This window comes from Equus asinus, chromosome 6, assembly GCF_041296235.1.
Source record: "Equus asinus isolate D_3611 breed Donkey chromosome 6, EquAss-T2T_v2, whole genome shotgun sequence".
NCBI classification, from domain to species: Eukaryota; Metazoa; Chordata; class Mammalia; order Perissodactyla; family Equidae; genus Equus; species Equus asinus.
This window is the reverse complement of record NC_091795.1, coordinates 20,319,709-20,376,257: the sequence shown is the minus strand read 5'-3', so window position 1 is coordinate 20,376,257 and position 56,549 is coordinate 20,319,709. Positions and strand designations below refer to the sequence as shown.

At 40.8% G+C, this 56,549-nt stretch overlaps 1 protein-coding gene across 2 annotated transcripts; it reads right to left on the bottom strand.

Annotated features, from left to right (window-relative positions):
• Positions 1-870: 870 nt before the first annotated feature.
• Positions 871-53,697, bottom strand: TMEM87B (transmembrane protein 87B). Of its 2 annotated transcripts, none has more exons than XM_070511763.1 (19): positions 53,318-53,697; positions 49,688-49,748; positions 44,899-44,990; positions 42,269-42,400; positions 41,254-41,307; positions 39,879-39,969; positions 38,344-38,405; positions 37,918-38,101; positions 34,898-34,997; positions 29,966-30,059; positions 28,026-28,097; positions 21,919-22,027; positions 21,776-21,834; positions 20,235-20,338; positions 18,214-18,287; positions 9,810-9,883; positions 7,727-7,779; positions 3,685-3,715; positions 871-2,559 (listed from the first exon to the last, which is right to left on the bottom strand). In XM_070511763.1, the coding sequence occupies exons 1-19, from the start codon at positions 53,474-53,476 to the stop codon at positions 2,500-2,502; spliced, it is 1,665 nt and encodes a 554-aa protein (XP_070367864.1). In that variant the 5' UTR covers positions 53,477-53,697; the 3' UTR covers positions 871-2,499. The 2 variants fall into 2 exon arrangements, with proteins under 2 accessions (XP_070367864.1, XP_014708209.1); XM_014852723.3 differs by lacking the exon at positions 28,026-28,097 and adding an exon at positions 23,698-23,769 and having other exon boundaries at positions 53,318-53,626.
• Between the last annotated feature and the right edge of the window lie 2,852 nt (positions 53,698-56,549).

Here is a 56,549-nt window from a genome sequence, read left to right as displayed (position 1 = left end):
CTGGGAGCCCAGGATTCTGCGCTTCAAAATTCACCTGGAGCCAGGTGATGAGCTGGGGGTCAACCTGCCTCAAAATCTGGGGAGTGGCACTAGGGAAAAACATTAGGACCGAGAAGGCAGTGGTCCCCTCCAGCTCTGAAACAACGGGGCCAAGGGTAGAATGCACCAAAACCAGGATGGACATAAATGCTGGGAAAGGCAGTGGGTGTGAGCCCATTGCTGGGGCGGAAACTGAATAAGGACTGGAACCCACACTGTTAACTTAGACCTTCTTTTCCTGGGAAGCATGTCCCAAGCAATGGCATCTTGAAAACCATGCCTTTTCAGTAAAGTTGGCCAATACTGTTCAATGTTTACTATTGAAAATAAATTTGAGCATATCTTTTAAGAGACATCATGACTAGAAATAAATCTTTTTTACTAGCCTGTATGATATGAGTAAATGAGAAACAAATTCAAAAGGTAGACTTCTGAAAGAAAAAATTTTTGTGGCTTCACAATGAAAAGGAATGGAAAGTTATATTTAAAGTGTTTGTACTGGCTAAGACTTTAATGATTCTCAATCAAAATTCTCTGAAATCATTCTCAATGACAAGGTTAGAACTCTTTCAAAAGAAGACATACAAGATTCTAACTGTAACTCCTATTCTAAATGCTCACTAGTCCTGTATCTTTAGTCATGAAAGCAGCAAAACAGTCACATTTGCACCATACTACATTCAACTGCCTTTCAAGTTTAGAATAGTCTACATTAAAAAAAATTAAAACAAAAAATTTCACATCACACATTATACATTAATGTAACAAAATAATGTATAAAACATGCTTGAAGGTTAAGAAATTAAGTACAAGATTAATAGTGCTGTCCTGTGCAGTTAAATACATGTTTTATTATGAAACCAAATATGCCAAGATTACATAAAGGATAGGGTTCTAGCTTCCTCAAGGTTCCCTGATAATGAGTCTCCGGCTTGCAGGGGAGGAAGTACTCTGGGGAGCCATGTGGCCGGGTACCCACCTACCCCAGGCAGATTCAGCAGCAGCACATGCACAGACAGCCTGGGTGAGGGGACAATGGCAGAGCAGATCTTTGGAAGTGACCTTCAAGACCTCTCTCTCTGGGTACTGTGTTCCCCTGAACTCAGAGAACCTCCAGCTCCACGATCTGATGTGAATGGTGATATTTACAAACAAGGGCTCGGTGCAGACGTGTGCACTCACACAATCACACACACATGGGCTTTGTGCAGACACGTGCACTCATGATCACACACACATGGGCTTTGTGCAGACACATGCACTCACAATCACACACACATGGGCTTTGTGCAGATGTGTGCACTCACACACAATCACACACATAGGCTTTATGCAGATGTGTGCACTCACAATAACACACGCATGGGCTTTGTGCAGATGTGTGCACTCACAATAACACACACACATGGGCTTTGTGCAGACGCATGCACTCACACAATCACACACACATGGGCTTTGTGCAGATGCATGCACTCACACAGACACACATATGGGCTTTGTGCAGATGCATGCACTCACAATCACACACACGTGAGCTTTGTGCAGATGCATGCACTCACAATCACACACACGTGAGCTTTGTGCAGACGCGTACACTCACAATCACACACACACATGGACTTTGTGCAGACGCATGCACTCACACAATCACACACGGGCTTTGTGCAGACACGTGCTCTCACAATCACACACATGGGCTTTGTGCAGACAAGTGCACTCACACAATCACACACACGGGCTTTGTGCAGACACGTGCACTCACAATAACACACACATGGGCTTTGTGCAGACGCATGCATTCACACAATCACACACACATGGGCTTTGTGCAGATGTGTGCACTCACAACAATCACACACACATGGGCTTTGTGCAGATGCGTGCACTCACTCACACAGATACACAGCAAAACTAACCATATAAATATGCTCATATTCCACCATTAACCAAGTTTTACTTATTATCGAATCACTTCAGTATAAGGCAAAGAAAATTACTGCTGCATCAAGTAACCACAAACCCGAGAGATGGAGACACTGCTTGACCGCGCTTCAGAAGAATCACATTGTCTCTCTCAAGGGTCAGCAGAAGGACAGTAGGAGTGCTTTATGTAAAAAAATTTTTAAATCTGGAATTTCCATATTTTCCACAAAACAGAGAACCCAAATCCACACACCTGCCACCCATCAGCAAATGACATTTGGGCATATACCTTTATCATAATACTTTTCTCAGGCATTTCCAAGTCCAGGCAACTTAATGGACCTTAAACTGACATTCAAGAGTCAGTTTAAAAGGGTTGCAGAACTCTCCTACCGTCTGAATTCTTAATTTTAACACGTAGATTTCCAAGAAAATGGAACAAAAACTTGTTGCCCTATATCAAAGCAAGCCTCTCTTCTAGTCTTGAGGAAGGACACTCCTTCACCGTTAACTAGGTTTCATTTATATGGTTTCCAATCACATTATCTTTTCGGAAGAGAACATTTTTTCTGCCATTTCAGACCTGGTCATGATTTCCTAAAAAGAAAAGAAGATATGCATCAAATGCTGATACTCCTTCCAGAACCTAATCTTTCAACAGTCACAGTTTTGTTTTGTGGGGAACTAAGTATATTCCACGATACACACAGAGGTATCAGATACAGAAAAAAAACCCATATAATCCACACTTCCCAGTAACGTACAGTCAATTATCTGCTGCTAAGTTTAGCAAATGGTAATGTCTTGCAAGCTTGAGTTCAGAATCACAAGTGAGAGGCAGGGACAGAGCTAAAATGAATTTCTGAGGCATAGCTTATCTAGCGATTTGCCTCACTTTATGCAATTAACGTATTTTTGAAATTATAAATCAACTATTTATCAAAAAATACTACAAATGCCCTTTTAAAAGTAATTCTGTGGTATCTTCCTGTAGAGTCATAAATCCTGAAGTTCAGCTGTTTTGTTGAAGGTACAGGCACACTGCAGCCTCCTTAAAACTTTCATCTGACACAGTCAAACCGACACGCCGACACCAAGGCCATTTCCCGTGCCTTTCAGTGAACAGAGCTGTGGCCGCTCTCAAACTCTGCAGCCACCACAGGAATTACTCCTTAGCTACCACTGACTTCCCTCTCCTCTTCCTGTGTCTAAGCTCACGTCCCACATCCATCCTCTAATTCTTACCCTGCAGACTTCCTGTCTTGGGCCCCTCTTCAATGTCCAGATGATCCATAACTAATTTTTTTTCCCTAAAAACCGTCCTAAATCCACATCCTCTATTCAAACTTCCTGCTTAGTAAATGAAAATGAGATACAAACTTAATACCCCAGAAAAATATCTACAAGTATAAGAGATTAATTTAGACAAACTGTCATCTTAAAGTCTTCTAAACTCTCACCTATATACAAAGTATTAGAAAATTATAGACTCCAAATCTCACAAATTAATTCTTCCTCTCTTTCACACCAACAAGTATTTATCTTGCTCCTGTTTTAAATGAGGATCCAGCTTCTTTAAACTTTACCCACAAATCAGTGCACAGTGTCTCCAGCCTGCTCAATTTGTATCCATATTAAAAAGCAACTTTCACACTTTCTTTGTGAAGTACATTTCTACTTTGCGAAAATAGCTCCACGAAGATAAGCAAAAATAGATTTTACCTCATCTGAATCCACTAACACCGGAAGAGCACTGAAATAAAAGAAAAAAACATTTGACGATGTTATCAAAAGGCCAGTGTATCGACTAAAGCTGAATATAGGTGTATTCCAGGATCCACCAATTCCCACTCTTGGATAGACAGAGCTGACAGAAACAAACACCTAGGTTCTCCAGTGGACATGGAGAAGAACTCAAACTGAAAATAACCCAAATGGGTAAGCTGTGGTCTATTCATACAATGAACACTATACAGAAAAAAAGTGAATCAACTGTCGAGGAATCACATTTTAAAAACTGACACAGGGGCTGTCCCTGTGGCTGAGTGGTTAAGTTCATGTGCTCCGCTTTGGCAACCCAGGGTTTTGCCAGTTCGGATCCTGGGCGTGGACATGACACTGCTCATCAGGCCATGCTGAGGCGGCGACCCACATGCCACAGCTAGAAGGAGCCACAAGTAAAAATACACAACTATGTACCAGGGAGCTTTGGGGAGAAAAAGGAAAAATAAAATCTTTAAAAAAAAAAAACTGACATAAGCAATCTAAAGTTACAGACGTTAGGAGAGCAGTGCCTTGGGAAAGTGAGGTCATGATTTGGGAGGAAAACAAGGGGCTTTTAGGGCACTAGTGATTTCTATTTTTTGATCTGGGTGCTGGTTACATGAGTGTGTTCATATTAAAAATTTACTCAGCTGTACACTTACGTAGGATCTGTTCACTTTCCAGAATATGTGCTATACTTCAAAAATTTCAGTGAAAAAGCAACTAAATATGAAAATAACCATCAGTTCAAAATGGAAACAAAAATGAAGCAAGATCAGCAATTCTACAGGCGAGTATGTGGGAGGAATATCAATGACTAAACCATACAAATGAATAATTCCAAACGCAAGTGACATCCAACTACACATTCACTTTTCCAGCCCCTGCTATTTTTCACTTCAAACAGCTGAACAAGTGTCTGAGTGGTGATGTGCTAATCTCAAAACCCACGTCATGTGCTTTTGTGAGAACTTAAGGGGGATGAATAAGCCTGACTGTAGAAATCATTTCATTCTGTATATGTATATATCAAAGCATCGTGTTGCACACCTTAAATATATACAATTTTTATTAAAATATATATATATATATATTAAAAAATCAGGATGACTAAACGTATTATGAAAGGTGGTATTTATGGAATCAAGTATTTGTTTAATACCCATGTCATTATTACCATTGACTGGATGTCTACCAGTGAAGGGTACTGGAGAGACAGAGAGTTACACAACACAACCTTTGCTTGGGAAAGATAATATGGATAAAAAGAAAAGGCAAATGCATAGCCTTGCTGTGTGGTAGAGCACTGACAGAGCCTGGAGGAAAAGTCTATGTGCTAGAGTTACAACATGAATGTCACATCAGTGCACAACGCGAAGACAGAAGAAAGAACTTGGAGACTGACCAGATGTGAGAAAGGAGCCAAGTTAGATTGTTTGGAATAATTCTATTAAGGACAATCCAGAGGAGAATGTTTTAAGGGAGAAATGAACCAGAGTTAGAGGCCCAGAAGACAGTCTGCTGGGTGCATAGCACCTTTTTAGAGAGAAACACTAGATAAAATCTCAAAAATTGTTCTTTCTATGAGGTTAATGATGATTTGAAACCTATTAAGATGTACTCAGTACACTGAAGAAGGCGAACTGTGCTAAGCTGACCTCTATGGCTTATCAGAGATAAGGGAAAATCCTAACAAAGGCCACAGGAATATCTCTTAATACAATAGATCATATGTTTATTCATGATGTTTAAATTATCTTATGATTTGCAAAATTTCAGTCCCATTTCTACAGATGCATAAAAAAGGGTTTACATGTGTAAGAAGTCTAAAGTCTAAACTTGCTTCATAAATTGTACATGAATTTTGGGTAGCACTGTGCTAAATTTCTTGTGTTGAAGTTTTCAGAAGTGAACAAGCATGGGTTCCCAAGAAACTAAAATGTTGGAAACCACCTTGGATTATACAACTCTATGGGGAGATGGAGAAAGTAGCTCAACACACCCCCAGGAGAACATGCAAAAAGAAAGCCACACCTAGCACATCACACACACACGCCAAATATAATGAAAAAATCTGAAAAGCAGCAAAAAATAAATGATACATTATACACATGAGAACAGTACAACCAATGACTGAGTTCTCTTCAAAAACAATAGAAACCAGAAGATATTGGAAGGACATGTTAGAAGTGCTCAAACAGAGGCCAGCCCGGTGGCTCAGTGGTTAAGTTCGCATGTTCTGCTTCAGCAGCCCGGGATTTGCCAGTTTGGATCCCGGTACAGACCTACACACTGCTTGTCAAGCCATGCTGTGGCAGGTGTCCCACATATAAAATAGAGGAAGATGGGCACGGATGTTAGCTCAGGGCTAATCTTCTTCAAAAAAAAGAAAAAAGAAAAGAAGTGCTCAAACGAAAGTCAATCAAGATTTCCATATCCAGCCAAACTATCCTTCAAAAAAAGAAAACAAACAAATACATTTTCATGTAAAGAAAACAGAGAATTTGTTGCTAGCAGACATATACTACAAGAAATACTGAAGAAAGACCTATAGGAAAAGGTGATAACTCAGATATACAGGAAGGAAAGAAGAAACAATAAAGGCATGGGTAAATATAAAAGAATATACATATATATATATATACACACACACCTATTTTTCTTTTCTATTAAAAAAGTGTTATAGTGTATTGTAAGTTTCATAATGTCTAAGCAGTCCTCACTTTGTACAAATCCGAAATGCATGAAGTCCAGTTCCTACAGTTGAGTTAAACAACACCAGTCCCTCCACAAGACAATTCAAATTTCAGTTACTCAAAAGCACAATGAGATGCCACTTCACAGCCACTAAGAGCTAAAATCAAAAAGGCGAGCCATTAATAACAAGTGTTGGCAGGGATGTAGAGAAACTGGAAGCCTCATACATTCTGATAGGATTGTAAAATGGTGCAGCTACTTTGGAAAACAGCTTGGCACTTCCTCAAAATGTTAAACACAGAGTTACTATGTGATCCAGCAATTCCATTTCCAGGCAAATACCCAAGAGAAATGAGAATATATGTCCACACACGTCTAGAATCATCATATTCATAGTAATAAAAACCACAGATAAAGAGAAAATCCTGAGGGCAGCCAAAAACACAAAACCCACATAACATACGGAAGAGCAAAGATAAGAACTAAATCAGACTTCTTTCTGAAACCAAGAAAACCGGAAGACAGTCAAGTGACAATCTTTGAAGTGTTGAAAGAAAAAAAATTGTCTATAACCAGCAAAAATACCTTTCAAAAAAGCTGAAACAAAGACTTTTCAGACAAATAAAACCTTAGAGATTCATCACCAGCATACTTGCACTACCAGAAATGTAAAGGAAATTCTTCAGGTGGAAGGAAGATCACACTAGACAGGAACTATCTAAATAGGAAGATGGGAGCAGAGAAAGGAAAGAGCAGCATGTGGGGTTATCACATCGGCTCTTCAGACTGTTCTACTGTGCAAACAGCGATCTGCAATCCTGCCTCAAACAGAGCACAGATAAAGGCAGCTGATCACTCACAGGTCCCAGAGGGGCCTCCTCTGCACCTGGTTTTTCCTATGCTCATGTTTTCCTCCAACAGCTTCCTCACCACACATGGTAGTGTGGTTACCTTTGTAAAAAAAATGTTTTACACATGTTTGAACTCTTCCATAATAGAAAGTTAAAAGAAAATAAAATGCTGCTGATCCTGATAACCTTAGATCAGAAAAGGGTGGAGTTGGTTACAGGGCACAAGCATTAAAATAGCTGTTGTACAGTGAAAAAGGAAGGAGAAAGAGATGAAGGCAGGGCTGTTTTCTCGGCAGTTCGCTATGAAGTCAGTCAGACAGTCAGTCACTGGTGACGTGGGTCTACAAAACACCTGGAGGGGTGCGGTATGACAAGCACATGACGAAGAGGGAAAATTAACCCTTATACTATGGACTAAAGTTTAGACCCAAACTTTAACTGAGAATATTTACACATCTGTGAATGAAGAGGGAATATTTTCTTCCACCCACTTCAAATCTTCATCCTGTAGAAATAAATATTTATATATTAACATTTGCTTATTTGCACCCAAAAGCAGAATTTTTAAATAGAATGTTTAATATAAAATTTAAGTATTTAAACATAAATGCATGACATTCTTTTAATTTTCATTAGGACAGTCTTTTAATGTCCTAATAAGTTGGCACTTATGCCACGCAGAAATTATGCTAGTATTTTCTTAAATAGGCAAACAAACAAAAAGTTGGATTTTGGATTTTTGTACTTCCTGGTTTTAGTTAGATGCACGGGTGTTATTTTTTGTGCTGAAAAACCACAGTAAAAATACAAAGAGTTGATTTATAAGATAGAAAATAGCAAAAATATTGATTTATATTGATTTTTTTGCTCTAAGAATTCGTCTTAATTTGTTCAAGTTTTTATATTATGAATTTATAATTCTTAACCATAACTTAGACTTTTTCAACAGAGAAAGACTATGGTACAAATATTCTAACATTACAAGAGCCTTTTTATTTCTATCACTGGTATTTATGCTCATCTCTCTACAGCAGACAAGAGAAGAACAGCAGGTAATCTGGGGTATCAATTTTTTTATAGAAACTTGCTTATAGTTATCTCACTGGGAGAAAGAAAAATAGTAAAAGGTATTTCGAATATTTTGGTTTACAATGTAAAATAAATCAAAATGTTTCTTTGTGTGGTCTACCTGGCTACATGGAATACTCTGGTTCTAGTGTTAATCACATCTTGCTCACCTAGAGAGAGACAAAGACACTGAGCCAGCCCTAACAGAGACCCCACTCTCTGAGTGAGTCTCAAGTAGAAATAAGTCAATGAGAGACAAGGCCTCTGACTTCTGATCAAGAGCGGGACTGCGTTTAATTTAGAGAAATGAAAAAGTATTTCCTTGATGTGTTTGCAAATACTGCGCTTTAAAATAAACTGAAATATATCCCTAAAATAAGAGGAAAATACCTTAAAAAACTGAAAGTTTTACAGCCCTAACACCAGATAATTAAAACTACTGTAGTTTTTTTAAAGTTTAGTTAAATTACCACAAAACTACTCAAAGAACATATTTTGAATAATTTTTATATTACCAAAAATAAAAATCAGAGAATTTACCAAATCCAACAGATAAAACTGTTCTCATATATAATTTGTCCTGTCAGAACTTATACGGATACATAAAGTTTCACACAATATTAACCACAACATACATAACAGTAAAAAAAGCAGAACATAAAACTGTATGATAGGGATTTTCATTTTGATTAATTACCTTAATAATTATCACTTTCATGCATAAATTATACCCATATTTAAAAACTCATCTCTACCCTACATTTTACCATTTTATTTACCCTTCCATAGTTAAAAAAATGCTAATTTTGGTAACTGCATAGGTAATACATAAAGTCTTTTTTCAAACAGTTATTAACAAACGTTATCCGAAATGGCTTCAAAAATCACTTTAAAATGCTGAAAAGCAGGCTGCCCGGTGGCGCAGTGGTTAAGTTCGCATGCTCCGCTTCAGCGGCTTGGGGTTGGTGGGTTTGGATCCTAGGTGTGGACCTACACACTGCTCATCAAGCCATGCTGTGGCAGTGTACCACACACAAAATAGAGGAAGATTGGAACAGATGTTAGCTCAGCGACAATCTTCCTCACCAAAACAAACAAAAATGCTGAAAAGTTAATACAAGCTTTCATTGTAACAAAGCTTCTCAGCCTTTAATGTGCATATGAACCATCTATGGAATCCTGTTAAAAAGCAGATGAGGATTCAGAAGGTCTGCGGCAGGACTGAGATTCCACATTCCTAACAAGATTCAAGGGGTGCCCCTGCTGCTGGCGCAGGAATAGCACTCGAGAAGCGAGGCTCTCTAAGTTACAGTTATCAGACTTAACTAGTATCACTACCTCGTAACATTTATTTTCATATAAAAAATCTTGGTAAAAAAACGTTCTCCTGATGGTATGAATGTGACACTCACATAGACTTCTAAAGTGTTAAAGACTAAGATTCTATTCAATATATACTATACTCACAAAATTATCAGAAGTTGCAGGTTTAGCTGTTCCATTGGAAACCGTTTTTGAGACTCTCAATTTTACTCCTTCAGCTATAATGAGAAACATTTTAGAGAGATATATATATAAAATATAAAATAACAGTGTTTTCCTTTACAGCCTCACATTTAACAATCCAATAAGGAAACATACTACACATTTTCTAAAGGAGAGTGAACAGTGAAAGCTTTGGGCAGGTGCTGGCCTTAACATACCACCTGGAAATGTAGGAGGTGTGCAAAAAGTTAACAGATTTGACAACTATTTGCAACCACCACCAGGTTTTCAAGTTAGCAACTTGAATTCGCAGTCTGAATGCTAGTTTTAGAGGAGTTTAAACAAGCGAGCAAACTCACATACATACACTTCACCTTAGATAGTTTCAACACATTTTAAAGTTTATGGAATTAAAAATCTTCAGGATTTTGCAGTATCATATTCAAGAAGAAAATAACTTTGGCTATCTGTTTCCTTCTGATGTACGAATTGTTGGAATGTGCTTATGGTACAAATAAAACAGGGAAGAAAAAGGTTTTCTCTGTATGTGACCAAGGCTCTTCTGTCAGCACTTTCAGCAGACCTGGAACCAGGCTGCCTCACGCGGAATTCTGGCTCGAGCTGTGCAACCCTGGGCAAAGCAATTACCTTTCTCTGACTCAGTGTCCCCAGCTATAAAAAGGAATAATAATATCTACCTCATAGAGTTTGCATGAACGTTAATCAAGTTAGCGTATATAAGATGCCTGACGCACAATCTATGCCCAGTAAGTACTTGCTTCTGTTACTGAAGTAATTTGCAAATAGTGCCCCTCCATAAACTAGGAGGACAACTGGTACATTATGAGGAGGTCAACAGCATAAACTGATATAGAGAACAAAAGTGAGATTCCTCAACCTAACAATGTTTCCATGGGGCATTTGAAATCCAAGCATTTGAGATCTATTCTCTTAAAAGGGGCAATACACTGATTTTTTTAAATTGAAGTATAACATATATAAAAAATACACAAATTTTAAATGTACAGTCTGAAGAGATTTTTACAAACATATATATTTATGTAATTACCATCCCAATCAAGACACTTAACATTTCCATCATCACAGAGGGTTCTTTAAATTCCTTTCCAGTCAATCTCAATCCCATCAGATGCAACCACTAGTCTGCTTTACATAATCACCACAGCCTAGTTTTGCCTGTTCTAGAACTTCATATATAGAAGTATGATCTATGGACTCTATATTGTTTTGGATTTGGCTACTTTCACTCAACACGGAGGTTTTGAGATTTATTTATGTTGCAGAATGTTGGTTACTTTTGATTACTGAGCAGTACTCCATGGGATGGGGACACCACAATGACTTTATCCGTTCACCTGTTGATGGACATTTGGTTATTTCCAGTTCCGGACTATTAAGAATAAAGCTGCTGTGAATAATAGTGTAAGTTAGTCTCTTCCTGTGGACATCCGCTTTCATGTCTCCTGGGTAAGTATAACCATGGTAGGTTGTATGGCAGGTGTATGTTTAGCTTTTTCAGAAACTGTCAAATTGCTTTCTAAAGTCTTACACCTTTACATTCCTTCCAGGAGCGTATGAGCAATCCAGCTGTTCCCTATCCTCTCCAACATTTCGTGTTGTCAATCTTTTTCATTTTAACCATTCTAGTGGACATGTAGTGACTTCTCACTGTGGTTTTGATTTGCGTTTCCTGGTGACCAATTATATCAAGCACTTTTCATGTACTTTTATTCCTTTGTCCTCTTTAGTGAAATGTCTATTCAAGTACTCCGTCCATTTTTTTTTTTTACAAATTGAGTTATCTTTTATTGATTTATAGGAATTCTACTTATATTCTGGATACAAGTCCTTTGTCAGATATGTGTATTTTTATATATGATATATGAGAATATTTTATCCCAGTCTACAGAAAGCCTTTTCGTTTTAAGTTTCTCTTGAGGAACATAAGCTTTTAATTTTGGTGAAGTCTAATCTACCAACTTTTTGATCTTATAGTTACTGTTTTTTGTGTCTTAAGAAACTGAATATCTCAAGGTCCTGATACATTTTCCTGTTTTCTTCCAGAGGAGTCATATTTAAGCTTTTACATCTACGTCTATGATGCATCTTGAATTAATTATTGTGTGATGTGCATGGCAGGAGTCTAAGTGATTTGTTTCCCTTGTATTTATCCAGTTGTTCCAGCACTGTTTGTTGGAATATTATCCTTTCCTAATATAAAGCCTTGGTGCCTCTATCAAAAATCAACTGACTATACATGTGTGGAATTATTTCTTGACTCTGTTGTGCTATCCTTATGCCAAGAGCACATTATCTTGATTAGTATGACTTAAAATTTTTCTAAGTCTTGGAATCAGTCTAAGTCCATTAATTTTATCTTATTGAGATACATAATTCCCACACCGTAAAATGTACCATTTTGAAGTGTGCAGTGCAGTGGATTTTAAGACACTCGAGCAAGTGTGCGATCATCACCACTATCTAATTTCAGAGGATTGTCATCACCCTAAAATGAAGCTCCACACTCCCCACTCACTCCTTCCTCCAGCCCTGACAATCACTCACTCACTTTCTGTCTCTACGGATTTACCTGTCCTGGTCCTTTCCTATAAATGGAATCATATGGTATGTGATCTTTTGTGATTGGTTTCCTTTACTTAGTGTAATGTTTTCAAGAGTCATCCATGTTGTGACTACAAACGCTCTTGTAGGTCTTTTGTTTTTCCACATTCACTTTAAAATCAGCTTAACCATTTGTGTTTTTTTAGTCAGCTAGAGTTACGACCGGGATTGTACTGAATCCACATATCAGTTTGGGGGACTGCCAGCTTAACAGTTTGGAGAGTTACAATTCGTGAGTATGTTCTCTCTCTATATTTGCTTATTCTAAAATTTCTATCTGCATTGTTTTATAGTCTTCAGTGCAGAGGTTTTGCACATTTTTCATTAAATTTATTCCTAAATATTTTATTTTTGAAGCTATAGTAAATAGTATTTTTAATTTCATTTTCTGTTTTAATTGACTATATAGAAAAACAACTGATTTTTGCATATTGGACATATATTCTACGACTTTGCTATATAGTCATGTGTCATTAGCAACCGGGATACCTTCTGAGAATGTGTCATCAGGCGATTTCGTCACTGTACGAACACCACAGAGTGCACTCACACAAACCTAGCCAGTACACCCTACCTCACACCTAGGCTATGTGGTACTCACCGTCATATATGTGGTCTGTCACTGACTGAAACATTGTTATGCAGTGCATGACTGAATTCACTTAGTTCTACTGTATTTTTTTCTTTTTTGTAGACTCCTTAGGATTTTTCTACATCCAGAATCTTGTTGTTTGCAAATAAAAGCAGTTCTGTTTCTTCCTTTCAACACTTTATGCCTTTTACATCCTTTGGGCTTTTGTTTGTTTTGCCTTCCTGCACTGGCTAGGACCTCCTGTATAATGTTGAATCAAAGTGGTGAAGATATCCCTGTACTTTGTTCCTCATCCCGGGAGGAAAGCATTCACTATTTCACTATTGAGTATGATTTTAGCTGTAGAGCTTTTTCATACCATTCTATACTTAGTTTGCTAAGTGACTTTTAAAAAATCATGAATAGGTATTGAATTTTGTGATATGTATTTCTGCATCTACTGAGATAATAATGTCATTTTCTTCCTCATTCTTTTAATTTAATAAAAGGTGAATTACACTGACTGATCTTCAAATGTTGAACAGACTCGTAACCCTAGGATAAAGGCCATTTGACAATGATGGTCTTTCTGTATTCTGTTAGATTTTATTTACTAATTTTTTAAAGGAATTTTATATCTCTACTCATTAGTGATATTGGTTTGTAATTTTTTCTTGTCTTGCCTTTGTTAGATTCTGGCATCTAAGCTGTGCTGGCCTTATACATTGAGTTGGGAAGTAAAGTATTCCCACCTCCTCTACATTCTAAAGAGTTTGTGTAAGATTGGAATATTTCTTCTCTGAGCATTGGAAAGAATTCACTAGTAAAACCATTTGGGCCTGGTCATTTTGGGGAAGATTTTAAATTCTGAATACAATTTCTTTAATAGATATAGGGCTATTCAGATTTAGCGGCATAAGGTTAAAATTAAAATTAGATTAGGATAGTAGTGTCTTAAGTGTACTTTTCAAGGAATTTGTTCATTTCATCCAAATAACCAAATGACCAGCATGAAGTTGTCCATAATATTCCCTTACTTACCCTTTCATACTGTAGTAACGTCCTCTGTATTATTTTCAACATTGGAAATGTGCCTTGCTGCGCCGTTTTGTCTTTATTTCTGGTTTAGACTACGGAAAGGTGAATCCATTTCTATTAATCTTTTCAAAGAAATTATTTTGGCTTTGTTGATTTTTTCTATTTCCCCGTTTTCTATTTCACTGATGTAGGCATACTTAACTTTACTATTTCCTTCTTGCTAATTGCTCCAGGTTTAATTTGCCCTTCTTTTTCTAGCTTAAGGTGGACACATAGATCACTGATTTTACATGTTTCTTCCTTCCTGTTCTTATTGGCAATATAAGCATTCAAAGCTATTAATTTTCCTTTAAGGACTGATTTAACTGCATCCCACAAAATCTGACATGCTGTGTTCTTTCATTTAGTATGAAATATTTTCTAATATTCTTTCAATCCATGAGTTACTTAGAAATGTATTGCTTAATTTCCAAATGACTGATTATTTTGTAGATATCTTGTTATTAGACTAATTTAACCTTTATTGTCATAAAACATACCTATACGACTGCAATCCTTTGAAATATATGGAGAGTTTTTTAATGATCTATCTTATTCCATGTGGACTTGGTCATTTATTCTGAAGTTGCTAAATGTAATGTTCTATAAATATCAATCAGGTCAATGAGGCTGATAGTTTTATTAAACTCCTGTACATTGTTACTACTATATGTACTTGTTTTATTAATTACTGAAAAAGGGATATTAAAATATCAAACTATGACTGTATTTGTCTATATCTCTCTTTAGAGCTTCAAAATTCATGAAACAAAATTTGACAGAACAGTTATTAGTTATGTACACATTTAGGACTATCTCTTTTTGATAAATTCACCCTTTTATTATTAACAAATGACACTTTTTAAAATCACGGGTAATACTTTCCTGAGGTTTACTTTGTCAAATACTAAAACAGCCACACTAGCTTTCTTATGTTCAGTGTTTCCACGATACACCTCCTTCCATTCTTTACTGTAACCAGTCGGTGTCATTTTTAAAGTGTCTCCTGTCGACATCGTATAGTTGAGTTTCACTTTTTTGCTTTTTTTACAGTCTGACAATCTCCGCCTGTTAACCTGAGCATTTAGTCCACTGGCATTGAATTTAATTATTAAAATGCTTAGGTTTAAGTCTACCATTTGCTATTTGTTCTACATTTGTCCCCTGTCGTTCCTTCCCTGTACCTTTTAGGTTAAAGAACATGCTTTAATATTCCATTCTATCACTTCTACTGGCTTTTTAGCTGTATCTCTCTGTATTTTTAAATTTGATCTCCAAAGAGTCCAATATGCTTCTTAGCTTATCATAATCTACTCTGAATATATCTAAGAACTATAATACAGTATTGATTTCATTTACCCCTCTCCTATCCTTTGTGCTATAGTGATATATTTTACTTCTATGTTATAAATCCAATAATACATTATTTTTGCTATAAAATGTCAACTGACTTTTAAAAGATTAAAGAAAAAAAAAAGGAAAAACCTTTTACATTTACCCATGTATATTTTCAGTGCCCTTCCTTCCTTCCTTCAGTTTCTTTTATAGCTGAATTTCAAATTGACAGCATTTCTATTCAGTCTGAAGAATTTCCTTTAGCGTTTCTCCTAGGACAGGTCTGCTAATGACCAATTCTTTCAGCTTCCAATTATCTGAAAAATATCTTTATTTCATCTTCATTTTTGAAATCTATTTTTGCTGGATACAGGATAAGTTGACACATTTTTTCCATTCAATACTTTAAAAATGTCACTCCATGGTCTTCAGCACTCCACTGCTTCTGAAAAGTCTGCTGTCATTTTTATTAGTGAACTCCTGAATCTAATGTATCTTTTCTCTGGCTTCTTTTGAAGAGTCTTCTTTGCCTTTGGTTTTTAGCAGTTTGACTATGATGTCTACGTACGGTCTTCTTCGTGTTTATCTTGTTTCCCGCTCACTGAGCTTCCTGCATCCGTGGGTTGCTCTTAATTTGAGACATTTTTTGGCCAATATTTTTTTCAAACATTCTTTATGCCTCATTCTCTCTTCTCCTTCTGGAGCTCAATTACATATTTGTTAGACTGTCTGACACTGTTCCACAAGTCACGGAAGTTATGTTGACTTTGTTTCCGATCTTTTGTCTCAGGGTTTCAGCTTGTAAAATTTCTTTAGTCTCCAAATGTTCACTGACTTTTATTTGGTTGTATCCAATCTACTCGTCTACTATCAATCCCATCCAGTGAATTTAATTGAGATATTCTATTTTTCAGTTTTAGTATTTCAATTTTTTTGTTTCCCTATCTCTCCTGAAATTTCCCTTGTCTTTACCAATGTTTTCTTATAGATTCTTTAACATATTTATCTTTAAAGTCTTTTATATCTTTAAAGTCATTCCTGCTTAATTATAACATCATGTCCACCTCTAGATCTCTACTGACTGATTTTTCCGTTAACTATGGGTCACAGTCTCCAGTTTCACACCATATCTAGTAATTTACTATTGCATACTGGACACTGAGGATGGTATCACGTGGACTCTGGATTCTCTTACCTTTGTCTGGAAGTGTGGCATTTTGTTCCAGCAGGCATTAAATTACTGCTGGATCACTTTGGTCTTGTGGAGACATGCTTTTAGATTTTACTAGGATGGGTTTATTTCAGCTTAGCTTTAGTCCTAGGGTGAATTTCAGTGGTCCAGAATGTGGGCTTTACTTCTTAGGAGTGGCCCTGCTGGGGTTTTAATGGAAAGCCCAAGGTGTTTAACCAGGGACTTTTAACTTGCCGAGATTCAAATTTCAAACTCCGTGGTGGGCAGCTGCTGAAATTTCTGTTCTGCTTCTTAGCCTAATGGCTATCGTTTCTCCTCTGGCCTCTTGGAGTCACTTTGCCCATGTCCAGTTCAGGCATCAGCTAAGAATTGAGAGACTTTATAGATTTTGGAATTTCCCCCTTTGTGGCTCTCTCCTCAGTGTCCAGGCATTCTTACAACCCTAAACTTCACTCTCCAATTCCTTGCATCAGTAAGATTGCACCTATCTACTTGAGCTCTAACTACTGTACCATCACATCGACTAGGATGCATTCTGGACCAAAGCTCCATAAATGAGGAACTTATGAGGAGTGTGGTTCTCTTCTTTCAATCGTTAAATCTTCTCCAGTTTCTGCCTGCTTTTGGTTGCTCTCCAGTGCCTTCAAACAGTTAATTTTTAAAAATATTCTGTCCAGAGTTTATACTAGCTACCATCAGGAAGGTTATTTAGTTCAATACAATTCACTCCATTAATATTGGAGCCAGAACCTTAACACACTGAATTTTAATATCTTTGTTGTAAGGTTTTCAGGTTTCCTTTGTTAATAGTAAAGTCAGAAAAACATGAAAGAAGTAGTTGTAGGTGAGAATAAGATGAGAGGAGGTAAAAGGAAGTGGGGACACTGAAGACATATTGATTATGTTGCAATTTTTGATGAGGGGTTAGACTATAACATTTTCACAGTATTTTAGACAATTAGAGCACACAAAAAAAATTGTGAAAAAGAACGCTACTAATAAGAGAAACCAAAGTAAAGCAAAATGGAACTAATATAAAATTACTCTCAATATCTGAATTACTTATTGATGTTGCCTTAACCAATGCTTAATTAGAATATTACGGTAAAATTAATAAAATGATAAAATGCTGTGTAGAAATTAATAGAAAGATAAAAATAGCACTAAAACCACAATGAGGGCATGACCAGGAAATTACTGATGTGCATACTTTTAAAAACGCAAGATGTGATTCAGAGAAATTTAGCAATCATCATTAAGAAGACGAATATTATTCAGGAGCTAAGCACAATATATACCAAATCGCTCTCGTGAAAAAGTGTACCTACTTCAATACTCACACTTTAAGAGAAAACAAGTAACAAAAGCTCAAACTACATTAACAATCTCAAAAATTTCATTACTGACTTTTCTTTTTGTGACTGTCTACCATAATATAGGTTTCTGCAGATACAGTTTTAAAAATATCTTATAGGAAAAAAAGTATGTGACCTTGCATCACAGTAAAGGTACAATATTTCTGTTACAATATGCACATTGGTCATTTAATAAGAAAATATATCACTCACTTAAATTTTCAGATGTCACCATGAATTCTTCAATTTCATCATCAGAATCATCTATTAAGGGCATGAAGGCATATCTATATCAAAAACAAGGAATAGTTTTACTAGTGTGTTTAAACCTATTCAGTTTTCCATTTATATCTTAAAAAGTCATTGCATACCAAAATATCTACATTTTAAAAGTTTCTCATAAAGTAAAATAAAAATTTAATTATTTTACTCTCAAATTAGCAAAGATTATTGTTAAGAAACTGAAACTGGAGCTCCTAAACCCTGTCAGCAAAAGCATAAATGGATAAAATCTCTCTGGCAAGTAACTTTGCGATATACAATGAATGTTCAGAGAAGGGAACTTCCTGCTGTACTTTTTTCTCCATGTCACGTTTACCTGCCTTCCCACTACTTTTTAGCTTATCCCCTATTGAAACAGAAGTTGCTAATCTGAGAGGTGAAAATAAAGCACACTGATTGAGCCACATTTACTAGGTCCAAAAGCATTCAAAAAGCCTTGCTGATAATAGCAAAAACCTAGAAAGAAAGTGTCTAATAATTAGGGACTGCTTATGTAAATTATGCAACACTCATATTACAGAATGCCGTATAGCCATTGAATGTGGTAGATCTATATAAGATGATATGGGAAGATATATCCTGTGGGTTTTTTTCTTTGATGAGGAAGATTGGCCCTGAGCTAACATCTGTTGCCAATCTTCCTCTTTGTGCTTGAGGAAAATTGTTCCTAACATCTATGCCAATCTTCCTCCACTTTATATTTGGGATGCCACCACAGCACGGCCTAATGAATGGTGTAAAAGTCTGTGCCTGGGATCCAAACCCACAAACCCCAGGCCGCCAAAGCAGAATGCACAAACTTAACCACTGTGCCACCAGGCTGGCCCCAGGGAAGATACGTCTTAAACAAGAAGGTGTAGAACAGTGCACATATGTGCGTGTGTATTATTATTACTATATCACTTTAAAAAGAGCGGGAGAAACACACACAGTGGTATATTCCTTCTTTCTTCCTTTTTTGGTGAGGAAGATTAGCCCTGAGGTAACATCTGTGCCAAACCTCCTCTATTGCTGCATGTGGGATGCCTCCGCAGCATGGCTGATGAGTGGAGTGGAGTAGGTCTGCACCAGGGATCCAAATCTGTGAACCTGGGCAGCCAAAGCAGAGTGTGCACAACTTTAACCACTTGGCCATGGGGACAGCTGCTGGTATATTCTTTCTCATTTTTTCCTAAAAAAGTGTACAAGAAACTTACCAGCACTTTCCTTGGGGATGAAGAATGAGGCAAGGGAAGGTGGGGCTTCCTTTCACATGCAGTCGACAGCACAAGTTCCTGAACTTGGCTTTCAAGCTCTACGATTTTGGTCCCACCCTTCCTTTCCAGCTTTCTCTCCCTCCAATGTAAGTAGTATTAGCCATGCCTCAGAGACCTCCAAAGTATACCATGTTTTTTCCCACTACCCCAGAAAATGTACATTCTTTCCCAGCCATCTTTCACTGTCCTGCTCCGTTCCTCAAAGCATAACACAAACACTGTCTTTCCATAGAGCCTTCCTCACCCCTCTCCTATCTTCCCCCGCACTACATTTATACATCTCTTCCTTCACTGTCTTGCTTTGTTATGTCTGTCTCCCTACGTGACTGTATACTCCTTTGAAAGCAAGGACTATTTCCCCACAGTTTCTACAAATGCTTTAGGGAAGCCTTTTTTTTTTTTTTTAAAGATTTTATTTTTTCCTTTTTCTCCCCAAAGCCCCCCGGTACATAGTTGTGTATTCTTCGTTGTGGGTTCCTCTAGTTGTGGCATGTGGGACGCTGCCTCAGCGTGGTCTGACGAGCAGTGCCATGTCCGCGCCCAGGATTCGAACCGACGAAACACTGGGCCGCCTGCAGTGGAGCGCGCGAACTTAACCACTCGGCCACGGGGCCAGCCCCTTTAGGGAAGCCTTTTAACACTGTAGCAGGTGATCAACAAATGCTTGCCGAACTTGAGTTTTCCTACGTTAGGTACCTTTGATTATTTGCTGATGGTCTCCACAAAAACATTATTACAATAAGAATAAGTGAAAAAAGGAAGCTCCAAAATGCATCATCAACCCAGCGTTCCATCCAATCCTATAACAAGGACAATTCAAACATGAAGTTATTTTTTTTTTCTGCTTTTTCTCCCCAAATCTCCCCAGTATATATAGTTGTATATTTTAGTTGTGGGTCCTTCTAGTTGTGGCATGTGGGATGCTGCCTCAGCATGTCCTGATGAGCGGTGCCATGTCGGCGCCCAGGATCCGAACCAGCAAAACCCTAGGTCGCCAAAGTGGAGCACACACTCAGCCACAGGGCCAGCCCCCCAAAAAAGTTACTTTTCTGATAAACATAAACATACAGATTTCCCATTGATATAATGTACAATGACAAGTACTAATGAAATCTTTCCAACTGGTAAGTCTTCCAAATAAATAAGTACATATTTTTTCAAGAAACATAAAAACTAACACAAAGTATCTTTATAAAATCAACATTAATGCTTACTTCAGCCTTATAATCAATGAGATGAATAAAATCCTAACATAAATTACATAGTTTGGTATCATAATAAAAAGAATTTCAGAGTTTAAAGGGGCTTCGAAGGTCATTTACTCTATTTTCTAGATGAGAACAGTCATGAGGCAGGTTAATAGCAGAATTAGAACCAAGCTGACAATGGGTCTTTTTGACACTGCTGACCTTAGACTTTCTGATACAAAAATCTCAACGCAGTATTTTTCCCAATAGGTTATTTTGCTTTTAATAAGACAGGAGATTTTATTATATGGTGGTAGAAATGTTTCTACAGGGCTGTTTCACATTATAAACATTCCCTTCCATAAAATTTTAGGGTTAACAGAAAAACTTAGAAAACAAAAAATCCAAAAGATACACTTGGAATTCCAAGTGAAAAATAAAACGTGAGGGAAGGGGAAAGAAAAAATTCAGTCTCTCCTCTCACTAAGTTATCCTTAGGCAGCAGAAGTCCCGGAGTTTTAGAGGGCTGCTTGTAATTGTTCATACAGAACCAGAGACAAGCTCCAAATCAAGAAGCCCCCAAAAGAGGGCCTTCCACATGTTAAGTCTAACAAACGCATCTTCTTCTAACTAGAGAACCCATGGGGAGTATCTCCTGAATGTTCATAATGACTATACCATCCTAGAAACACATCAGACTGAAGGTTTACAGCTCCATTCAGACACAAACAACCCAATTTCATGTTATGCAGGAAGCAAAAGATTTCCTGTTATCTTAAATTATATAGGGAGAGAATTATTTTTCAAAATATATAAAAGGAAGTTCAGAAAAGGGCATAACTGGAAAAGTAGGTTTAGGAGGAACTTTTTCAGATTCATTTAAAGGAGGTAAAAGTTTTTATAATTCATATACAATAATCCAAAGTAAACAGAAAAATCTCCACTAAAATTACTTCTATTTACAAACACAAACTAAATTCTTCAAAATTACACAAAATAAAATAGTATAATTAAAAATGGAAACTGTTTAAATAGGAAGATTATACTTACTGATCGACATTTTGCAATTCTAAACGTCTTAACTGTCCACACCATAAACACTACAGAAGCTGAAACACACCAAAAAAGTCAGCTTTAAAGGAACATGCAATACTGCAATAATTTATTATAATGAGGAAAATTAAATTGCTTACCCAGTACAGCGAAGATGAGAGTATTTGTGAAGTGCCTGTATAAAGAAAATTTCACTGTGTTCTTTCTTAGCCTTAGAGTCTTCATAGTTTGTGCCAAACTTATAAAGATGTGAAAAAAGTTAAGGGAAAACATTTTACATAATAATAAACAGTTAAAATAAAAAACAAAATAAGATCTACTGCATCTCCAAAATTAGTACTGCTAAATATAGTTCCTATAATTTAAAGTTAATAAAAACAGAGAATATGTTATTTCAGCCAATATTGTATGACCATGACACCAATTTTATCACAGAATTTGCTTTACGATGTACCATTGTCTGAACTAAATGAACTTCAAGGACAACATAAGCAAGAAGATCTGTGATGTGCTCCTTCAATGCCAAGCTCCCAAAACACAGGATGGAGTCACTCCCTAAACGCCGGGTCCCCCAGGCTGAACGCTGTTTAGACACATTATGACATGCCGTTGGGCTTGTGCTTTTCTATTTCTGTTTCTTTCTTATTTTATTCTTTCCAGTCTATTCCCGTTTTATCTTCTGAATGACCGAAACTAAGAAGTTAGGTAATCTACCAGTTCCAGTCTATAAATTTAAAAACTGAAGTATGTCAAATAAAACGAATCTGGACTTGGGTAAGGAGTCGCTTTACTGAAAAGGTTCCTGCAGTGGAGATGGAGGATCAGCGCAACAGGGAGAACACTGCAATCTGCACGCTGAGACCTGCACGAGGCCCAGAGTCGGGCAGGGCAGGGCTTGGCTTTCACAGGGAGGTGGAGGTCTAGGGGAGTGGGTGGTGTGACTGATCAGGAAATGCCCTTCCTTGGGGTCAGATTCTCAGGAAAGGCCATTAAGGAAGGCTGTGGGGGGACAAAAGCTCAGGGACCTGGGAGAAGGGGACCACTTGGTTTGGTCCAGTCTGGTATTTGTCCAGGTGGTCAGTGGGGGCACAGGTCTGTATCTGGCCTTGTCACAGGTAAACAAGGGGCATCTGGGAAGCTCACCCAAGTCCTGTGGGGAAATGGGGTTCTTTGTAGTAAGCCTTTTCCCAGAACATCAAAGGTTACACTTCCCCTAACCAGGGCTGGTTTCCAGGAGCACAGGCTGAGGGAAAGCACAGCACGATCCAGCGTGAACAGGCAGAGAGGGCTTCCGCACTGGTCCCGCAGCAGCGCAGCCGGGACTCAAGCCAGAGCCCCCTGTCTGTACTTCCTCTGGAGCACACCACGAGCTTTGTTCATGAACCACGCACGGAAAACAACCGAGGTGAACAAAAGAACGGAAGCGGCAAGTTTTGCACTTATGCTTTCTATTTTAAATTCCAAATACGCCACTGATCGAAAACTTCATTTTAGTTCTAAAACTACCAAAATTGCTTTTTCAATTTTTCTAAATGACCAGTAAATTGCAAAAGAAGATCAATTTCTAAAATAACACAATCCAACCAATTAAGGCCACTCTCAGAATTTCCAAAAACACAAATGTGCTTTAACTCTTTCAACATATGAAGACAAATACTTTTTAGAAATTCCTGACCAAAACCAATTTCCTATGTTAAAAACCTAATCTTGTTTAATAATTTGAAAGTGTTTTTAAAAGCCAAGGAATAAAAAGATCAAAAGCACCTCCCAAACTGCCTAAGGCCCACTTACCAAGGCACTGCTAATTTAGGCAAAGCGTGAACCCTTCTCCCGGTTAAGGAGGGCAGGAAGGAGAGCAAACGGGCCCATCAGCCCAGGGAGAGGCAGCGTGGCCGTGCGCCTGCGGCAGGAAAGGATATCCACCAGCACAAGCCAGAGTCAAGGAGAGAGAGCGGCAGGCTGGCCAGCAGCACAAGATCAGGGTCATCTGCCTGCAGCAAAACAGCAAAAAACATCAAACAAACAAGCAGGAAAAAAGAGGTGGCAGGGCTTCATGAGAACGGCTATGGCTTTTGAATTTTTCGGGCTGTTTTCTCTATTACTTTCGAATTAGATTCTTACAGCATCAGCTGCAGTGAGTCCATGAAACTCACAGGCAGCAGGCCACTACCCAAGCACTCGAGTCTACATGCGCGCAGTCCTGCTGCTTCCGCATGTCGCTTGCAATCATGTGAAACCCCCCACCTTTCTGCACAGACACAGCAGACTTTTCATTTCAGTAGTGACAGTGACCAAACAGCAATCTAAAAACAAACATCAGAAACTCAAGTACAAGCAGAAATGGACACTAAATGTCCCTTCTCTCACCACGAAAAAAATCAAGATAATTTTAACTTCTGGAATTAAGACTTTTATCTTAAACACCTTTATTTAAAATATTAACAACAAGCAAACTAAATCTTTCGCCTTGTTTTCCTTATGCTCTCACCCCAATTTGCCTGCTTATGTGTTGGAATGGACCAAATCAATGCTGTCCACAAAGGTGATAACTTACTCTCACTCAAATATAGATGGAACTAGAGCCTTCATAGCTGCTTTTCTCTGGAATTTCCTGCCAAGTGGCATTACTTTGTATTTTGCCCAATGGACTACCTTGTGGTTAAAACAAGAAATCTTTGACGTACATATCTGTAAATTACCAGGAGAAAAGATAATATAGTTGGTTTTTGTTTTTTGTTTGTTTTGGTGAGGAAGATTGGCCCTGAACTAACATCTGCTGCTAATCTTCCTCTTTTTGCTTGAGGAAGATTGTCCCTTAGCTAACATCTCTGCCAATCTTCCTCTATTTTTTGTATGTGGGACATGCCACAGCATGGCTTGATGAGTGGTGTGTAGGTCTGTGTCCAGGATCCAAACCCATGAACCCCAGGCCGCCAAAGTGGAGTGCGCGAACTTAACCACTATGCCACAGGGCTGGCCTCATATAGATTTTTTTAAAATGCAAAGTCTACAGCTCAATTAATTGATTCAAGAACATAACTCTCTTACTTGTTAAAGGTTCTAAACATATACAATTTTAGAAATAAGACAATTCCAAATTGAACAGCTATCTTAAGCTCATTCACTAAACACATAATGACTGAAGAAAAGACATCAAGAACTGGAGACAGTAACGCTGAGACCAATAGCTAGCTCATCTTCACTGCAGTTCTGCCCATCCAGATTCCAGGCGTGCTTGCACTGCCTGCCCACTGTTCTCCAGTCAGGCGAGACCCCTAACAAGCGCTGTGGCGCAGCCCCGGCAGAGCCGGCTCTACAGGCCTTGGGGATGAGCACTCGGAGCTGGAACACTGATCGCGTGCAGAATTGAGGAATGCACTTCACCTTTTTAACAACTGAACGCCTTCACATGTTTTTTAATGTAGAAAATATCAAAAACCACACTAGAGAAAGATATTTATATCACTCTCTGAGAAGAGTGGATTTATTTAACTATAATTTTATTCAATAAACTTGGATTCTAAACTAGTAGCTCTCAACACAAGTAGAATACAATTTTTAAGCAATTCGGTTAGAAACAACTCTATAAATCAGGTTGTATCTCTTAACTAGACACTCCTCAGACACTGGGGGTCCGTGGATATAATTTAGGAGGTTTTTGTTTTGTTTCTTTTGTGAGGAAGATTGGCCCTGAGCTAACATCTGTGCCAGTCTTCCCCTACATTACGTGCGATGTAGCCACCACATGGCTTGATGAACTGTGCTAGGCCCATGCCAGGGATCTGAACCTGTGAAGCCCGGGCTGCCAAAGTGGAGTATGTGAACTTAACTACGCCACCAGGCTGGCCCCAAGGAGGTTCCTAAATGCCCCAGTGCACACCAAACTCCTCTGTGGGCTATGTGTCTGTAATCTGTGAAGAGAGACTCAACAGCTTTCATTAGCTTTCAAAGGCATCTCTGATCCCAGGACATAAACATGGTTAAGAACCACTGCTTTAGAGAATAAAGATAATAAAGGAAAAGGTTTTTGTTTTGTTTTTAACTTGGAAGCATACCAAGAATTCACAAACAGGGAACTTGAAGAATAGGCAGGCCAGGCTTAGAAAAAACCACCCACAAGGGATTCAGGGAGGCCTATCAAAAGACCTGTATTTGGGGCTGGCCCAGTGGCGCCGGGATTAAGTTTGCACATTCTGCTTTGGTGGCCCAGGGTTCACCGGTTTGGATCTGGGTGTGGACCCACGCACCACTTATCAAGCCATGCTGTGGCAGGCGTCCCACATACAAAGTAGAGGAAGAGGAGTATGGGTGTTAGCTCAGGGCCAGTCTTCCTCAGCAAACAGAGGAGGATTGGCAGCAGTTAGCTCAGGGCTAATCTTCCTCAAAAAAGAAAAGAGCTCTATTTGCTAGCACACCTGCAGAAAGGGAGAGCTTCCTTGTAGAGAAGGGACACAGGCAAATTCAAGCCCTCTGGCCCTTCCTGTGAGACACAAAGATGAGAAAATGGAAAAAAATACAAGAAAAACAAAAGAACATTCAACGTTCACAGCTAAAAAACGACTATGAAAGACAGTAGAAACAAAAAGAACCTGGTAAAAATAAAGTCATCTATAGGAAAGAGTTTCAAAGAGGACACGATGTAGAAGAAACAGATAAAAATGTGCTGGGCTCTGCCTCACCCTGCATTCTGCTGTGACCAGATCATAGTTTCTATAGAATTCCTCCTATTTCCATGAATGCATTTTAGAGGGCTCTGTCTTGGAGGAAAAAGCACTGGAATTCCCCAGGTGCAATGTGAGTCACTGCATCAGTGAGGGGGGTCCCCCAGGATCAGTTAACACTGCCTCTAAAACTTTTCCTGCTATAATATGGCTTCTGCCTCACCACCTTCACTGAAGCCACTCTCCTACTGTCCCCACTATGACCTCTGGAATGAACAAAGCCACATAGGTGCGCCTTGGGAATTCACCTCTCTGCTGTACTGGCTACTGTTGACCACCTCTCCTTATCAAAGCTCTCCCAGTCTCCACTGCAGGACAACATCCTTCACCCTGGTGTTCCTTCCATGCACACTTCCACTCCACTAGGCACCATCCTGGCTCCTCTCTTCTCTTGCTGGTCTACATGTTCTTCTTGGGTTGCTTGCCACAGCTGCAACCTTCTCCCACACAAAGATGACCTCCAACTTTCATCACCCATTCTGACTCCTGCAAACCCAAGCTGGGGTTTCCAACTCTTCACACTAATGACCCAGGCAGCTCAAACCTCATCCATTATGGTCCCTTCTCCAAGTTCACCGCCTGGAGAATGGCAACGCTGCCCCCGGCCACCCAAATGAGACATGCAAGATATCTCTGAAGCCTTCTCTCCCGTCTTTTGCCACCCATTTCTAGCAAGCCTATTATTTAGAGTCTTTTTTCCATTTCCTCTGCCCTATTTCTAATCCTCACCATCTCTTCTTTGAACTACTACAAATGACTCCTTACTAGACTTCCTGTCTCTAGTCTCTCCTTTCCCAAGCGATCTTTTCACGTCATCCTTGAGTTCTTTCTAATACAGATTTCACGTTATTCACCCATGCAGTTTCAATTCCTCTATTTTCTACCTTCAGAAGGGACTCTAACTTCCTGAGCATGTCATTCTATCCTACTCTTCTGGATCCACCTTCCATGATTCTCCCAACATGCTCACCTACAGGCAAGCTACTCTGGGACAGTCTGCCACTGTCCCTATATTTTCATGCTTCCAGCTATTTGTTCCCCTCAATTCTTCCCAGAAGCCTTTTCCCCAGTTCTCTTCCTACTAAACCTCTATTTGTTCTCCCAGTCTCAATTTAAATGTTACCATCTCTATGAAGTCTTTCCTGACTTTATGCTAGAATTAATTTCTCCCTTCTCCCTGTTTGCAGGGCACCTTTCTAAAATGGCAATTACTATTGCTGTATTGCTCCTAGTGATGCATTTGTCTCCCCTACCAGATCCTGAATTCCTTAAACGCAGGGACAATACCTTTTCTTCCATACTTCCTCAGTATGGGGCACATACTGAGCACTTGTTTGCTGAACTAAGTAGAGAAAATAAAGATATTCTTTGCTTGGGGAATTGTTACTTTTTCACCCTCAACTAAATTCCTATATTCAGGTAACAACAATGTCTAACTATATTTCTTTCTATTATTATTGCAAATTAAATGTAATCTGATTTTAATGATACAACAAACTATCTTAGAAGGACATAGTAAAGGATATGAACCATACAACAATGGAGTCAATAACTGCTAAAATAATGTCACCCAAAATAACCGCTAAATGGTCAGAACCCTGAAAGATAAAAATAGGAAAATAGTACAGTTTCATTATACTATAGGAATTATCATCTGATGAAAAACAATTTAGCTCATCTCATCACTTTAGAAAAGCCACAAGAAAGGTTTTATTTCCTAATAGAACTGCACTTAAGCACATGGAAATTATCTGTTTTGGCAGCAATATATGTTAATTTGTCAACAACTTGTTTGATGTTAAGGTAAAATTGTACATGGAATGGCAAATAAAAAGCATCGTGTCCCCAGTCCCACTTAGGTCAACTCGTTCAATCTCTCCCCTCTCCGCACCAAGCCTACAGCCAGCGCTACTAATGAAATGGACTCCTGATCTTTCCTCCTGCACCTGAAGGGACATGAAGGAAAGTAAAACAAGGAGAAAGAATTGTGTGGAAGGGTGTAAACAAACCACAGATGAGACACTTACTCTAACTAATCAAGAGTTGACAGAGACTCACATTTAAAACAGTACAGTAGTCTCCGCTTATCCCCAGGGGAAACGTTTCCAGACCCCCAGTGGATGCTGAAACCAAACAGTTACCGAACCCTGTCTACTGTGTTTTGTCCTAATAGGCCAACAGGTGGGTAGCACAGATATAGCGTAGATACACTGGCCAAGGGATAATTCACGTCCCAGGAGGGACGGAGCAGGGCAGCACAAGATTTCATCATTCTACTCAGAACGGTGCACAATTTAAAACTTATCAGTTGTTTAGTTCTGGAATTTTCCATTTAATACTGTTGCATCACAGTTGACTGCAGAACTGAACCACAGAAAGCAAAACCAGGATAAGGGAGGACTACTGTATATGTAAGGTGTTGACTAGGAAAATTTTAAGGAAATATAATGCATATACTACATCTACATGTGGGATATTTATCTTTTCTATTTTCTTCCTAGCAAAGATTTGATTCCTGTGAATTACACATATAAATGCAGAATATTCAATGGGTCAAAGTCGAAAAGAGCAGGTACACCTAACACAGAATGCAGGTGTATCAAAGGCAACAGGAAGGAGAATGAGGCTGTTAACATTATTGGACAAATGTCCTGCTTTAAGGATCAGGTCAAAATACATGAAGTAAACTTATGTGGCAATATACAGATTAACCACTCCGTGCACAGTGATCTGGTTTATACATCTAATCCAAAAGACACTTTGGGGAAAAATGACAAGGTGCTTTGAATCAAGTAAAATATCATAAGCTTCCCAATCACTTAGTCGTCAACCATATTATTAAGAAAAACTGAGAGCTAGAAATCTAGGGGTCTTCACGACATAAGTATTCTTTCTGACTCTTCTCTAGAGAGCAAAGCATTGCTGCCCACATTGCCAGAGTCATTTTTCCCTTGAACACTATCTCCTTCCTGTCCTTCCTAGAGTGAGGTCTGCTGAATCCCCAAAATATTTTCACAAGAGTCGAGGAGAAAATGTATAACCAAACGAGACGTAAGAGAGACGAGATATAATGTCTGTATGCGTGAAGGGCCTAAGTAACTTTCTGTTCACTTACATATGTTTAAACCAAGGATCAGGGAAGAAATGAATGTGTTCGAGACTGCATAATGACAAAGACAAATGTTCTTTATAAAGGACAACCAGGAATATTTTTGAGATGAAGCTAATTCCTGAAATGACATCAACTGGTGCCTTCACAATCAATCATATCATTTTAAGAAGCACTCTGTTTAGTCTTTTAATTTCAGGAAGTATTAAAAAGGGAAAATATCCCATAGGGGAAAAACTCAAATTGGGCCTTTTTCATAAATTTCCTACTTTAAAAATTCATCTCAGGAGATATCAAGTAAGATCATATTTATAGCAACAACAAAAAGAGGCAGGAGTGGAATTACACTGTTTTTACCCTGGTGACTCTCATCACGCCTTCAACAGCCGCAAAGACAAAGTAGAGAAGCCCCAGTCCAATCACCCGGTGCATGACCGCTCCTAGACGAGGCCTGGAACGAGGAAGGGAGGCAGAGAAAGAGGAGGCACAGCTGAGTGAAACGCAATTGAATTCAACACGGCCCCATTCCCAATACCAGAGGAGCCGCTACCTAATCAATCAGTTCGCCTCTGCCGCTGAGCGACTTTGTTTCAGGAAACAGCATATTTCTTGAAAACAAAGCAGAAATAGGCTCAGAATAAGTGGGCCTCCTTCTCTAGGACTTGAAGCTGTACTGATGCCCATGAAGCAACATTCTGAGGCCAAACAGGTGCCAGAGAATTGCTGCTGAAATTTAAGCAATATAATTAACATAACCCAGATACTATTTCCACAGAATGGAAGAGTAGATTGACGAAACCTAGGAAGGTGAGTGCCAACTTCTAAGTGTCACTGGCAGAAATAATCATTTAATTCTCCCACTAGCACTGATTAGAAATCATTCTGAGATATATAATCCACTGATTTTACGAATTGGGCAGAGAAAGAGCAGGATAGTAGGAGATCGAATTGCATTACTCTCCTTCTCTCAAGACCCAAACCAAGAGTGCTAACAGACTTTAGTTTTCATTCTTTACATTGAAAAGAATTAAAATAACATTTTTGATTCTTTAAAAATATAAATGAGATGGGAAAATGCAAAGATGGTGACTTTTGCAATTAATACTTTGAAAATAGAACTGAAATTTCATGACAGTTGCAAATCAGAGTTTATTGTACACACGTTTTAGCTCAAAGACCCTCTTCTCAGAGTAACTACGAGAAAAAACCAGTTTTGAAAAAATACTTACGATACTCATTTTAAAACAAAGTCTAAGTAAAAACTAAATTAATATTCACAGCTCGTATTTAAGACTACATATCTAATTTAGTTAATCTAAATTCTGATTCATTGTAGCCAGCTAGCTGGAACACTCCAAGAGTCAGAATTATTACTGCTGTCACTTTGGAAGAGTGGACTACAACAAGCTGACAGCGAATGGAGTCATTCACAAATGGCTTGTGTCCTTACACATCAGTTCAACTTTTATTCCTTTTGTAGCAACCACACTCCACACCCAGGCACCTGATGTTCGTAACTAGAACCATGAGGTACCACAAGATTCCACGAGAGATTTCTGTTCTGTTTCCTGTACTAAGCGTGCCCCCCATAAAAAAAGCAATTTGGGAAGGAATCTCAATAAAATTCCAACGAAAAGAAGGGTTCCTGGCTAAAATCCTGCTAATGACACGAATCCTGAGCTCACAAGCACACGTGTGCATTCGAAGCATACTGACTGAGTGCCTGCTGGTGTCGGGGACTGCACTGGGGCCTCAGGGGAAAGCAGCACACAAAACAGGCAAAGCTCCCACTCCAGTCAATGGGGGGAGAAACAACAACTACTAACATATACATCAAGAGGCCTTGTCAAAAGGACGAGGGGTCAGAGTGACAGAGGGTGAGCACTCTGCAGGAATCCTGACAGGGATGTCTCACCTGGGAGATGACAGTGGAGCAGAGACCTGAAAGAAGTGAGGGGGCAAACTCTGCCCGGGCTCTGGGGGAAGAGGCTCACAGGCAGAGGCTCCACTGCATTGTGAGGCAGAGTTTATTGTGTTTAAGGAACAGCAACAGCATGAAAGCCGACAGGATGGAGCAGAGTGTTCAAACGGGCGAGTGGCAGGAGGTACATTTTAAAGGATCATCTTGGCTCCTGCTTTGTCTGAAAAGGCTGACAGGAGACCAGGGCAGAAGCCAGTTAGGGAAACCAGTTAGGAGGCTACTGAGGTAGTCTACACAGGAGAAGATGGCAGCGTGGACCAGGGGGGAGGCTGTGGAAGGGATGGGAAGGGCTCACTCTGGATGTGCTCTGAAGTTAGAGCCACATAACTGGATGGGAGACCCCAGGGGTGCAAGTCCTAGAGCAGAGGTGGGGCCTGCACCTGGGTGCTCCGATGCTGGAGCTCAGGAAGACGAAGAGGGTCCAGAAGAGACCAGTAAGGAGCAGCCAGGGCTCCACGACCAAAGCTGCTGACCGGGTCCTCCCACAAAAGCTGAGCAGGGCCACGTGATTTGGCAAGGAGAGGTCAAGGTAACCTTGACAAGAGCAGTCTCAGTGGAAAAATGGGGCAAAAGCTCATTAGGGTATGTTCTAAAGAAAACGAAGGAAGTTGAAGTGGCAAGTACAGACAACTCATTTGAAAAACTATGCTGTTCACTGAAATCAGAAATCCCAAGAGTCCGTTGCACCCCTATGTTCATCGCAGCATTATTTACAATAGCCAAGACGTGGAACCAATCTACATGCCCAGAAACTGATGATTGGATAAAGAAGATATGGTATATATACACAATGGAATACTACTCAGCCAAAAAAAAGACAAAATTGGCCCATTTGCAGCAACGTGGATGGACCTCGAGGGTATTATGTTAAGCGAAATAAGCCAGTCAGAGAAAGACGAACTCTATATGACTCCACTCATAGGTGGAAGTTAACATATTGACAAGATCTGATCGGTGGTTATCAGGGAAAAGGGGGGGTGGGGGGAGGGCACAAAGGGGGAAGTGGTGTACCCACAACATGACTAACAATAATGTACAACTGAAATCTCACAAGGTTGTAATCTATCATAACATTAATAAAAAAAAAAAAGAAAAAAAATGGATGGCAAGTGTACTGCTTACATTTCTGCTTACTTGGAAGATTTCCCTTCACCACTGTCCTTTAGGGCCACCCTTGATTAGGCCTGTAATTCAGCAGTTAAACATTTTTGGCTTGTACCAACCACCTGTGAACTTGGGCCAAGATCTTTTCTTCTCTGTAGTTGGTCATAGAGAAAAAAAAAAAACAAACTATGCTGTTCAGGGATGAAGAGAAATGAAGTAGAAGCAGAAGAGAGGGCTATGTGGGATTGAGGGAGGGTTCTGCTTCTGAAGATGACAGAAAATGACAGCATGCAGATGGGAGCGACACAACAGAAAGGAGAACTGATGATAGAGGAGAAAATGGAACTGACTGCTGGAGCAGTTTCTTTGACGGATGAGAGGTAACAGGATCTAGAGCACAAGGACGGGGGCAGGACATCACCACCAGCAGGGCCAGTCTGTGCCTTTCAGAGAGGAGCAGAATCCTGCGTGTGGTCCACATGGGGGAAATGACACAGACGTGTGGTGGAAACACATGGAATTCCCTTCTGATAGCTTCTATTTCCTCTGAGAAAAGAACCAAGCTCAGCTGAGGTGGATGAAGGTAGGAAATCGGAGGTGTGAGGAGAGGGAAGGGGTAAAACGGTCTTCTGCAGAGCGGGAGAGTGGGAACATAAATTGACAAGGGGTCTAAAAGAACTGCCAGCAGCAACGAGGGTGGACTTGAAGCACAGGGTCAGGCAGTGAGACGAGCCCGGGCAGTGTGGTCAGGTGTTCCGGAGGCAGATGCCGCTGCTCAGATGTGAGCCTGAAGCAGATGCAAAGCTGGATTAATCAAGGGAGGCTGATGAAGAGCCAGGCAGAGGTTTCAGGTGGATGCAAGGATGTCGGTAGCCTGCTGGACCAGGAATATAAGCTAAAGGGAGAAAGCAAGGACACGAGCAGGGGAGGATCAGTGGGAGGCGGGAGGACCAAAAGGCCAGATGCCATACCAGGGTCACAGAATGACCGGAGCTGACATCAGAGAAAGCAAACAGGAAAGAGAGGAGGTGACAGGTGAAAAGTGGACTGTTTAAAATGGCGATTATGAAGAGGGTGCAGTTTCACATAAGGATCAAGTTTAGCAAATGGCCATGGAAGTCAGTAGCTGAGGTGGGGGCGACAGGCAGAGCAGCAGAGGTGAGGAGGCAACAGCAGGCTACTTAAAGACTCCTCCACACGGGTACTGAAATCCCAGGGAGTTCTGACAGATGAAGCCTGAGGAGACATTGAAGCTCGTGCTCAGAGGTAAGAGATGTGGGGAGAGATCTGGAAGTCAACAGGGGACCGCAATAAGATGAAGCAGGGATCCAGTCTGAAGGCATGGGCTTCCAGGGATCAGAGGGTTTTAGGGAAGAAGGAAGAAGAATGGTCTGAAAAAGGCAATGAGGACAGAGGACAAGCCCAGTGACTCACAGGTATGAGAGAGAAGATTTGCTTGAGAGGGTCCAGAAGAAGGAGGGTCTTCAGGGGATAGCCAGGTTTCAGTCAGAAATGTTGCTGACCTGGTGTTTAATCTTCTCTCTCCCACTGCCCAAACACAGTCATAGAAGAAAACAGAAAATGGTTCCAACTTCAAGAACCATTTTAAATTTTCCACTACCCTTAAAGTTGATTATTTATTCATCTAACTAACAAAAGGTACTGGAATTCAAATTCAGGATCTTTATTTGAGGACAGTATAAAACAGCCAATACAGTCAGTGACCCATCGCTTGACGATGGGGACATCTTCTGAAAAATGCGTTGTTAAGCAATTTTATTGTTGTGTGAACATCAGAGTGTACTTACACAAACCTAGATGATATAGCCTACTACACACCTAGGTTGTATGGTACTAATCTTACAGGACCAGCAGCGCATACGCAGTCCGTTGCTGACCGAAATGTCATTATGCAGCACATGACTGTACAGGGAAATCCTTTAAAAACATGTTCTGGCAGGTATTTCCCTATGGGATCTGTATTACGCTACTGAGAAGTTTCCAGTTTCGCAGAGGTCATGCTGTTTGTTGTTATGTGCTGTCAAGTCAGCTCCAACTTCTGGTGACCCTAGAAATGAGTGATGTCCACAATGTCCCATGCTCAACAGCCCCACTCTACTGCATCTGTAGACTCACGCCTATGGCTAGACAGACAGAATCACAAGACTGGAGACTCGCTATCTTTTCAACACACCAATACTTACTTCACAATGCCATAACCCAGGCTCACAATGATCACGAGGAGGCGTGCCAATGTCCTCTTAATCGCAGATATCAACTCCGCAAATATCAATAAACCCTGGGCTGGGGGGGGAGAAAGAAAATAACTCACTCTGGGTACACCTGAAGGCCCACCACCCAGATTCTAAATATGTACTCTGTACAATACATTCTGACCTCAGATGAATTAGCTACATTTGATTTAAAAATCATCTAATCCAATTGATGTTTGAAAACCCCAGTGGAGGGGAATTCACTATCTCCTGAAGAGCTCACTCCATATTAGCTCAGCTCTGTTGGACACAGCTTTCTTCTATCAACCTGAACTCTGTCTCCTTAGCTTCCCTCTGTTCTGTTTTTCCCCCGTGAGGTTACAAAGAACTCTGTCCCTCTTCTTGTCCTGTGAATATCTGAACACCATAATGTCCTCTGGAGTTCTTTTCTCCAGGAAGTCTTCAGCATTTATTCAGTAATGCTCTACTGAGTGGCTATAATAGTAAAAGATACGCCATGATCCCTGCCCTTGGAAGCTTGTACTCTGGTTAGGACAAGTAAATAGAACTCAGGATGGTAAGTGCTAGAGGTAACACAGTATCTCCCAGGACTATGAAGAAAGCGAAACTAATCCACATTTGGGGAGATGCAGTGTACATGGGTCCAGAAAAGCTTCTCAGAGGAAGAGACACCTAAATCGGAATTCGAAGGCTAAGTAGGTGTTAACTATTTAGGGGAGGGAAAGGGGAAAGCAAAGGAAATAGCACATGCAAACAAAGGCATGGAGGAGAAAAGCGGAAAAGCAAAATATGCTGCAACAAGTGAAAGTTCAGTATGTCTGCAGCAGAGACGATAATGAGAGAATGTCAAGAAGAGAGGCTAGGGATAGAGGTGCGGATCAATCACATAGGGTTTTTAGGCCATACTATGAGTCTGGACTTGATGCTAAGGGCAGTGAGAAGTCAATGATAGTAAACAAGGAACCAGCAAACTACAACCCACAGGCCAAATCTGGCCCTACATTTGTTGTTGTAAATAAAGTTTTATTGGAACACAGCCATGCTCATTTGTTGTCTGTGGCTGCTTTCATGCTACAATGGCAGAGCTGAGTAGTTACAATAGAAACAGTATGGTCCACAAAGCCAAAAAATTTACTATTGGACCTCTGGAGAAAGTTGGCTAGCCCTTGGAATAAAATGGACAGCTTTATTTTATCAAGATTGCTCTACTTAATGGCTTGGAGAGGAACTAGACTGCAGGCGAGGAAAACGCTCAGGAGGTTATTCCAGAAATCCAGGTAAGAGATGATGAGAGTGCTGGCAGTAAAGATGGAGAGAACTACAAAGATATTCAGATATCAGTTGTGAATCCACCTAATTATTTTTGTTTTCAGCTCAATTTCTCCATCTTGTCTACAAGAAATCACAAGAGACCTCGTCAATACCTTGAAGAAGTCCAGATATACTAAGTTTGTTACATTGCCCTACTGCCAATCTAGAAGCACAAAAGAAAGAAGTTAATCTGACACGATCTATTCTTAAGTACTCATGTTGGGTCCTAACAGTCACTGCTTCTCATCCTTTTAGAAATCTTTCTAAGGCCTCTCCTTTCAGGATCAATGGAAAAGACAGCCTAGGTTACAGAATTCCCACCTAGCAAAATCAGAAACAACCTCAGCCCATGCCTGGTCTTCTGGCAGCTCTCTTTTTCCATAGGATCCCTCAAAGACACCCACAGCAGTCTGGGGGTTCTCCTCCAAGCTGTTCTGGTGTCATCTCAAACAGTGGGGCTTAAAATGGTCTCTCAGCTCTTCATGGATCTCAGGCTTTTGCTGCCCTCACCGAAGTTCACACCACCCTTTCCTCTCTCTAGACAAGCGATGACACCACTAACAGCAAAAGAGCAGAAGCGCCTTCTCAGACATTCAAGAATGCTTAGTCCTCAGCACTAAGAGCAGCCCCATCCTTCCTTCCTCACCAGGTTTAGAGCACACACACACACACACTAAAGTATCAGGAAAACTTCTTACAGAGTAGTAATTCCTCTAATATGTCTGCATGGATGTCTGTCCTTTCTTTATTCTTTTGTACGGGTCCTTTCAAACTTTTTATTTTGGGAAATTACAAACATTCCCCAACGTACAGAAAGTGGTATAATTAACTCCCATGTACCCATCACTCAGCTTCAAAGATTATCAACATTATGCCAAATTTGTTTCATCTATATTCAAACTCAATTTTTTTTTTCCTGGAGTATTTTAAAATAAATAGCAGACAACCACGCCCTTTGAAAACCTGTACCAAGATCATTTGTGACTGACCACTCAGAAGCACATTCCTATGCACTTCCAATCCTTCTGAGCTTTCTCCCTTTCCAAAGGTTCAGCAATAGAATTAACTGTACTTTCCTTCTCTGGCCTTTTCGAAACCTGCCTTCTAGAAGTTTGGGGGACACATCTGAGGATGCCCAACCATACACCCTCCCCGCTTCACACACACTGTGTCGGCTGTGACGGTGCCTCCAATGGTCTCTGCCAGAGCAAGAGGAAGAGAGAAGGCAAGAAGGCTGCAGGCACCGCTCACCCCGGTGCCACTGATTTCACTCCCTGTGGCCAAGTTTTCTTTTCTTTTTTGGAAGAGAAAGGAGAAGAAAGGGGATGGGAGAAAAAACAGACAAATCCGTTAAAAGGATTGGCAGCATCTAAAGTTCCCCATCTAGAACTCTGTGCTGTTTTCATCTAATTACCCGTAGCTGAGCTTTAGGGAAGGGGAGGAAAGCGAGGGAAAGTCAGCAAGAAGGAAAACAGAAAATGAAGACAGCACACATGCTAGTCTAGGTCAGAGTCCTGCTCTGACATTCTCTTCTGGGCTTCCCTCCTCTTCATCTTCATCTCTCCTCTTATAACATGGCTGTTCCCAAACCACTGTAGAGAGGGGCCTCCCACAGCTCTGCTCACACATGCTAGGAGCCGGTGAACCACACCATCTTCACGGAGACAATCGCAACTTACTTGATAGCCCAGTGCTGTTGATGTTTTGGTATTCAGAATAAAAAACTGCTTTTTCGAGCATTCCCAGGAAAATAACAGCTGCGATCCAGAACTGGATTCTTAATATATCTTTCCAATAACAGGCAGACCACAGCAGCCAGAGTATGCCATATAAAATATAAACGATACACATCACCATGTAAAACTGTAGGAAGAAAAGCAATTTTAGTCAGTTAAGCCTTTGGATTATTTGAAAACTGACATTTCTACATTCAAGTATCCAATCCTTTATATTCCAGTCACTCTGGAACCAGAAAGAGAGAGTATGGCAAAGCATTAGCTCCTAAGGGATTACCACCACTGAGCTCTTAAAATTTTAAAATTTTCCAATTAGGATACAAAATTCATTAAGAAAAAAAAAAGGAAAAAATGATGAGAAATACTCACAATCATAAGAGGCCAATCTGATGCAGAGATATAGCCATGAGGTCCCATCATAGAGAGAGAAACTGGCGAAGGTGAGGGTGGGAATAAAAAAATTAAAGAGTTAAATTAACAATCAGTTTTTTCCTAAGTTTTTAAATGTAAGCTCATTTCCAAGAAGGCTCCAAGAATACAAACCAAGCTAAAAAACCCCCTGAATTTTTACCTAGCACACACATGGTATGGGGTAATTACTAGTTATTTATGTAATCTTATCAAGATACCTCTACTTGTACACATGCTGTTGTGAAACCTGAGCCAAATCTGGTGGTATACAGAAGGAAAGCAGTACTAGCCTTAGACGGGCCCCTTGCTGAGTCACTGACCTCACCGAGAACTTTGTCATCCTGAATGTAACTTGGGATAAATTACTGAACTCAAGCATCTAGTCTGGATTACTGAGACAGCAATAAAAAACTGAGTGTCAAATATAGTGCAAGACTCACAGGGCTCAGCAAGTGCTCCAGTGACTAACTAGCAGGTACTTAAAACTGCCTGCTGGTGTCAGGAGAAAAGACGCACCACCTGGGAAGGAAGGGTGCACAAAGCTAGGTAGCAGAATGGTGTCAAGGTCCCTGCTTCCTCTATTTGGCATGGTCTGGCCCATTATGTCTTTTCCGGAAGGAAGCCCTACTTCCCACTCTTCCGGAGCAGCCACCTCCATCAGCTTCCCTCATGGAACACCAGCTCTGCGCCTCCTCTGCAGCAATGCCAGTCTCATCTCACTGCTTTCTGCCTCCCCACTGGACTGGGCACCTCTCAGAGGCAAAGCCTGGCTTCACCTCTGTGTCCCCGGTGGACGAATCAGAGCAGTTTGTAAATCCCCAGGAGCTTCCCATGCTGCTTGGCTACTGTCAGCCCAGGAGATGCCCGCTCTGGAAAACGACAGCCAATCAATTCTAGGATAGGTGAAAGTATTCATTCCCTTGAAAACTGCTTATTGTGAGCCCGCTCGTGCACTGGGCACTAGCAACTACAGCTTAACAAAGCACAAAAGGCCTATCACGGTTGGAAGGGCGGGGGTAGAGGAGCTCGTAGATGACATAAGCCACAGTCAGCAGACATATTACTACTACTCCCAGGCTACAGACAGAGGTTTAAAAAAATTTTTTTTTCAAAGAACAAAATTTTAAACCCCTGACGATGGCCATTTTCAAGAAACATAATGTAATCTACTTGAAATACAATTAAGATGTTGCTTACATGTTAAAAAATTTCTTTTAATCTGGAAGGATGGAGAATTTATCTCACTACGAAGTTTAAAATCTTTTAAATTTATCTTAAATTAATTTTAAATTTCCAATTCACTAAAAAAAAAGTATTATAGTTAAGATAAGCATGAAGTTTTAAGTCCCCAGAATAAAGAGACTACTCATTTTTCTAACAGAAATTCATTTTTGAATGATGTTTTTACAGAGAATATAGAAAATCTGAGTCAATGACAAAAATACAGAATACAGTAAAAGCAGACAGTAAACATGAATACAATTTAACTATACCATTTAAATTCCACTTTGCATCTGTTTTTTCCGTTTTAATAGAAACAATAAAGATATGAAACCCATCTCTCTGTGTTCTGGCTATAACATCCTGAAACAAGAAAAAAAATATCCTTTATGTTATTTTTTTTAATTGCTATATAAGATATAGCTAAGCAATTGTTCACCACAATTTAAAACCACTTCTAGTAACTGAATTAGGTAACTTTTAGAAAATACAAATAAAACAATGAAAAGGAACGGCAGGCAGAGGAAAGACAGTGGACAGCGGAAGGATTTCTCCCTTAGTTGTTACCACCACCCTCCTAGACCCACAGAGATGGAGAAGGAAAAAAGCTTTTCCCACTCTTCCACGTTTTCTACTGTTTTGCTTCTACAGGTCTTCCCCCTAATGTTACCATTCTATGTTTTACTTAATATTACCATTCAAATATTTTTTCCAGTATTACTCTTCCCATATTTTATCCTAATATCATCAAGCAGTCGGTTTTTAAACGTCTGTTTTTTAAGTTGAATTGGGGGAGGAAGAAGTCAGATAACATCGTTAGAAATGACTCAGATTCAGCAAACAGGCTAAATTATTTAAATTCCTTAGTGTACTGTGTTACTAGTTTAGTCCCACTGAGGACTAAAACTGCTCATTGTAAAGTCTATGAACCCTCCGTTGCCCCACACAGCGGGACCGCACTTTTCACATTCCTCTGTCCTGAATATTTCCTATCCTTCCCTTTCACTTCCTAATCCTCCACCTGCAACAGAGTTTGCGCAAAGACGAGAGTTCGTCCCAGCCACTGCAGAGTGAATACCTGTCCACTGTCAAAATAAATACCCTCTGAGACGGTTGAAGAAAACAAGAAATGTGAAGAGTCACTCACAGTATAAAAGCAAACATTGAGCTTTCCAAACCTGCTTTCAGTCCCTACCCGCAACTCCTTCCAACCCTCTCGACCTCTTGGTCTTCTGACTCTTAGTAATTCCCCAAAATACCAATACCACCTACCCACGCCCATGCTTCACTCATGACTTCCATTTCTTTACATCCTTAAGGACAAGACATATCAGCCCACTGCTATGCTGTCTTGGGCATTTGAAAGTGGAATTTTATTTTTTAAAGAAAAGAAAGGCTGCATAGAAGTTAATCTTAAAGTAAACTTTAAAGAGATTTTTTAAAAAAACAAAGACTAAAACAAGTATACACAAAATTCATATAGACATATGTAAGAAAATACAGTTTTAAATAATGTTTCTTTTTTCTTTCCCAATCCTAACAACCCTACTGTATATCTCACTCTCCAAGTTCTAGCCATCAGCAGATTCTTTTAAGTTTTACTATAATTTGTATATATTTGATTTAAAGACAAATAAAGTGACTTACCCTTGATCCTTCGTGGTTTGAAACATTTCTGATATTTGTTGTTAGTTCTTTATTCTGGGGAAAAAAATGCATTTTATATTGCTGCATTTCTATGGGGAAATAGCTTTAATAATTAAGAAAAAAACAGTTTAAGAAAAAAATACATATTTGAAGGCTGAACACCAGAGAACAAATCTCACTGTACCCCAAACATGAGTTAACAAAATCCTGCTTTTGAAAAATTACTTCCTTAACAAGGACAGTGGTTAGTGGGGAGATTATCAGTCACTAAAAGGGGACTCTAGGTGCTAAAATGGTCTGTACTTGATCTGGGTTACACATGCGTGTGCAGGTTTTGAAAATTCATCAAGCTGTATACTTCTGATATGCATGCTTACTGTGTGTTCATTATACTTCAACACAAATTTTTTAAATGACTCCTTTAAAATTTTTAATGAAGACCTATTTTCATTTCAGAATTTACAGAATAAAAAATAAGTTAAAATGACCCACAGTCTCACTACCCAGGGATGACAGCTGTCGACGTTTTGGAATCTAACCCTCCAAGCTAGGAAGGAGAAAGGACGTGCAGGAGGAGAGTGCTCGAGTGCGTAAAATGCTGGTGAGTCGAGTAAGCTGATAGACCTTCGGGAAGGTCAGTGGTAAGAGACCACCGGATTTAACAACACAGAGGTCACTGGTGACTTGACTAGAGCTGCTTTGGTGGCATGATAGGGGCAAAGGTCTGACTGAAGCGGACAGAAGAGAGAATGAGAGACGAAGTGACAGCAGATCCTGAAGGGAAGATAAAAGGATCCTCTTTCCTGAATGCTGCTGCAAAGGGGCACGATAAACAGAACAATGGTGCCAACACCTTACTTATTACGTACTACCACACACACCAAGAACTATACCTAAAAATTAACCACCTAAGCACTTCTCTTTATCAAAATACTGATAAAACAGAATTAGAGTTGACACTTGAATGTACTAAGTAAAATAAACTGTATGTTAACACGGCAAGACAGATACTCACATTTAATGAGGGAAACACCTGCGAGTCACTATCGCAGTCTAAGTTGTCATTTTTTGTTGTCCAACATTCCTTGTTCTCGAAATAATGACCACAAAAGTCTTCATTAACACTGTCATGTTTCTGTGACAGCTCCTACCCAAGGCAAAATTCTCTGTTATATACCAAAAATTATTCAGTTTGGAACACTGAAAATATGCAGCAGAACAAAATACCGAAAAGAAAAAAGTTGTGAATATCTTTTTTTAAAAAAAAGATTTTATTTTCCTTTTTCTTCCCAAAGCCCCCCGGTACACAGTTATATACTTTAGTTGTGGGTCCCCCTAGGTGTGGCATGTGGGACGCTGCCTCAGCGTGACCTTACAAGTGGTGCCATGTCCGCGCACAGGATCCGAACCAGTGAAACCATGGGCCGCCAAAGCGGAGCGCGCGAACTTAACCACTCAGCCACCGGGCCGGCCCTGAATATAACCTTAAGAATCATTGACGTAATCATAATATTTTAGCCATTCCAATGTGCTCAGATACAGTAATACATAATACAAGCATAATCTTACAGTAAGAAAAGTGATTAAGATATTACTATAAGGAAATGGTTCATGGAGAAATAAAACATACTTTGTCCTGGGCCTACCCCCATTTTATCCCATATATAAAACATTTTACAGAGAAAGAAAGCAGCATTTGACTACAAGAAAAGATAAACCAAACACCTAGTAACATAAAGCGAAGATGGCAAACCCACTGAGTGCAGGGGAGACGCTCATGCACACATCAGTGACCTGAGGTTCTTCGCCTCCAAGATGGATGAATAAAACCATGCCCCTAATGGCAGTACCCAGTCATCAAGAAAAAGTTAAGTTGGCTGCCACTGGCCAAATATGGGACAATCTGAGCAAAATAAATAAAAATAGTAATAGATTATAACCCATATAACAGAGTAAAAATCAGTGAGTTCATACTCATGACTGACTGACTGACAGGTAAGACAGGCAAAGAGAGAGCTCATCTTCACAGCAGAGTGCTAATAAATATAGAACAAAACAGAGAATTAGAAAATCACCAATTAGCAATTAGCATAGTAGTAAGTAACTTATCAGGCAAGAATCAAAGGATGTTAAAACAAGGATCGATGAAAAAAGAGTGTATTTACATACAAATACAAAAGTATTTCTTGACAAATTATTGTTAATAGCAAAGAGGAAAACTAGTAACTTTACAGTAGAGAAACCTGGCAGAAACTTCCTTAACCAGTGATCAAAGTTAAAACCACTGATGGCCAAAACTGGGACAAACCAGTAATTTCCGGTATACCTGCCAAAAATATAACCTGAATTTAATCATGAGGAAACATCAGAAGTAATTAAAATTGAGGGACATTTTGTAAAATTAAATGGCTTGTACACTTCAAATATATCAATGCCATGTCACGAAAGACTGAAAAAAAAATCATTGCAGAAACACAATGTGATCCTGGATTGGATTCTGTACCAAACAACAACAACAACAACAAAAAACACCCACTGTTAAAAAGGATGTTCTTGGAACACCGGCAAAATTTTAAAGAAGGTCTGTTTATTACATAACAGTACTGTATCAATGTTAAATTTCCTAAATTTTATAATTGTACTGTGTAATCTAAGCAAATATCTCTGTTCTCAGGAAACACACACTGAAGTGTTTAGCATGAAGGGGTAAAATATTGAGGGATAAAGTCAAAAATGCAGTATTGAGGAAAATGGCATCCTTCACAGCAAATGGAAAGACAACACAAATAAAAGCATGGAAACCCGCACATTATTCAAGCTAGGAACCAACGGATAACAGAGAAGCTGAAAAGGAAACCATTCCAAGCAACCAACATGAGAAACAACAAAAGGCCTTAATGAGGGACACAAGGGCCCAGGGGACACTCCAGGGGAAGGGGCCCAGGTTCAGAGCCAGGGGAGCAGAAACCCTAACCCTCTTTTTCCTCCCCTCACATTCTCCCCTCCTGTCCCCAGATGTCTCCTTTCCTCTACTTTTCCTCACCAAATGTACTCATCCTCACTAAACTTCTAGGTTCCCTGTTACTAATGTTTTGAAGGAAATGAAACTTTTATATTTCTTTCTTAAATTAGGTTGATTTTTATTTGTTGACCCACAATCTCTTTATCAACAGCTCCTACATGTCTGATTTAAGCACTTACTAACATTTTCCACAAGATACAAGGAAAGTAAAGGATTTGTATTCTTCTCAGAAAGCATACACTTCAGCATAATTAAAGCATTTATTGCCTAAGTCCCAAAATAAATCTGAGGTACTTCTAAAACTACAATCTATACTTCCAGCCTAGGGCCAGCCCCAGTGGCTTAGCAGTTAAGCTCAGCATGCTCCCTCTTTGGTGGCCTGGGTTTGGTTCCTGGGAGCAGACTTACACTACTCTGATAGTGGCCATGCTGTGCTGGCGGCCCACAGAATAAAAAATAGAGGAAGATTGGCACAGATATGAGCTCAGGCCAAATCTTCTTCAGCAAAAAAAGAAAAAAGTTTTTATATTTCCAGCCTCCTCACCTGATGAGCTAATAAATCTTTACACTCATAACTTTTTCTTCATAGCTTTATATACATTAAAAATCTGTGTTTTACTTACTTCCAGTGTAGGATATTCATTGTCACAGGTATAATACTTCAAATACCACTGTATGGTAAACTTTACAGGCCCGGAACAACTGAATGACTTAACTGTTTAGAAAAAGAAAGTCTCATTTTACAATAAGAATATATATACTCTAATATAAACTTAAGGCTTAAGGGTTCAAGAATGCAATTTAAAATAGGCTACTTTAATGAAATAATGAGTAAAATATTACCTAATTTCTCCAAAAAGTCACTGCAAAATGAGACAGATAAATTCATTAAATTATTATAGTTACCCAAAAGTTGCTATAATACTATTTATTTCATCGCTATGCTAAGTCCAGTGTCAAAATCAACTGAGTAGCCAGATATGCCAAGTCACTGTTTACTTCACTCTAAAATGTTCTCTTCATTGACTTATTCATTCAAAAAACACTGAGTGAGCACCCCTTGTGTGCCAGGAAGTGACACGATGGTAAACTAGAGCAATCCCTGTCCTTGACGTAAAAGGTACTGGGGGAGGGAAGGGCTAAGAATTAAACAGGCAGGGCTCCTAACACAGCCTAGGAGAGCGTGAAGAATGGGGTACTGGCAGGCTTGCTGGAGGAAGAGACCTTTAACATGAAGGAAGAGCAGGAGGTACCGGCAGGCTTGCTGGAGGAAGAGACCTTTAACATGAAGGAAGAGCAGGAGGTACTGGCAGGCTTGCTGGAGGAAGAGACCTTTAACACGAAGGAAGAGTAGGAGGTACCGGCAGGCTTGCTGGAGGAAGAGACCTTTAACATGAAGGAAGAGCAGGAGGTAGCCAGGTGAGGAGGAGGGTAGAACAGTACATGCAAATGGCCAGGGTGAGTGAGAGCACGGCATAAGTATGACCACTTGAAAATACTGTGCCATGGTCAGAAGACAGATTGGGGAATGGCAAAGAGCTGAAGCTGGAAAAGAGCGCTAAACAAAATTCATAGGGGGTATCATGCTCCGCTAAGGAGTCTTCCTTTATTTTGAATATTACAAAGCACCACTAAAGGTTTCAGGTAGGAAGGTACCATGATAAGGCAGACTGGGAAGGATTAAGTACAGAATTAGAGAAAGCTCTTTTAAGAGTGTCATCACAACATGGTGGCTAGCTTCCCCCAGAGCGAGTCATCAGAGAGAGCAAAGAAGCCACAGTATCTTTTAAGACCTCGTGTCAGAAGTGATATGCCATTACTTCTGCCATGTTCTATTGGTCAGATCAACCTTGATATAATATGGTAGGGGACAACACAAGGTCATGAATACCAGGAGGCCGGGATCCTTGGAGTCATCTCGAAGGCTGGTAACCAGAGGGAATCCAAACTGAGCTCAGAGTTCAACAAGCTGAGGCTAGTAAAATTTCTGGGGCAGAATACCCAAGAGTTGGGAGCTGCTCTGAGAGAGGGTAAAAGGAATCTGTATGGAGATCCCCTTGAGTCTCTGGCTGCATAGCGGCCTCCCCACACATAGGGAGAAGCCCAACAATTCTCAAAGCTCACACAAGTCTGGGAACTTTGATTTTCTACTAGCCAGAGTGGAGAGGCCTCATTAAATACACCAAGCTTTCAGGAGAGACACAGAAGGGTTGCGCCTTAGATGTGGTGCTAAATTAGCCCTACAGTAAAGGCTACTCCAGATCCATCCTAAAAGAAATTAAAAACAAAACTGGAAAGAATCAAAATGACCCAAAAGAAACTGAACTGTCTGCCAGGACAAAGTTGTTAAAGCAATACAACATAGCACTCAAGAACGTAAAATTCGTAATATCCACCATCCAAACAAAAACGCTAGTATAAAAAGCAGAAAAATTTGACTCATAACCATGACATGAATCAATCAATAGGACAAAGATAACAGAAATGATAAAGACGATGGGATTAGCAGACAAGAATGTGAAAGCAGTTATTCTAAATATTTTCTGTATGCTCAGAGATGTAAAGGAAAATATGAAAATTCTGAGGAGAGAAATAAGATATTTTTTAAAAGAACCAAATTTCTAGAGATTAAAAATATATATATCCAAAATAAAAAAGTTTCATTGAATGAGATTAAGAGATTAGATACTGCAGAAGAAAAGAACACTGAACCCAAAGACAAAGCAATAGAAATACCCAAAATGAAATGTAGAAAGAAAAGAGATTGAAAAACAATTAACAGGGCCTCAGTGACCTGAGAGACAATATCAAGCAGTCGAACGTATGTGTAAACGGAGCCTCAGAAGGAGAGGACACAGATGAGTGTATAGAGTGTCTGAATCCATGATCCGAAGTAAGAGTTGAGATTTATTTTTTCAGTGTGGATATCCAGTTGTTCTAGCATCATTTGTTGAAAAGACTATCCTTTCTGCAATGAATTAGCTTGGCACCTTTGTTGAAAATCAGTTGACCCTGTATATGGGGGTTTATTTCTGAGCTCTGTAGTCTGTTTCATTGTTCTCTATGTCTAGCCTTATGCTGGTACCACACTGTTATGATTACTGTAGCTTTAAGTTTTGAAATTGGAGAGTTAAAGCCCTTCAACTTTGTTCTTCTTCAAAACTGTTTTGGCTGTTCTAGGTCCTCTGTTTTTTTTTTGGTTTTGGTTTTTTTTGAGGAAGATTAGCCCTGAGCTAACATCTGCTGCCAATCCTCCTCTTTTTGCTGAGGAAGACTGGCCCTGAGCTAACATCCGTGCCCATCTTCCTCTACTTTATATGTGGAACGCCTACCACAGCATGACTTGCCAAGCGGTGCCATGTCTGCACGTGGGATCTGAACTGGCGAACCCCGGGCAGCCAAAGCGGAATGTGCAAACTTAACTACTATGCCACCAGGCCAGCCCGGGTCCTCTGTATTTTAATATAAATTTTAGAAACAGCTAGTCAACTTCTACATAAAAGTCTGAATTTTGATTGGGATTATCTGAATTTATTGATCAAGCTGGATAAAACTGACAGTATGTTAGAGATAGATTCTTCATAGGTGCCCCTTATGAAGTTGAGGAAGTTTCCTTCTATTTCTAGTTTTCTGAGAGTTTTTCTCATGAATGGGTGTTGAGTTTTTTCAAATCCTTTTCTGTATATATTTAGATGACAATATGGTGTATTTCTTTTATGCTGTTAATATGGTGAATTACAGTGAGAGATTTTCAACAGTGGCTCCACATGACTCCATCTTGAATGCAGTAGCAAAAGAGGGGTCACCTAAGAGGACACCCGATGTCTGATCCAGCACACAGCATGGACACATATCCAAGGGACAAATCTTAGCTTTGCAGCCACCAAAATCTAGTTCTGTGAGAACAGACACTCAGACTCACTTTTTCACCACATCACCAATGTAGTATATGAACCAGAATGCCCAATTACTCACTTAAAATGAATAGTAACGTAAAGTGGATATGTAACGATCAACCAACTCTCTCCCTTCAGCATGCCTTCCTGGATGCCCAATGGTGATGAGACGGTTGCTTAGCAAGCATGGCACCAGAACAAGGAGGCTCAAGGAGGTGGATGCTGCATCCACACCTGCCAGCCATATGTCACAGCTATAGTCATAGTTCAAGAACACTTCTCTTCCAACGATGCTTTTGGACATTGCCCGCTTTTGCCTGACTAAATCCTCATTTTTTTATACTTTTGCTCCTAACTCCCTCCTGCTGCCTCATTCTTTCTATAGATACATTAATACCACCGTCTTAACTGTGGTCTACTCTTAAGCTGATCTCAGAGATGACATATTGATTTTTTAAAAAATCAAAGTCTGTGTTTCACTGGTCCACATAACTTGCTTTTTCCCATGTAACTTTTTTGTCTGCACTAGTCTTTTAAATCTTGTTTGTCCAGACATTGAGATATGAATTCATTAAAGCAATTAGATGCCAACATTTTTTCCTCACCCACCTTGGACTTCAATTTCCTCTTACCAAGCTCTTATCACTACTGATGATCTATGATATCACCAAGTTGCTTTGAACCACCTCTGCTTTCTAGGTGATGGCTAGCCTACTGCCCTCAGCAAAGGCCCACATATGGCAGAGTCACCCAACGACCAGAGGATGATGTGACAGAAAAAAGGGGCATGGCTTTGGATCCCCAGGAAGCCAATTTGCTCTACCCAGCAAAAAACTACTCCTTATCCCAAAACTTTAACCCTGGCAACCAACTTGCCTAGTCAAGTTACTGGAAACAGTAATAGGAGTTAGATCACAATAAATATGATCCAGTGTAAACCTATTAAAAATACTGAAAACCTCAAGATCTGTAACTTGGAGCCCTCGCACATCGGTATTTACATAGACAACACAGTCTCTAACAAATATTTTCACTTTCACAACCTCTAAAATCCTAATTAAAACGTTAGTGTCTAGTGATTTTTCATACTATGATCATGTGTCTATTCTAAAAATTTTCAGAGGCATAAAGGTTTTATCACAATCATGACATTTCATTATATTCATAAAAAGAATTTATCTAGTTTTAAAAGCTGGGACTCAGAGTCAAATTTCACACAAGTCAAATACTTTTTTGCTGAAGCCTACTTTATGAGACTTTAATTATAAGTTTTAAAGAATGATCATATTAGATTTTCTGAGACAGGATCAGAAAAATCCATACTTGAAAATAACTGAGCTTTGACTGAAACAAAAGAAACCCTTAAAATGTCAGAAACACTTAAAAACAAAACATTTGCCTAGTTTATAATATGTAATATATTAGTTTACATCAAGTTAATGTATAAGTTTATATTATATATTACTCATTTATAATATATTGTTATATTAGTATTATATTAGCTTAATATACTTACCAGAAAACTTGATCTCAGTAGAGTTAAACATAGTTTTCCTAAATATCAAAGGTCCTGATTTCTAAAATGAAAAAGAAACATAAAAAGATTTTGTTAAAAAATTTTTTTCTCTACTGTTTAAGAGTATAGTTTTACCTTGGAAAATATATAGTTCTAATCCTTGCACTGCTCTCTACGACCAGAGTGATTAATTTTTAAAAACGTAAATCTGATCACATGACTCTCTTGCTTAAGGCCTTGTCCAGCATATTTACTCCCTGCAGGTGAGATGAGGCTCGGTAATGCTCCTGCCTCTAGCACCTCAGCTGGGACAGCAAGACAGGAGCTAAGGGCTGCTGCCTTTGCACGATTACTGCCGCTCTGACGTAGAGCCATCTGTGCATTTGCACGTGCTCTCTTGGTACCTATATGAATGTACTTCTGATAAACCACCCACACCTCTCCCTAAAATGTTATGGTTACCAGTGTGTACTTAAAACAGACCAATTCTTACTGCAGCTGACAGTACCCTGCATAGTCAAGGCCTGCCCACCTCTCTACCACCTTCTTTTCAGTTCCTCAAAAGTATGATATTCCTTCCTGCTCCAGGACCTTAGTGGTCAACCTGAAAACTTACTGAAAAACCCTTCCCTCTCGCTCTTTCTTCACCTTGTTGATTCCTTCTTACCCTCCAAGCCCAGTTCAAAAGTCCCTTCCTCAAAGTCTTCCGCCATGGCCCACACCAGGCCCGGCCCTCGCTCACACGGTCTCTAGGACCCAGCCTTCTTCACAACCCTTTCCACAATTAAAATGAAATAAATAATGTATTAGTTACTTAATGTCTGCCCTCACCAAGAATAAAAATGCTGTGAGAAGGGATTGTGTTAAATGAACAAGTGGTTAGGAATGAAAGAGAAACACCAATAGGACAGGCAGCTCTTCCTGATATCCTCCTACCCCTCCCCAACGGTCTCAACAGTAACGCTAAAACCATCAGCCCGGATTCCTGCTCTGAGCTTCCGAACCACATACCCCGCTGCCTAAAGGTCATGTCCACTGGGATGTCCAACAGACATTTCACACTAACGTGCCCTAAACCAGACACATTCCTCGGCTCCTCGCCAACTCTACCTACACTGTAGGTGATGCCACCCAGTCACCGAAGCCATAGCTCCTTCCAGTCCTTCATCTCCATTGCCCAATCTCCAAGGCATGCCTACTTTATCTCACAAACACTTCCCAAATTTACCTCTTCCTCTCCATTGCTGCTACCACTGCCCTAATCCAGGCCCTCAACATCTCCTGCCCACACTTCCGCAGTAACTTAACTGGTACCTCTGCCTCCAGATCTGAGCCTACAGACATCCTTAGACAGCAGCCACAGTGATTAGCATTATGTCTAAAATCCTTCCATGACTCTCCCTCATTCACACTCAAAAGTTGCTAATGGTGGCCTGGGGGCCTAATCCAACCTATAAACAGGGTTTGTTTGGTCGACAAGGGGCCTTTTTTTAAAGTTTTGAATTAGTTGACATAATAAAGATATGGATTCTGGCTTCACTTGAAAAAAAGGAGACAGGGCAATTTTGTGCCTATGCTGCCAGAAGGGGCATGTAACCTGCGATCTACCACACCACTCGCCCGCTCCAGTCCTGAACTGAGCTCAGTTCACTCAGTGACATGACTTGCCCCAGCTCCCGCAGGCCTGAGGGTAGACCCCTGGCCACAGGCTCAAGGCCAAGCTCAAGCTTGGAAGGCTTACAGTGACCCGAGTCCCCTCTATCACTCCTGCCAGAACTTCACTCAGCAGAAACACAAAGAATTTCCTGCACCGCTCCTGCGGTACTTCCTCATTGTTTTTCACCAAGGTAACGTCTATTCATCTTTTAGGACCCAGCCAGGCACTGACTCCAGCAAGCTGGGCTGGTTACCCTCTTGGTGCTCCAGTAACATCTCAAGAATGCTCTTTACTCAACCAATTCCCCGAGAATGTAATTACTACTCATGAGTGTGCTGTTCCTATTACTGTGTGGGCTTCTTGAGAGAAGGGGCTGTGCCTAAAATTTGTCTTTGCGACAGCAATGGCCAGTTTTGTGTACGGCTCACAATAGGTGCTCAAGCTATTTGTTGACCTTTACAATCAAAGGAACCATTTCTTGAGATTTGCAGTACAAATGAAAGCAAGCCCCGCTCTCCTCTCCTGTTTTGACAACTTGAAATGGGAAAAAACTCAGCCTCCTCTTTGCAAAGGTCTTCATGGACTGCTACTGGCCTGAGTCACAGAGGACTAAAGATCATGTGGGACCCAAGGAAAAATTTCTTTCTCATGCAGAAAGCAAAGCCGTGCTTTCTCCATGGCCTTTGGAGTCTCTACATCCAAATAATACTTGGCAAAGAGCTTTACAGATATGTCAAGTAGTTTAATGATCTGTATGGAGCTCATTCACTTCCAACATTGTTTATTCTGACTTAGTTTATGATATTGCCCCTTCACTACAGGAGCAGCATGAAACTATGAGTGCGGTTCTCTGAGCTTTGCTTTTACTGTTCAGAGAAATTCAATAACAGAGATATGCACGCTCTATCAGCAACACACACACCCGGGCACCGAGCCAGGAGAATCCTGGAAGAAATGGTTCTACTGGGTCTTAAAGATTCAGAAAGGTACCTGCTTTCATTCGTCTGTGTAGCTTTTATTTTGTAGGAAGTATTTGTAGCTTCTGGTGCTACTTTCTTTTCCTGATTGAGGAAATCGAAATACAAATTCTTCTTTTAGAAGACATCATTTCAATGCATATGGAAAATACTCATCTCAAACAGCTGGATGAGTCAACTGACTCTAGAAAAGCAGGAGATACCACCTCTTCCCGATTTCCCGTCCCTCTATAGCAAGACTTTCCAAAATTCTACCCCTGCATTCCTCCCACATCATCTCATGTAACTACTGGATGCCAAGTTCCCAAATGGCCTGCCCCGGAAAGGAAGTTTCCACACACTCCTGCCTCCAGACTAGGCTTTCTAACACTCCATCACATCTCACCTCTCTCCACACCCCGACTCCCGGAACTGTGATGGGAGCCCTAGAGAAATTCAGGAAGCAAGGAAGAGGGAAAGGGGGTGGCGACTACTGCAAGTTCCCTTCTCATTTAAAGACAAAAACGAAAGCGGCACAGGCGCTTTCTAAGTTTCTGCCGAAACTGAAGCCCTAGAAAGTGCCCCCTGTGGCCTCACGGGTGTGGCCCTATGGCCGCACCCGGGCACCAGGAGGGGTCAAATACCAAAGACGCCGCTAGGAGTGCCGAGGGGTTGGGGGCTCAGGTCTGAATAAATAAGGACCTGACCTAGCCAGAACACGTCAGGGCAGAGCGAGGGGCCAGGACTTCGGGAAAGGGGATCCTCAAGATCAGGAACAGCGTTTAGAAAGGAGAGCTGTCCCCACGCAAGAGCTTGACCAATCTTCCCCACAGGCTGGAGGACGGGGCGCTCCCCCAAAACAGACATAAGGCTCAGGGAGCGTGTCAGGGCACCCGGGGCAGGCCCAGCAAGAGGGCCAGATGAACAAGCCAGGGCCGGGCGCTGGGGCCGAGCGAGCCCCGGGACGACCCTGAGGGCCCGACACGCGCCACGCCTCGGTCTGTGCGCTCCACTTACGTCGTTGACCGTCGCCGCCCAGAGCCCGAGCTCGGGGACGGCGCCCACAAGCGCCGGGGCCCAGCACAGGAGGCAGAGGGCGACGAGCAGCAGCGGGTCCCCGGCGGGAAGGCGGCGGCGCGCCGGGGGCCAGGCTCGGACGCGGCAGGCGACAGCCATATTGACGCGGAAGCCGCACCTGGCGCTCCGCGACGCCCGCCACGCCCCGGGCCCGCACCTAGCGCAGCTCGGCCTGCGGGAAGCCGGCTCGGTCCGGCGAGCGCGGCTCGGACAGGGAGGTGGGGGAGGGGTTCGGGCCTGGGAAGCGGGGCGGGGACATAGAGGGCGGGGCCAAGGCGCGGAGCTAGAGGAGGAGCCGGAGCGTGGACTTGAGGGGTGGGCGGCTCAGAGCGTGGAGGCGGGGCTGGGCTGGAGTGAGGAGGTGGCCCTGCGAGGAGGCGGGGCTAAGGGCCGGGCCAGAGTGGGGAGGCGGGGCCGGGCGGGGAGGCGGGCCTCGGGGCTGGGCGGGAGGGAGGAGGCGGGGCTGGGCCGGAGTGGGGAGGCGGGGCTGGGTGGGGAGGCGGGACTAAGGGCCGGGCCGGAGGAGGGAGGTGGGGCCGAGCGGGGAGGTAGGGCCTGGCGGGGGTTGGGGCGGGGCAGGGAGCTGGGGCTCGGGGCAGGGCCGGAGTAGGGAGGCTGGGCCGGGCGGGGAGGTGGGGCCAGGGGCATGGCCGGAGTAGGGAGGCGGGGCCGGGCGGGGAGGCGGGGCCGGGCGGGGAGGCGGCGCTGGTCTGAGGCGGAAAGCTCGGGCTCCAGACTCGGCGTGACTGTATTCAGATACTTAGTGGAGAGTATGGGATGGGGTTGCGAGCTGAATTTCTTCTGCTCTGTGTGTCTCAGTTACTGAATTCTCTGTCTATTCCCCTACCCTGACCCCCTCAGCTCAGGGGAAACAAATTGTTCTCTAAATTCATGGAAAGTGCCTGGAAAATACGTTAAAGTCAGGGTCAGTTGAACTCAAAGCATTGTGTTGTGAGCATAACGTCGGTAGGACAGTTAATAATTTTCAGAACAAATAAAATTGCCTGCTTACTTAAAGCTCAGAGGGGCAAGGCTTGGGTCTATCTTATTGTGTACTTCGCCCAGCATTTTCAACTCTGAAAGCTGAATAAATGTCTTGTTGTCAAAGAGAACAACTGTATTTACTATCAAATGTAAATAATAATGTCCAGAGGGAGAATACAATCCTGGATGAACAATGTCATTAACATAAAATAGGATCAATTTATAATCAAGAGGCCCTGGCTGCCTTATCAGTCCCCCTAGTCGCTTATTCAGCTGGTAATTATTGAGGGACTAATACATACTAAAGATTGCACATGCATCCGTGCCTTTTCCAGCAAGCAGTGTGATCGTTTCTATGTCCATAGGAATAACAGTGTCGGGGGATCACATGGGAGCATCCACCAGAGATTTCGAAGGTAAGTCAGGTGGGAGGAGAGGACATGAGATGACATTTCAACCCTGCAGGAAGAGTTATGGGTGAGATAACTGTGGGAGCAAGGGGTTGGTTTGAAGGTGTTTTCCTTAAGAGAGAACAGCCTGTGCCAAGGCCTGGAGGAATAGAAAGACCTCTAGATGACTACATACTGGTGTGAGATGGACACTGGCAGGACTTGAGAATATTTAAACAGTACCAGAATATACAGATCCTCCTAAGCCCTGTTAGGAAGATAGTGTTTTAGTCTAAGAACATCAAAGAGGCAGGAGTGGTTTTTTAGCAAGGAGGATGAGGTGACCAGAAAGATCATTTTGGTTGTTATGAGACACTGTGTTAAGGTGGGCCATGAGATGACCAGTGAAGAATATTGCAATAATTTGTATGATCAGCTAAGAATGTCAGTAATTCAGAGATGGTAGCCTCAACCACAGGAGCAGCCATGAAGATGGACATTTGGATAGATTCCAGAGACATGGGGATGGAGATTTTAAATAAAAAAGCATTGGTGATTGGTTAGATATTAGGGCTTAGGGAGAAGAGTTGAGGCTGGTAGCAAGGTCTTTGGCTGGAACAACTGAAATGTGGAACATCCAGAGGAGGAGAAAATGTGAACAAGTTAAGTTCAAGCTGCCCATGCAATGGCCAGTGGAGCCATACAGTGGATATGAGTCTGATGTCAGGAAAAGCAATTGGGACTTTGTGGTCATCCTCAGGTAGACAGAGTTTAAAGCCATGGAAGAAGGTGAGACTGCCAAGGGAGATCAGAACAGTGAGAGAAGAGGAGCGCTGGAGGCTGAATCCTGAGGAATAAAGGGTCACGAAAAGAGCAACCAGAGCAATTAGATCAGTGGGTCTCAACCCTGGCTGTGTAGGAAAATCACTGAGGAGCTGTACAAAATATCCAGTCACTAATTCTGGAAAGATGGTGGCAGTGGAGATTGTATAGTTTTTAGTCTACCTGGATTCTCCCATAATCCTCCACTAGGACAGTATAACCAAGAACACACAGGCAAGATGCACAACACAATCAGGACAAAGTATCCCCACAAAACTCCAAATACAAGAAGGTGCTATGAGCGTCTGGACAGGAGGAAGCAGGGGAAACAGTGGGATAGCAGATGGACCTGAGCACAGGAGAATCCCACATCCTCAGTAGGTACTCACTGGAAATCCAAGTACGAGAAAAGGTTTGATAGTCCTGCAGGAGTTCGGACCTTATGAATTCTTGAATCTAACAAATGGAAGTTTCCATCCAAAACAAAGTCCCATGGAGAAAAGAAACTGTCAGAGGCAGAATTCAAATCCAGCAGGACAGGGACAGCAGAAGAGAAAGTCGAGATAAAAGTGGATGAGGTGAACAGAGCCAAGAATCTGAGCAAGTTCAAGATCATTTTCTTAACGTATTTCACAAAAATAAGAGAGAGCTCTAGAGGATTAAGCTAAAGACTTTATTCAGTTCAGTACTTCCTAAAAGTTCAGGAAAATTAATTCCACATAAGATGAGCAATACTAAAGTTATATATATAAAGATATTATTAGATAAATGAGAATATGGAGTGGAATACATCTTTTCAGAAAATGAAAACAGGCCAGAAAGAGATGCCCACAGAAGAGTTGAAAACTGCAACGCACTATTTCAAAATGAGTTAAAAGAAATTAAGAAAATGATAGGAGAGAGCCAGCCCTGATGGCCTAGCTGTTGAAGTTCCATGCTCTCACCACTTCAGTGGCCCAGGTTTGGTTCCCTGTCAC

Excerpts from the sequence above, each read along its gene's own strand:
- TMEM87B (XM_070511763.1), bottom strand. The coding sequence starts at position 53,476 with ATGGCTGTCGCCTGCCGCGTCCGAGCCTGGCCCCCGGCGCGCCGCCGC. Across the intron at positions 30,060-34,897 it reads CTGGGTTATGGCATTGTGAA|GCCTCGTCTAGGAGCGGTCA; the intron begins GTAAGTATTGGT and ends TCCTCGTTCCAG. Across the intron at positions 7,780-9,809 it reads CTGCAACTTCTGATAATTTT|GATGAAGATTTGAAGTGGGT; the intron begins GTGAGTATAGTA and ends TTATTTCTACAG.